At 38.7% G+C, this 72089-nt stretch overlaps 2 protein-coding genes across 3 annotated transcripts in view; one reads left to right on the forward strand and one right to left on the reverse strand.

Moving 5' to 3' along the window:
• Positions 1-23838: 23838 nt before the first annotated feature.
• TM2D1 (TM2 domain containing 1) lies at positions 23839-44473 on the reverse strand. Of its 2 annotated transcripts, XM_087930014.1 has the most exons (7): positions 44218-44473; positions 42753-42823; positions 42102-42210; positions 39578-39669; positions 35285-35358; positions 33824-33942; positions 23839-27301 (listed from the first exon to the last, which is right to left on the reverse strand). In XM_087930014.1, the coding sequence occupies exons 1-6, from the start codon at positions 44325-44327 to the stop codon at positions 33832-33834; spliced, it is 567 nt and encodes a 188-aa protein (XP_087786140.1). In that variant the 5' UTR covers positions 44328-44473; the 3' UTR covers positions 23839-27301; positions 33824-33831. The 2 variants fall into 2 exon arrangements, with proteins under 2 accessions (XP_087786140.1, XP_087786141.1); XM_087930015.1 differs by lacking the exons at positions 23839-27301; positions 33824-33942; positions 35285-35358 and adding an exon at positions 37447-38249.
• Positions 44474-51267: 6794 nt separating this feature from the next.
• Positions 51268-72089, forward strand: part of PATJ (PATJ crumbs cell polarity complex component) — a 137384-nt gene continuing 116562 nt past the window's right edge. The window contains exons 1-6 of the mRNA XM_087930370.1: positions 51268-51449; positions 54506-54560; positions 54665-54831; positions 58783-58965; positions 60643-60782; positions 64818-65013. Of these exons, the coding sequence (XP_087786496.1) occupies positions 54539-54560; positions 54665-54831; positions 58783-58965; positions 60643-60782; positions 64818-65013 (708 nt within the window). The 5' untranslated portion in view covers positions 51268-51449; positions 54506-54538. The remainder of the gene's footprint in view (positions 51450-54505; positions 54561-54664; positions 54832-58782; positions 58966-60642; positions 60783-64817; positions 65014-72089) is intronic.

The following is a 72089-nucleotide window of genomic DNA, read 5'->3' on the forward strand; positions in this document are numbered from 1 at the left end:
CCTTGATGACATGCTCCTAGACCAACTTGTCTGTGGGGTCAAAGATACGAGGCTCCAGAGGCGGTTATTGGCACGGAAGGACCTCAACCTCGCACAAGCTATAGAAGAAGCCCTGGCTGCAGAGTTGGCAACACAGTCAGTGGCGGAAATACAAGGAAGCACCCCCAAAACTAACCCAGTCACTGTGCATTCCGAGGAGGCAGTGAACGAAGAAGAGCCTTTCGAGCAATCTGAGGTGCACCGTCTCAAGCCATTTAAGCAGCCACAGGTAGGGGCTAGGCCGAGAGAAGGCAACACACCTAGGCACACCCAGCTGTGCCTCTCCTGTGGGGGTCCCCATGCCAGGGCAACGTGCAGGTTCAAAACTGCCACCTGCAACAACTGCAGCAGAAGAGGACACATCGCCAGGGTGTGCCAGGCAGCGCATGTGGCTCCACAAAAGCCACCACCTTATGCCCCCTCGGGGCCATCCAGGCAAGTAGAAAATTGTTTTACATGCTATCAAGCTAACCATACCTTCGTAACACCCAATAAAATTAAGCTCTCCATTTATTTAGAAGGTAAACCCTGCCAAATGGAGGTCGATACCGGGTCAGCGCTCTCGATCATTTCATGGAGCACACTCAAGAAACTACGTCCCAGCCTGTCCAGAAAGCAGCTGCAGAAGAGTCGCCTATCATTGCGAGACTACCAAGGGAAGAACATTCCAGTAATCGGAACAGGCAAGTTCCTAGTAAAATTCAGAACCTTTAAAGGCCACCTGCCATTAGTGGTAGTTGATGGTGCCCTTCCCAGTCTTTTGGGGTTGGATTGGTTCCCCTCTCTTGGCCTTAGCTTAACGGGGGTACATGCTGTCTCGTCCTCCGACACCGACTCACTTTTCTCTGATTACGCTGACGTTTTCAGCGATGAATTAGGGTGCTACAAGGGCACACCTATTTCTTTCTCAGTAGACCCCCAGGCAGTTCCCATCCGCTTAAAACCGCGAAGAGTACCATTTGCTCTGCGTTCTAAGCTGGATGTGGAACTAGACAAATTGTTAAGACAAGGGATAATAGAACCAACGGATTTTGCTAAGTGGGAGACACCTATTGTCACACCCCTCAAAAAAGACGGTAGTATAAGAATGTGTTCGGACTACAAGACCACAATTAATCGCTATCTACAGACTAGCGCATACCCAGTGCCAGTAATCCAGCACTTACTGCACACATTCGAACCCGGAACTATATTCGCCAAATTGGACATGTCACAGGCGTACCAACAGTTTCCTGTAGACAACCAAACGGCCGAATTACAAACCATTGTTACCCACAGAGGGGCCTTCCGATGCAAGCGCCTCCAATTTGGTGTGAGTGTCGCCCCGGGCATATTCCAGTCGTTAATGGAACGGATCCTACAGGGCCTCCCTGGCGTGGTTCCGTACTTTGATGACATCTTGGTTTCAGCCTGGGACAGAACACAGCTTTTTCTCAGAGTCAGAGGGGTGTTGGACAGATTCAGACAGCATGGCCTCAAACTAAAAAAAGAAAAATGCACTATAACCACTGGGCAGGTGGACTTTCTTGGGTACCGAATAGATGCCTCCGGCATCCACCCAGTAGAATCGAAGGTTAAAGCCATTCACGAGGCACCCACTCCTTCTTCCAAACCAGAACTACAAGTCTTCCTAGGCCTGCTGAATTTCTATGCATCATTTCTGCCACACAAGGCATCAGTGGCAGAACCACTGCATAGACTATTAGATAAAAATGTTCCATGGCACTGGGGACCCAAAGAGGAATACGCTTTCAGGGCAGTCAAGTCACTCCTCACTTCAGACGCTGTCCTGATTCAATTCAACCAGAATCTACCACTAGTTTTGGCAGCAGACGCTTCACCTTTTGGGATTGGGGCCGTATTAAGTCATAGACTACCCAACGGGTCCGAAGCCCCCATCGCGTTCTTGTCCAGAACATTTTCAACGACAGAACGCAATTATAGCCAGATCGATAAGGAGGCCCTAGCTGCCGTAGCCGCGGTTAAAAAATTCCATGAATTTTTGTTCGGGCACAACTTCGAACTGGTTACAAGATCACAAACCGCTGCTGGGACTCCTCTCCGGAGAGAAGCAAACACCACAAGTCTTGTCCCCCCGAATGACAAGATGGACCTTATTCCTGGCAGCATATTCATACAAGTTAGTTCACCGTCCAGGAAAGAATCTCAGCCATGCAGACGCCCTCAGCCGATGCCCGCTACCAACGCCCGTGGAGGATCCGGCCCCGGTCCACACCATTTTTGACACCAGTGAGTTCAGAATTCCAGTCACTGCGAGAGACATTGCTTTCCAATCCAGGAAGGACAGACTGGTCGCCCAGGTCCTGGACTGGGTACGGAGGGGGTGGCCGGGTAGTAACCCTTCTAACGAATTTTCACCCTTTAAAGTCCGCCAACAGGAACTTTCCAGTTTACAGGGTTGTCTGCTGTGGGGGACCAGAGTTGTCATTCCGGAAGCACTACGCAGACCCGTCCTGAAGGCATTGCACGAGGGGCACCCCGGCATTGTACGAATGAAGGCGTTGGCACGGAGCTATGTATGGTGGCCGGGCATGGATGACGAAATTGCGAAATGGGTAAGCTCCTGCCGTCCCTGTCAAGAATCCCGGCCAGCGCCCCCAGTCACCCCTCCCACCAAGTGGGAAAGCGCCAACGCACCATGGTCTCGTCTACATGTTGACCTGGCCGGCCCATTCCATGGCAAGACATTCCTAATAGTAGTAGATTCATTTTCTAAATGGATCGATGTGGCACTCCTACTCTCAACCACCACACGAGCGATCACCCAAGCACTGACTCATTTGTTCATCACACACGGTCTCCCGGACACCATTGTGTCAGATAACGGTCCTCAATTTACGTCCACAGACTTCAGCCGGTATGTCGCCAACCTGGGCATCCGGCACATCCTAACGGCTCCTTTTCACCCCTCGAGCAATGGGTTGGCTGAAAGAGCAGTCAGAACAACCAAAGAGGCCCTCGCCAGGTTCACCCAAGATGATTGGCACTCCAGACTCTCTAGATTCCTTATAAGTCAACACTCGACCACTTGCACGGTCACAAACAAGTCTCCGGCAGAGTTACTGATGGGCAGACGCTTAAGGACAATACTAGACAGGCTGCACCCTCACTATTGCCCGGACACACCCATTGGGTCTAACAGTAGGGTCAGAAGTTTTGTCTTACAGGAGCAAGTCTTCGCCAGGAATTACGCGGGAGACCCGTTGTGGGTACCTGGCAGGATCGTGGCCATCACGGGGCCCAGGTCGTACCACGTCCAGTTAGAAGACGGGCGCATTTGGCGGAGACACCTGGATCAGTTGAGGAGCCGGCAGAACGGGCACACCACCACCGACCCAGAGACCGCGGCAACATTCCAGACACCGCATCTGGCACCCAGCTGGCACACTCAGAGTGACCTGTCTCCACCAACCGAATCGAGGGAGCAGACGGCTGACTGTGACCCCCCTACAGAACCAGCAACCGTCCCCAACAGTTCCTCTACAGCTCCTAGAGACCGAAGCGATTCAACAACCCGGCCGGCGACCGGCGAGCAAGATCGGGTGACTGGACAGCTCCCAATGGACCAAACCCCCGCTGTCCCGAACTCTGGGCCACCCGATCCTGCACCCGAACTACGGCGGTCAGAGCGGCAACACAAACCGCCTTCATACCTCAAAGACTATTCATGTTCGTATCTGGGGGGAAGGGGTGTTATGTCCTCGGGGCTGACACCAGTTCCCCATCAGGTCCGCAATTCCCCATTGGCTGGCTCCTTTCGACAGTCGGCTATAAAAGCCGACTGCTAGGTTGAGCCAGCTGCTGTTCGCTGGCAGGTCTGCTGTTAGCTGCAGACGCAACAGCCCCTTTATTCCCAGAATAAAGTGTGTTATGAGAAATGCTTTGGTGTGGCCTCCCTTCTTCTCCGAACATAACAGCACACATGCCACAGGTGGCACACAAAGCCATTTGTGCCGGCACGCAAACAGTAGGCAAACATCACTTATATCACTGCGCATGTGCGTGCCTCACAGCTGATTTTTGGCCTGTTTGAGGCTTTTTTCGGCCGCCCAGAGGCTTGAGGAAAGCTTCTGCAGCCTTTGCAGGCTGAAAAATAGGCCCATTTCATCACTTCCTGTAATACCGGAAATGCCAAAATGGGCCTATTTTTCGGCCTGCAGAGGCTGCAAAAGTTGTCCTCAAGTCTCTGGAAGACCGAAAATCAGCTGGGAGGCGCAGTGTAGATAAAGGGGCGGTGGTGGTGGGGATTGTGTGCACATGCGCAGGGAGCGTGGGGGGCTGCGTGCATTGCCTTCTGGGTGCTGGCACATGAGCACACGTTCATGAGCACGTGCACAACTTTTGGCATAGGAGCCCAAAAAGGTTAGCCACCACTGGTATAGCATCTCCGGGTTGAGCATGGGGTTGGACAAGAAGACCTCCAAGGTCCCTTCCAACTCTATTCTGAATTTGAATTTGATAAGCTTTCTATTTTTAAAGAATTTCAGAAACAGATCTCAAGAATATTAAAGCATGGTCTTTATTTTCAAGACACTTTTGCCATGCAAATATTTTGGGTTACATTCTGCTACCAAACTGTATAAATCTCAGAACATTTGTGTAAATTTCTCAGTCTTGTTTTCTTATTTCTTTTTTTTTAAAGAAGGGAGTTTAATGAAATGAAATTACTTAATGGTGCACACAGTTAAATATACTGACACCACCCATTTGTACTTATAATTGATGTCTCTGCCCTGCAGGAAATACAAGTTCATTTTCAATATGATCTCAGCCTTATGCCTTTTTTTCCAGGGACCCTGTGCTTTATATTTTCAAATCAGCACACCAATCGTCAACATGGGCGTGAGGGAACTGCGGGTTTAAATTATTAAACTTCTAAGCATCTGTTAAGGATTCAGTCAGGTGTTATAAAACTTAAAGTACATCAATTTACCTGCTGTATTAATTTTAGTCATGCACCTTGACAAGAGGATGGAAGTGTAACATCGCTCTCTTTATTCAAACTGAATATAAGTGCCCCAGAAATATACAGCTGCCTTACCCCTATTAAGATTTATATCCAATGTACATCTAGCATCTACGTCAGAATGCAGGTGAATGGCAGGTCTGCATTGTAAGTGCCTGAGGTAACTATAAAAATATAAATGGTAGAAAGGTTATTGATTTTTTTCCTCGAGGCTACAAATTAGAAATGGCATGCTAAAAAAAAAAATTCACTGGTCTACTCACCAAATTTTAATTAAAACATAAATAAATCATGATAGCCTCAGCTCTTGAATATAAACAATGGGAAAGATGGCATACTTACAACAACGCATCAGTGTTGTGCGATGAACAGGGGCTGCAAAAATACAACTCAAGCTCAGACCAGATTCCCAAATTAAGATTTACTGCATGCAAACTATTGATTATAGTAGAAACCCAATGAAACCACACATTGGGCTTTGGGGAAAAGTCAGGAAGAAGAAATTTAGAAATTCCTGTAATTTTATTTTTAAAAATTGATAAAGTTGAGCCTGGCTCATGCTAGATTGTGTAGAAGGGCAGGATGGGGAGACATATATTGTGTTACGGATTTACCCAGTTATATGAAAAAACAATATGGTGATTTAGGAACTGAAAATATGTTGCTTTGTCCGCATGCAAGAAGAAGGCAGGACAAGGAAGAAAGTGTATTGCACTGTGATATTCTATTATGTATTAGCATACTTACCTGCAATTGGTTGGTCCATGGTGGTGGGAATTTTGAAGAGCCGTCACTGGCCACAGCCGCGAGCAGTCCGACTATAACAAGGGCTGCCGCAGTTTCTTCGGCGCTCAGTCCTATACAGAAGTAAAACAGAATGGAATCATTGGCTGCTGTTACCAGAATAAAACGTTTCCATGAATATATCTATGGGAGAACCTTCACACGAATCACAGACCACAAGCCACTCCTGGGCATAATTGTAGGAAACAAAGCTACACCCAATATATTATTACCACGAATGACAAGGTGGTCAGAATTCCTGGCTGCCTATAACTACAAACTAACTTACCGACTCGGAAAAGACATAAATCATGCTGACGCCCTTAGCCATTGCCCTCTATCTGACATAGAAGATGATCCAGCACCAACCACATCGACACTACAAATAGAGACATTAGAAAACCTACCCATGACGGCAGCAGACATTGCTAGGGAAATAGCAAGAGACAAAACCCTGGCGTGGATTTTAAATTGGGTAGGAAAAGGATGGCCAGAAACTGAGAGTGACGAGATCGCCAAACCATTCCAGAATAGACAAACAGAACTCTCAATGCTAAAGGGGTGCGTACTATGGGTGGATCAGGTGGTCATACCAGATGTTTTAAGGAAAAGCATACTTGAATTGTTACATGAGGGACACCCGGGTATTGTAAAAATGAAATCCCTGGCAAGAAGTTATGTATGGTGGGCAGGGATGGATAAGGAAATAGGGGACTGGGTGGCAACGTGTAAATGCTGCCAGGAATCTAGGCCAACACCCCCTACAGCACCAAAACATGAATGGGAAACACCAAGGGGACCATGTTTAAGGCTACACATAGATTTTGCAGGCCCAACCAAAGGACATACATTTTTAATAGTTGTAGACGCTTACTCCAAATGGCTAGAGGTAAGCAGCATGCATTCCACCACAACAGAAGCTGTCATTAGACAGCTCAGGAAACTTTTTACAACACATGGATTGCCAGATCTAATTGTATCCGACAACAGGCCAGAATTCACACCAACAACATTTGAGGAGTTTTTAGCACAACATGGGATAAGGCATGGACTGACAGCGCTGGGACACCCAGCCAAGGATGAACGGGCAGAACGCATGATACGTTACACAAAGGAAACATTACAAAAGCTGGGGCCTGGGGACACACAAGAAAAGATAGATAAGCTACTAAGCATTCAGCACATGACACCTGGTGCCACAACAAATAAAAGTCCAGCAGAGTTACTAATGGGGAGGAAACTAAGATCACACCTAGACAGACTACACCCCACATATAGCCCAGAAAAACCAGCAGACTCCTCCAGTAATTGCCACACATTTCAAACAGGGGGCCCAGTGTACGCAAAAAACCTCATGGAGGAACCATTGTGGATAGCAGCAAAAGTGACCCAGATAACCGGACCCCATTTATACGTAGACACCGAGGACGGGAGGAACTGGAGGAGACACATAGACCAGTTCAGAGCTAGAGCCATGAAGGGAAACCTAAACAGACCCACGGATGAGGGGGGAGACCCATGAAGCAACCAAAGCACAACCAGAGAAGATGGGGGAGACCCCGCAAACAGACAAAACACAAGTAGAAAGGGAGGGGGAGACCCTCCACGAACAAGAGAAATAACAGAACAAACCCTGACAATTGCGCAACAGCCACTACTAACACTAACCCCAGTCAGGAAATGCAAACACGTAACTGAGGCCAGGGAAGAAGGCAGGTTGGGGAGACAGGAACAGGTCCAGAAGGATAGTGGGAAAGCAGTCCCTGGCGGGAGCGGATGGGCTGACTTAACCAGCCAGGAAATTCCTGGTGGGACTGGCATGGCTGACTCAACCTTCCAGGAGCTTCCAAGAAGATGGATGGAAGGAACAACAGATCTGTCTAAACAGTCCAGAGGCCAACCCATGACTGAGTTGTGCAGGTCCAATTGGACTCGTAAAAGCCCCGCCTACCTACATGATTACGTACGGTAGGTGAGGCTCAGATTGGTTGGACCAGACCAGGTGGGGAGGAGTGTTATGTATTAGCATACTTACCTGCAATTGGTCAGTCCATGGCAGTGGGAATTTTGAAGATCTGTCACTGGCCACAGCCACGAGCAGCCCGACTATAACAAAGGCTGCCGCAGTTTTTTCGGTGCTCAGTCCGATACGGAAGTAAAACAGATAGGAATCATGCTGGTGTCCTGAGTCTCATTCCCACAACATAAAAATTCAATTGATTCCTTTGTTTTGGTAGCAGGAAAGGCAGGGGTGTATGCTCTCTTTCATGGAATCTAGCCATATCTAGATTTCCATGGAGTCTCCCACATTAATGCTGAGAGAATCTAGAAAAATGCTTAAGGTGATATCACAGAACTAGAAAAGATGAGAAGGAAAGTAACTTAGCTTACGATCTAGCATTAGAACTAGATTGACTAAGAGATTCAGTCCAACAGCTGTATTGTTGATAATACTTTCCTTGAAAGGTTGGAGACAATAAAGCACAATGTTTCACAATTTTATTCTTCTGAAATAGGAATATACTGTGGTTGACCCTATACCAGGGGAGTGATCCAGACTCAATAGAGTTACAATAGCAATAGCACTTAGACTTATATATCTCTTCAGTGTTTTACAGCCCTCTCTAAATGGTTTAGAGAGACAGCATATTGTCCCCAGGAATCTGGGTTCTCATTTTACCCACCTCAGAAGAATAGAAGGCCGAGTAAACCTTGAGCCTGGTGAGATTTGAACTGCCAAGTCGCAGTCAGCTGGCAATCAGCAGAAATAGCCTGCAGTACTGCACTTTGACCACTCAATCAGCTGATGATAAGCAGAACAGAACTTAAAGGGTTAACAAACAACAGAAAAGCAAATTCTTCTAGGAATAATTGGAAGTGAGATATAACATATACTCTCTTTATCCCAAGATAAAGCAGCCAGAGTATAAGCTGACAGCTATTTTAATTGACTAAAATATATTGATTCATGCCTTCATTTCTACAAATTGTTAAATATGCAATTACATACTTAACAGAACAACAGAATTGGAAGAGACCTTGGAGGTCTTCTAGTCCAACCCCTTCTCAGGCAGGAAACCCTATATCATTTCAGACAAATGGTTGTCCAGTCTCTTAAAAAGCATCCACAACTACTGGAGGCAAATTGTTTCACTGATTGATTGTTCTAAGTATCAGGAATGTTCTCCTTAGTTCTTCTAGGTTGCTTCTCTCCATCCATTGCTTTTTGTCCTGCCTTCAGGTCCTTTGGTGCTTGCAAATTATCTAATCCATATTAGTTGGTTTACCAACCATAATTTGCTAAACTTTAGAAATTAACTAGAAACCATTAAACATAATCCCTTTACAGATTTTACATGTGCAATATTTGAATGCAAATACCACCCAATTGCAAATTTATGAGATTTTTCTAATGTTTTCATTACAGATCCCATTTTGATATTAATCAATGACTCCCAGTTGACAATCACTTTGTACTGGAATATTTTGCTGATTTTTTTCCCCCCTTGAATCTTCACCTGTATCAATTGGTAGTTACATAGTGCTCCTATTTCAGATTATGTACTTTTGTTAAATCACTTGTAGTACAGAAATTAAAAACATATGGAAAAACTAAAGATTACAGTGTTGTTAAAACCAAAAGAGCAGTGACGATGGGATAATCCTTTTATGACAGACAACCACTCTAGACTCCCAAAAGCCGGTGTAGGCAATTGAAGCAAATAGTAAACCTTTATTAGTTTCAAAGATCAGGTACCAACAAAATAATAAAACAAAGTAAAAGGAGTAAAATATATGCACTACTACAGAATTGCACACTTTTGTGTCAATTGTTTGCTTTCACTTCAGTCATACAAAATGTGACTATAATCTTAGTGGTAACATGATTGGAGTCTGAAAGATCGACGTAATATTCATCTGTCCCTCCCCAAAAACATTATAAGGCAGATGATCTTTAATCCTTGCAAGGGCCCTTATAAAAATTGAGGTAAAACAACCCATTGGATGGTTTCAATTTCTCCAGAATCGCATGTGCAACAGACTTCAGCCAGTAGAAACACTGATATGAATCCATCATTCTTTACTCTTTTCTCAGACTATAGAAAGGTACGAAGAAACTTATCCAGTAGGAGGTTCCCAGGTGTTCTGCTACTCTGAGGAAGGATGCCAATTTCAACAGGATGTTTACGGCCATTCAGCCTATGAGGCATTGTCTTTTTATCTGGTCATAACCAGAGAACAGGAAAGATTCTATATATTGCTCAGAACTAATTTTTTTTTTGTTCCATGCTGATAACCATGGAGAAGGACATCTGTCAGAAGTTTCCTAGGGACCCTTTGGTCTTCAGCCTGTATGTCATGACTTACTTCTAAGTCCTTATCTCTGTTTTCGGCATCCCAAACTTGAGCTTGAGTAGAGTTCCCTTAGAAGCTGCAACTATGAATCTTAAGAGTTTGTACAATTCCATTTTCAGTACTGGGTATACTTGCTTATTTTGTGGGTGTTTTTATTGTTTTAATGATTTTTTTTAAAAAAATGTTTAAATTGTTTTAGCATTGTAGGCTCCCAAAGTTGAGTTGGCAGCTATACAAATTTTGAATGAATGAATGAATGACAATCTGGGTTCCATACAAGGTTTGAGCAAGGATCAAAAGCATTTAAGGCTGAGAGTGCTATGAATCAGGTAATATATTAATTTATTTAATAAATAAATTAATCCACCTTTTGGCATCATAGAACTGCTTGATAACCATTCAGGACTTTAAAACTTGTATCTGAATAACATATTCTTGTTGGACATTCAAAAAAAGGGGAAGGAAGCACAGCCCAACCAGACTTAACAAGATTCTATTATAGTAACCAATCTCAAAATTTTAACTCGTGGGGTTGTTTTATTCATCTGGTTTACCTGGTGGGGATGGCCAGCATCTGTTTGATTTGGTGTCCAACTATAATCAACATCTTTTTTTTTTTACAGATATGAGCACTTTAGGTTTTTGGTAATTTATGACCAACTTCCCCAATTTATTTTAGATATCACCAACTTTTTGATATCACAAATAGATATCACAAACTTTTTTGAATCCAATTGGTATACATAAAATGACTTGTAATTTGCACAGAGAAATAGAGCAATTCAAAATGTTAGGGGCATGAAAGTCGGGATTATTTAATGAACTTGCCATCAAGCTGATATGAAATAGGAGCCTAAATACAGCCTTGTTGAATTCATTTCTTTATATGTACAGCTCTGGTAAGCAACCCATAAGGCCAAACTTCACTTTAAGGGAAGTTTCAAAAAACATTTTCCAAATTAAAGAAAAATAAACACTGATCACTATTCATATTTTTGAGTTTCTCCATTAGACAACGAGAGATAGGAGATGAAGCAAACAACACTGAACTCAAGAAATGACACATAAAGCAAAGATGTTTTTGGATGTGCTTCTCTGTTAGATGATACCATGTGAAAACATGATTTACCCTGGAGCAATCTGCTTGTTCTTTTCCAATTATGCATTCAGATTTCATCCAGTCTAGCAGTTTTTGGATCAAATGCATGTAGTGTTCTTAACGATGTTCAGAAAGTTGAGGAGTCTGTAATTAGCGTCTCTACCTTATCTCTTTCTTGAATATTAGTATTATTATAATCACAAAAATATGAAATTACAGCTGCCAGTATTTAAGCTGGCCTTCATTCATATCAAATCCTTCTCAATAATTTAGGATGTCATAATGTATTGGCGTATTCTATATTTAGATCTAGACATCATTATTGTTATTATGGTTTGTCACACAGTCAGTCAGATGTTTAAACTGGACTTGGCAATTTTATTCAACTATCAAGTTGCTCCCAAGGACCTGGGACAAGTACATGTTGTTTGATGATTTTCAAAGTATCTTCACAAAATGCATGCTGTTCCAAGTTTCTTTTTGCAATTGACTAATGGTGATTTTGTCAATGCTGATGATGTTCAAGCAGTATTCCAGGTAATTCGCTATAGCTGCTTTATGCTGTCCATTTTATTGGCTCTTTCATTATTGGTTAGGTTTTGCCACAAGTTAAACAATCTTCAATATCACCTCATTGCAGTATGCTGTTAAACTGCTTGGAAACAAGTGGGAATAGTCCAAACAGTTAGCAATGGCACTTAGACGTATATATCACTTCACAGTGCTTTATGGCCCTCTCTATTTAGAGAGTAGCATAGTTCCCCCAACAATCTGGGTCTTCGTGTTACCAATCTTGGAAGGATGGAAGGCTGAGTCAATTTTGAGCAAGTCAGGATCGAACTGCTGGCAATGGGGATCCAGAGACAGCCTTCAATACTGCATTCTAACCACTGCGCCACCATGGCTCTTTCAACCCAAAAAACATGCTTTTCATCTTCACCTGGTACTGACCAGTTCTTGATCTTCCTTGCCCTTTTCTCCACCATTTCTGCAGTTATTACAAGTTTTTTCATTTCACCTTCTTCTTCTACCTTCTCCAACTTTTTTATCCAAGCTGCATTCTAGTTGAATTTCTTTGGGTTGCCTCATGTCTGTTCCCAGAACTGCACTGTTTGTTATTTAACAGGTGTTGACTGGTTCTCTCCATTGATGGATTGGTAGAAATGTTTCTGATTTGATTGAAATTGGAAGTTCTGCCTATAGTGTGCAATTCGAGCTAGCTTTGTATCTGCTGATTTTCTTGGCCATAGCAGCTATTTGCTGCTTTATTATTTCCAATGTTTCCTTTATCTTTCTTGTTTCTAGATGCTATTTCTTGAGCAGGTATTTTTGGTCTTCTTGTTCTTCAGCTTCATTTCTTTCATCTGCTATTCGATAAAAATAGTTTACAAGAACAGGCATGATTCCAAGCCTAACAGAAGGTGACCCATCCAATGTCTGTTCTGAATATCCATCGAATTATGAGAAGAATCAAAGTAATTTAAACATACATTTTCTTTAATTTTGTTTCCCATCTGAGAAAACAAAATAATGAGAACTCATTTGATATGGCAGTTGAGATGGGGCAGATATGAGTAAATATCAGAGAAAAATGTTCCTTTGGATTTTATATTTGTATCTTGTAAGCTTTTCATTGAATGCCAAACCAATAATATCTGAAGGGCATCAGATTTGGGAAGATTCATACTTTATGTCAGTGATCACAAAAGGTATTTTGTGAAGAGGAGTACACCAAACTGCTTTTGGACCTTGGCATACATATATCCTGGCAGGATTTAAACTATGGTAGAAATCCAAAAGACTTATTCCAGTGTTTCTAATTTTAGCAGAATCATATTCCTGGTAACTTCTAGGCCTCCGCTAAAATACTGAAGCACTTGAAGGCAAGACAACAAGTAACAGACTGAAACCTGTCAAGGAGATCTCCAACCTAAAGTTAAAGAGAAATTTCCTGACAGTGAAAATAGTTAAACAGTGGGCAGAAGTTGTGGGTGCTCCATCAAAGGAGGTTTTTAAGAAGAAATTGGACAGTCATTTGTCTGAAATGGTATAGAGCAGAGGTCTCCAAACTTGGCAACTTTAAGACTTGTGGATTTCAACTGGAATTGGAATTCTGGGAGTTGAAGTCCACAAGTCTTAAAGTTGCCAAGTTTGGGGACCCCTGGTATAGAGTCTACTGCTTAGCAGGGAGTTGGAGTAGAAGACCTCCAAGGTCCCTTCCAATTCTGTAATTCTGTTTAAGTTAGATCCCGTTTTTTATCACAGAGCCTAAGTCAGGAGTCCCCAAACCAGGGGTAGGATGTTACCGCTTTGGCCTGGTTCTATAGAACCTGTAGTTGTGAGGAGCAGCTGACACCGAACCGGTTCGGCGTTTGGCCCACCTGCCTGCCCGGGAACTAGGCTGCCCTTTATTCCCTATTTTTTCCCCTGCAGCTGTTTTGCACAGCACAGCTGAGGTTGAAAAAGCAGGAAACAGAGGATTTTCAAACACTGCACACAGGAACGCAGCGCTTGTCAGATGACTAGGCAGCACAGCTGATGATTTCTTGCAAACGCTGCACACATGATTGTTCCCAGTTTGGAGAATCCGCAAATTGCTCCACTGGCTGGTCCCGCCCCTCCCCGCCCACTCAGTCCTTACCTGGCATGAGAGCCATCCAACTTGCTTGGTTTGGTAAATTGCTATTTTTCCTCCCCCCCCACCCCCCAACCATTAGCTGTTCTGCTCTGCCAAGAGATTTAGATTAGCTAGAAAGCAGGAAATCCTTGGATTTCCTGCTTTCTAGCTAATCTGAAAGCAGAGCTGAACCTTCCTTAGGACTGAAGCTTTTTAGTGCAGACTCAGATTGCCGATTGCAGATAGATAGATTTCTAAGTTAATCTGTGATTCTGTGAGCAACTCAATCTGCCTGCCTGCTTTGCCTGCTTTGGGGTAAAAGTTTCTTTTAAAAAAAAAAAATTCAATATTTACATACATGGTGTGCCGTGAGTTAATTTTGTGAGTTTGCTTGCTAACAAGTTTTATGTGACAGACTCAGATAGCCAATTGCAGATAAGTAGATCTCTAAGTGAATCTGCGATTCTGTGAACAACCCAATCTGCCTGCCTGCTTTGCCTGCTTTTGGGTAAAAGTTGCTCTTTTTTAATAGAAAATCAATATTTACATAAATATTATAAATATTTACATACAAGCCATGCCCACCCGGTCACCTGACCACCAAGCCATGCCCAGTCAGCAAGCCATGCCTACCCAGTCACATGACCACCAAGCCACACCCACAAATTAGGCCACACCCACAGAACTGGTTGTTAAGAAATTTGAATCCCACCCCTGCCCCAAACTGTTCAGCTCATCAACCAGGGTTGGGATTCTACCAGTTCGCACCTATTCGCTAGAACCGGTTGTTAACATTATAAGCAGTTCAGAGAACCAGTTGTTAGAAGAAATTACTGGCCTAATCCTGTAAGGAAGGCAGGAAGAAAACATTCTGGTGTTGCTTACAGAAACTGCCTCTCCATTAACCCTTATTACATTCTTGGCAGGACTAGACTTCCTGTCTCAGGAACATCTCTGGAGTTTTTTCCCCTCCATTGCTGGTACTTTGCTTGTGTGGAGTGACCATTCAAAGTTATAGTGGCACTGAAAAAAGTGACTTATGACCATTTTTCACACTTATGACTGTTGCAGCATCCCCACAGTCATGAGAGGCCAGGTGAGGAGATGCGTGCCTCAATGTGACTGATATTGAGTTGGCCATGCCCAGCCAATAACATGACCACCAAGCCACGCCCACCAACTAAGCCATGTCCACAGAACTGGTTGTTAAAAAATGTGAATCCCACCCCTGTCATCAACCCCTTGGATTGGTGGTGATGGATATTGAGAACCCTGGTCTAAGCTCTTATTCAAATACCTTTACCCCAGTTTGCAAAGATAAAGACAGCATAACAAACAAATTTAAAAAAAATTAAAAAGTACTTTTATTGAGCTTTAAAAGATTCAAGATGTTTCCAAATGTTTCAAACCTGTAAAAAAAAATGGCAGCTTAGTACAGATGCTAGCTTTAAAAAAATGCTTGTTAATTTAACAAGATAGTAGGCTTTTGGGCTTTTGGCCTCATGTAAATGTCAGAATAGAAGTCTACTGTTGAAAAGGAAATTATAAAGATTGCTTCACAACATGCCTGTCAACAGCCTTGTTTAGTTGTCTTTATGTATCTCGATTGTCTAGGATACCTTTTATGTAAACGGGAAAGGGGCTGAGCTACTTTTTTTTTACTTATCTACCCTGTTCAGCGGAATAGGAGTTTCCTACATACCAATTTTAAAAGTTTTCATAATCTCTGACATCTGGATCTGCTGCCATCTAGTGGCCAACAAAAATTCTACAAGCCAGCCAAATTTCTCTAGACAAACTAAAGACAAATGGCAAGTCGGATGATATACAAGGTGATAGATGACAGATAGATAGATAGATAGATAGATAGATAGATAGATAGATAGATAGATTTTAGATCTGCAATATACTTTGATTTCATCTGTGCATCTTGGCAAAGAAGTGGCATCTTCAAAGGTAACATTTTTTAAGGAAACAGAAGCATTTGTCACATTTCATGTCTATTGTTAAGAAAGAGGGCAAGATGACCATTTTGATATATGTTCCTTTAGAAGAAGGAGAAGACCAATTGGGATATAGATCCAATTTTGTCATTTAGCAGGATGAACCAACCTCCTTCAGCTAATACCTTACAGGGAGTGATGGTGTCTCAATTATGCAGCAACATGTCTTTAAGCATTCATCCTAGCAACAAAATCTCCTTAGGCTTTGCTTTAGGCAGGGTGTTTTGCGACTTGGTTAATAATGCCCAAATAGATATTAATCCAAATACTTGGCAGGGGAGACATAGAGTCCATTTGCTCCACTTACTTGTGATTTTGCTATGAAACTTGGGGAAAAGAAGTATTGTTCAGCACACAGGATGCAAATTCTAGGTCAAAAAATCAGGACAGAATTGTTTAAACAGAAATTTTGCCAAATCTCTCAAAACTTGGTTGTTGGTTTTTGGTTTTGTTTTGTTTTTTAAGAAAATGGGGGCAAATTGTTCCATTAGAGTGCCTGGGAAGAGAAAACAGAGCTTCTTCAGCAGAAAAGCCAATTAAACTTGGGCTGAAAACAAGTTTAATTGGGTTTTCTCCCTTGTCCATCACTAAAAGTAACCAATCAAGGAAGAAGGGAAGTAGTATCATTCTATTCCTGGAAATCCCTCTGTGAATTCTCTGCATTCAGGGATAATTGATCATGAGGAGGTCTATTAACCACAAAAGCTGGAAATTGGCTTTTCTTTTTCTCACTTTCCTTCTCACTGCTTTCTCCTTTTGTGTTTGTAAGGATGCTAGTATGTTCAGCAGAAAATATAATCAAGACAGGCCCTTAACATCACTTTTGTTTGTGATCCAAATGTAATTTTATTATTTTAGTATATTCATTTTTAATGCAGTGTTGGACTTGGCCATTGGATTTGCTGTCCCAGGACTTGAAGCTTACACACACACGCAATAAAAAATTTCATACTACCAACTGCTTTTTAAATAAGTGTTGTTCATCTAACTTCACATAATGCCATTCAGCATATTTGCACAATAAATTTCAGCACCCTGTAAATGACATGCTCAGTTATCTGAATGCTCATTAACCAACATTTTCATTGAGCTCCAGGGTCCTAGACCAGGGTAGGCCATTTCTGTTGTGCATTAGTCAAGAACTGGAGCTTAATTCTCTCACAATGCAGGAAGGAATAGCTACTGAGATGGAAGTGAATTAGCCAAATTAGTTTCTCTGGCAGCTTTTTTTCTCTCCAACAATCAAACTTTTTAGCTTCCTGAATTAAGGAATCTGTTGTTTTCTATATGGAGCAAAGATTAGAGAACTACATGATGGGCTAGAAACAGTTTTTGTTACATATATTCATACCCGATGCCAGCCTGGTAGCAGACTAATTCAAAAAAAAATCATCATCCCTATCATCATCATTTCCATTTCTTAATAAATCAACTAGAGAACATACTACAACAACTGTATTATTCAGAAAACTAGAGTAATTTAAATTGGAATCAAGCCTTTGTGTGTACAGGTAGTCCTCGTTTAATGATGGCGATTGGGCCTGGGAAGTCCATCAGTAGGAGATGTGGTCATAAGTTGTGATGTCACATGACAGCAGTTCTGGTGGTCTCAGTTGCTGCAGTTAGGTGACTCTTGTAATTGCAGCATCCTATAATCATATGTTTGACATTTGAGATTTCCTGCAGGCTTCCCCATTGACTTTCATTGGCAGAAGCTGGCAGGGAAAGTTGCAAATGGCAATCACCTGACCATGGGATGCTGCAACCATCATAATTGCAAGCCAGTTGCCAAACAACTAAATCACAATCACATGACCACAGGGATGCTGGGTCATGCATAACTATGAGGAACAGCCATACGTTTAAACAGTCACTGAACAAGTTTTGGTGAATGAAGGCTACCTGTACCATAAGTGACAGTACCATAAGTCTCACCTAATTTGTAACAGTACTGTTTTATATAAGTATCGGTCTTGTTGCCAAACCTTGCTGGATATATAGTTATATATTGCCAAACATGACTGGAAGGCCAACAACCCTCATCCTGGCTACAATTCCTAGAGTTCAGTAAGACTTTCAGTTAATTTATCATAAAATAGCAGCATAAACATTAATTTCCATCCCAGATGAATTGGTAACATTGAATTAGGAAAAGCAATTAGGAAAAGCCAATCACTGTTTCCTATGTTGTTAACAAAGTTAACAGAGTGGCACGAAAATTACATCAATCTGTTTATTTAAAAAGCTGAAGAAAAAAAGAAAGGAAACCAAACTGTGACTAAGTTTGTCTTTCATTAAGTGGATGACCAATTTTTTTCCCCAACACATTATTGTTATGGTTCATCACATAGCCAGATGTTTGGGCTGAATTTGGCATTTTTATCTACCTATTGAGGTCTTCCCAAGGACCTGGGAAAAGCAGATCCTGTTGTTTGGTGATGTTCAAGGTATTTGTGCAGGATATAAACTAGTCCAAGGAAAGGTGAATTTCGTGATTGCCTGACAGTAATTGTGTTAATGCTGTTGGAGTTAAAATGGTGATCTCCACTTGATTTGGGATTGTACTCAAGCCACTTATCACTATTGGTTATTATTTCTTTGTTTTCAATCTTTGTATATTTGTGACAGATACTGTTGGCAACTTTTCTTCCAGAGGTTCTGCAGCTGCTGATCCCGGTTGCTCCGTTAATGGCCCTGAGTCCTGTAACACATTTGTTACCAATTGTTCAGGAACTCCAAAACTTAGCTCAGCTCTTGTTGACCTAGGCAATTAACAATCCGGTATGGATTTCTGTAAATTATACCCTACCCAGGGGTGGGATTCTACCAATTCAGACCAGTTCTATAGAACCGGTTGTTATTATTCTGCGCAGTTCGGAGAACTGGCAAATCGTGTCCCTGGCTGGCCTCATCCCTCTGCTCCCACCCCTCCCCTCCCCACGCAGTCAGTCCTTATTGCACATGTACAACATCACGCGCATGCCCGACATCGCTGACTGGGTTCTTCCCTGCCCAGTTTTAAGGTATTAAGCTATTTCTTTTTTTCCCCCTCCCAACCATCAGCTATTCCTATGATCAGCTGTGCCAGGATTTCCCTCATTGTCTTACTGCTTTGCCCAAGAAGCTTCCCTGAAGCCCAGGAAGGCAAAAAATGGAGGGGGACACAGCACACACACAACCGCTCCATTTTTTGCCTTCCTGCACCTCAGGAAAATGCCCCCCCCAAAATGGGTGGTGGGGTGCTGCCAAAAGGAAAAGAAAAGAAAAGAAAAGAAAAGAAAAGAAAAGAAAAGAAAAGAAAAGAAAAGAAAAGAAAAGAAGCCACAATTCAGAATTTCAAAATAGCGAGGTAGCCCTTTGGGTACTGCTCCAAGGGCTCCAATTACAATTGGAATAACACACAATTTATTTATTTATTTGTTTGTTTGTTTCAATAATAATAACAACAAACAACAACAATAACATCATTATCATTATCATTATTATTATCCTAAGCAATTTTTTTCATGCGACCAGTGAGCACTTGAATAATGGTTAGGAGGCGGGGAGAGGTATGCTGTGAGGCAGATCAAAACTTTAAAAGCCCATCTGTGATTAATAACATCCATAAAGTTAAAGTCTAATTTGACCTGAGTTTTCTGCATCGATGCAGAGTGAACTGCATCGTTTATAGGAAGAAGAACATTATCATAATTTGCTTGAGTTGAAGCATGCAGGTGTGTGTGTGTGTGTGTGTGGCTTTCACACAAATCCACCATCATTTAGGTGTCACCTCTCATTTGGATTGCTGACATGTTCTTTAACATCACTTGGAAGCTGTAGCTAGTCCAAAATGTGGCAGCATGAGTAGTTGTAGGTACCCTTTGATACTTTCATGTGAGTTCTCTATTCCATGAATTGAAGTTAGTGTTGATTGGCTTCTGGGGCCAATCTAAGGTGCTGATTGTCATATACAAAGCCGCTTATAGTTTACAGGTCTGGATGTTTGCCAGACTACCCATATGCTATAATTTTTCCCTATTCAATAAGATCTAGATTGGCATATCCTGGATATTTTCAATAAAACAATATCATTTTATGGGACGCAGGAGTCCTGCCTGACATATGGAAATAGCATTCCTTCTAAGAGCCATTCATCTGCCCATCCACCCATCCTTCAGGGTTTTTGTTTGGGTGGCAAAAGTTCCTTTAAAAAAAAAGATAAATATTATTTTTAAAACTGCAAGTTTCCCAGAATCTTTTTGGAGTCAAACAGCCTTGAAACCCAGTACATGTTTAAAAGCAGCTTCAACCCTCTTGTCCTATTTAAAAAAAATGACTTGGTGAGGAGTTACATGGCTTTGTTAGAAGTTAGAGGAACTGTTGTTTTAGACCTATCCAGGTAATTCCAAATGTGGCTACTTACCATGTTCAGGATGGAGAAAAATTAGAGGGAAAATAAGCAAGCATTGATCATCAAACAAATTTGAGATCTGACTCAAAGTACAAATGACCAGGCTCAAATTATTCTACGTTGGACACATCATATGAAGAGCAACCTCTTTAGAGAAGGATCTAATGCTACAGAAATTGAAAAGAAAGAGAAGTGGATGACCAGCAATTCAATTACAGAAACAATGGGTAGACTATTTAAAGACATAAAAGACTAGATTAGGGACAGATCACCATGGAGAAAAATCTATCTAAGCCATTGCTAAGAACCAACACTGACTTGATGACCCCTAATCAATTTATTTATCAAAAACTCTGGAGAATAAAAGAAAGGAAGCTAAATATGACCAGGATTGTCTTTCATTATTAAATGGATTGCACTATCCCACTCCCAAACAAAATAATATTAGATGCTACAGACCAATGTAACTACATGGATACCATTGTTTTGATCCCTAGATAATGGGATCAGGTAGAATCATGTCTGTTCACCGAGATGAGCTAATATATGTCCAATAGTTCTTTTGTATAAATAGCCCTATTTGTAGTTACTATTTCAGTTAAAGGTGTTTTTCCCCCACCCTCTGTGCTACACCATTTGTCTTTAAAACTTAAAATGATACCTGGACTAAGACCTGAGAAAGTATCAGTTTTTCAGACTGGCAAAAGGTAACAGAAATTTTAATAGTACATTAGAAAGAAATGTGAATTTACACTGAACAGAAGCAAATTTAATTTCCTGTTGGCTCTAAACCAGGAGTAGCCAACCTTGGCAACTTTAAGACCTTTGGACTTCAATTCCCAGGATTCCCCAGCCTGGGATTTGAAGTCCACAAGTGTTAAAGTTGCCAAGGTTAGATACCCTTGCACTAAACGATTGTTCCAACTAATCCAGAAAATCTCTTAACAGAATTAAGTAGTGCTAATGGGAAAAATACATTTACTTAAGGATCCAAAGCAGAGGTGGTATTCAGCAGGTTCTGACCAGTTCTGGAGAACTGGAAGTGGAAATTTTGAGTAGTTCGGAGAACCCGCAAATATCACCTGATTGGAGATTTTACAGTATCCCTCCCCTGCCACACCCACCAAGCCGCGCTCACAGAACCGGTCGTAAAAAAAATTTGAATCCCACCACTGATCCAGTGATGAAGATTAAGATCCTGATATTATGGATGTTAATAAAGACCTTGAAACCTGCAAAATTCTCTTTGACATTTAATTTGTAAGGTGCAAAATAAGAGTTAGATGAAAAATAGGTGGCAAAACACACCTGTACAAATTCAGCATACAAAGCGCCATTCACTTACCTTCATTTTAACAGCCAAATTTCATCATTGTTATCACCATTAAGAACTGAAAGGTAGAAATGTCTGTTGCCCCTACGAAGAGATCACTTAGCAGTTCTTGATTTACCTTCAATCTATTACTGCCTTAAATACAGATATCCATAAATGCATTTTTGTCTCAAAAATATTAATATGAGAGTTAAATACACAAACACCGAACTTCAGACTTATGCTTGCTCCAGCTCCACTTTCATACTCATTCATGGAAAATTACTCCCCTCATTTGCTTCTAAATCTCCAATCAGTCATTCCTCTAGCAAGTAGTGCAGCAACAGCAAATGGAATAAACCATTTCTACTGCATTTCTGCTTGTATGTTTCTTCTGCTGTGTAATCTTTAGAAGAGTTGTAGCAGTTGGAATGAATCATTTTAGTTTGATAGTATATCGAGAAAACCCAGTGAACCTGCTTGAATCTTACCTGTGCAAGGAAAACATATCATGAATAAAGTTCACCCCATCTTCTTTTTTTAAAAAGAAATATGTGTATTATATTGTGTACTTGTTTTGTTGGTGAGGTGGAAAGTGAGCCTAACAGTAGACTCACTACTCTAACAGCACTTATTGTGGCTGACAGTAAACATTCTTCTTTTAGAATGATCTCTACTGAAGAAATAAGGCCAAAGGCTACCACCTCAATTTTAATTAGATGAGTGTTTCTTTTGCCCTTGAAATAACAAATAGGTGCATCTTGTAACTCTAGAAAAGAAAGCATCTGCTCTCAGATTAATATAAAGTAAACCTTAAGGCTCAATTCTGCAGGTATAATTGGCCCATCCCAGTGTCCCTGTGCTACGAAGAGACCTAAACTACTTTCCCTCTAGCCACTGCAGTTTCATACATTCTGCTTACTTTTTGCCAGTCCACACAGAACGCTATACTATCATGTGGTGCAATTGTTGGGCCTATGTGTGATGTGTGAACTCATTATGTCTTAAGAATAAGGGTTAAACAGTGCTGATTTGACCTTGTGTGAGCCCAGTCTCTTCTCAGGCTAGCTGCTTTTAGGATAAATAATGGCCCAGACACTCTTTGAAAACAATTCTGAGGTACTTTGAGAGTACAGCACCTATTCAAGCACCCATTTTTTTCCCCCAAACTTCTGTACAAGATTGAGTAATGCTTTAAGAACTTCATTAACCTAATTACCAGAGAGTTATTTCACGATATGTCTCAAGTCATGATGTTGTAGAGTGTCTGGTTCACTTTGCCCTTTTGCATTTATAAATGCAACTTCTAAGCCTATTTTTTTATTGCGCTCATCTCAAAGGCATTTTTCCAACTCTGTTTTGGGCTGAAGGTCAACTTGCTCTACCTTTAATTCTGTATATAAACTTTGCCACCCCACCAGTTCTAATAGTAGTTACCCCTGTGCTGTGTATTTTACACACACACACACACACACACACACACCTGCTTCAATAGCAGTGTACAGCACTGAATTACAAAAACCTCTGAAAATACATAATTGAAAATAATCAGCCTAAACATGTAGTTAGCAACATATGGTTTGGAATTGTTTTGAAAGCTAGAGTCCTTAAAGGTTTTCATAATTGTATTTAGGATCTCTGACCCTGGTATGTCTGTAGTATAAAAATGAAAATCTGTAGGGTTTTTTTTTTTACCAGAATATTACTTTTCATGATTAAACCTATTGCTCTTACCATGTATTCTGTATCACAACAGAAGAGAATTATAATAATGTGTGAACGGAGGAAATATGTCTTAAGAGCTGTGGTGGCGCTGTGGTTAAAATGCAGTATTGCAGGCAAACCTGGCCCACAGCGAGGAGTTCGATCCTGATCAGCTCAAGGTTGACTCAGCCTTCCATCCTTCTGAGGTCGGTAAAATGAGGACGCAGATTGTTGGGGGCAATATGCTGACTTTGTAAACCACTCAGAGAGTGCTGTAAAGTACCATGGAGTGATATAATATTCTAAGCTCTGTTGCCATTATAGTTTCACGCTCATCTGAGCCCATGGCAAGTACGAAGTGAAGGAAAAGGTTTCTCCACCTTAGTTGTCAGCACATGATTCATTATTCATGTTCAGTTGCCAAAATGCTCTGGAAATGGTCAAAGCCACAATATGGCACTAGATGAACATATCAATGCTAGTAATCCATAAACCTTAATACCAGCATAAAGTATGAATAATATTTAGAAAATTACTACAATCTGTTTTAAAACACGTAATTTGATTTATTAAGGAATACATATTTCCAAGAGCATAATGCTCTCATATAGATTGCCCCAAGGAGCATACACCCCAAAAAAGATCAAATCTTAGGAGTAATTCAGTAGAGAAAAGATCCATTTCTGGCTTCATAAAAAAACAGGTAACATTAATAAACAGAAAAAAGAATAAAATAAATATTTATGAAACTTAGTTTAGGGAATTGAACCAGGTCCTTGGCAATTTTTTTCTACAAAGAAGGGGAAATGGCATTACGATTATTCATTCCATTAGGCAGAGTATCAAATTTCAGCTGGAAGGTTAGGCAGCTGACCTTTAGCAAATCTCAATGCAACCTGCTATACCAAAGCCTTTGCTTTCACGCAAACACAGCATGAAGAATCCCACAAAAAGAAAATAAAAATCCTGCATGCAGATGTATCTTCAAGAACAGTCTGTAGAAAATCTAGCTAATGCCAGGTGAGATTCAGGTTACTTTCTTCCATAGTCTCTCAGATGGAGGTTGCAGCCCAAGCACCATTCTCAGAAACCTAGACTCCTCTCTTCTTTTTGCTGAAGCTAAACAATTTCAGAAGAGTCATAGATATTTTAAGAAACACATCTTGGAATCATTTCTATGACAACATCTATACTGTAAATGTTTCACTGTGCAGTATTCCATTATCACAGGGGTCCCCAAACTTGGCACCTTTAAGACTTGTGGACTTCAACTCCCAGAGTCCACAAGTCCTAAAGTTGCCAAGTTTTGAGACCTCTGCATTAGCACAACACACCCTTGCTTTTTACCCTGGATTACTCATTCCCATGGCATCTACATTTCCCAGATACAGCCCTCAGAATATGTCTTAATGCCATCCTCATCTCAAAAAATTTGCAAAGCTGTAAGCTTATGTTTACTGGTACAAAGATCATGTCCTATTAGTTACGTGACGTCTAGTTAGTTATCTTTTCAACTAAGACATGGTTAGTTATAATGATGGAAGAAAAAAATTTTTCAAGTGGAAGGCCTAACCTTGGAGGAAACATTGTATTATAATTCATATCAGGTTCAGGTGGCCTTAAGATTGATACTTTATAATAAAATATATAGGATCTTAATCCATAAGCAAATGACAACACTCAATTTGTACAACTTATACATAGGTTTCAAAACATTTCTAAGTTCTAATGATTCAATTAATTAATAATTTGAAGATCAAATACAAGATTAACATGTGCCAAGCTTGTCACTCTTTGAACATGAGGGATTAACATCTTTATCTTTAAATTGGAAGATTATGTGTATTATTTACTTCGATATTTAAGAAGCCCTTACATTGCATTCAGTGGGCATATTTTCCTATCACCAGTAATTTTCCACTGCATTGTTCCACTGCATTTCAAGAGTAACCACGCTCTAGTAGTTGCACTTTATTTAAAGATAGTTTAACTTTATTACAGCAGGCATAGCCTGGGTGCTGTTCGAGTGATAAGGACTATTTCGTTAATTACTGTACATTGATAATAGCATTTACTCTGGCAACCCCAATGCTATTCAATCAACTGAGATTCAATACAAAAAAAAAGCTGATTTGCCAGAAGGAGGTTTAGCATAAATGCCTGCCATCATATTTTATTTTTAAAGGTAAAGTTACTTCTTGCAGAATTGTTAAAAAATGTAATACAATATTCTTCTGAGCTTTGTTCTAAAAAAAAGCATCATCTGCCCAAGCTAATGATATTGTCCATTATGTATCTTTCCTTATCACCCATTCTAAAATATTTGATCCCATTCTACTTTGAAAAATAATGGGAGTGTGTGTTTCTTATCTTACCCAGAAGTAGATTTTACATTTATTGTATCAAGTTTTCCTCCCTTCCTTTAATTTTGTATTGCTGCACTTAGTCATCACTTGATTAAGTGATGACTAAGGGGAATGGTTTATAAAATTGAAATTTTGCAGCAAATGTAGTACATACTGAAAATGCCGACTTCAGCGTTACGCACATCTTTTGGCAGAAGGTTAAAAAGGACATTTAAATATAAAGGCAAACTATGATGAGATCAAAGCTCATAAAACAAATGAAACCTGGATAACAATGTATTAAATTACCATAGGAAAAAAGAAAGGACCTATTCAGATAACTAATTTGAGCTCCACAAGACAAGTTACTAAATTTCTCTAATTTCTGAACCAAAGAAACAGAAAAACAATATACTTTATACCTTTTTCTCAAAGTGAAATGGCACTTTCTCAAAATGAAATGCATCTGAAACACCACAATGTAGACGCGTATACTAGCTTGAGTTTTCTAGTTCTACCTTTTCTTGCTTACAAGAGGATAATCAGAGATTATTTCCATAACAGAAATCTACAAAAAAAAAAAAATCCATGTGTGGAACAGTTTTAGTAGCGCAAATCTAAGCTAGGAGTTGCAGAGCATTCAATCATTTTTTTAAAAGGGCTTGTAAAGTGGATTTGACTTTAAACAACAGCTAAGATTTTCCAAGCTGACAAAAGTGACATTGCCAATAACCAGTTGTGTACAGGGACACAAGATATTTTATGATTGGAGAAGTGACGTATATTTATGTTTAGATTCCTCAAGAACAGCAAGATAAAAATGCTACAAATATTTAACTCCAACCTGGGAAAAGAGACAATGATGTAAATGTTCCTAGGGAACAATATTCTTATTCTGTTGAAGACACTTAAGCTCTGGAGAACCTTTAACATAGGAAGCTATTTATCATAACAAGCTTGGTTGAGACTGCTCCCCATACTGAACCAATTAGAGAAGCTTATTTCGTCATACTTCATAACTCGCAATGATAGGTTTCCAAGCCTGGTGCAGTGCAGTAATTGAATTTTGATCAAACACACATGGCCCATAACCCACTATGTGAAACTTTCAGAACAGTTCGCAGCTTCTAAATATCCCATCCACTTATTGCCAAAAGGACAGAATGTACTCGATGTGAGGGACGAAGGGAGTGAATGAGCTGGAACCTGGTACATCTGCATAACAACACATTTTTGCGTGCGACTTCTACTTTGCTTATTTTTAAATAGCAGTCAGAAAAGGGATGTTGAGTGTTGAGGTAATTTCTTCCTGTTTTTCCCTTTACATCCACACACACTATTCAGTTTTTGTACAACTTGTATAAAGTCCTTTGTGCTTCATGATGCATTCATCATTAAAAGTCCATCGGTTGCGTTTATTTACCAAACAATTTAAAAGATAAGTCATTGTCTCCTTTTCAATAAGGTTACAGTTGGCGCAAAGGCTCTAACTCCTTTTGTGTGATCAGCAGAGTGTATAATTATACAGCCTACTAGTTTTCCTTTGTGTACAAAGAGCTGATGACAAAAGAGTTGATGAAACTTCTTAGTCCTCTGAAGACGGCGCTCTTCCATCATTTCATACACAGGCATCTTCTCACACTCAAATAAAGTAAGTGAACTCCTGGAGGAAAAAAAAGATCAGCCATAAAATATATGCGTAGCTAAAGTAGATGAGAATGCATTTAAAGTTTTTTTCCTCATTGGCAAGTACACAGAGCACAGCCCAAAAGTTTAGGATTGTACAGTTTTATTCCTCCTTGCAATAGCAAAATAAAGGATTGTTACACAGAGTTTGAACAGCAGTTATGCCATATTATCAAGAAGGAAGGTTAGTTTGTCTTCAATTTTGTTTTATCCGTTATCTTACTTTGTGAGATTCTATACTCAGGTAAGTTACTCTGCAATGGACACCCAAAGGAATTTTCCTCTGACATTGTCACCCCATACTTCAAACACATTTCCAGCACTGCTTGCAAATTTATAGTTTGATAGCTATGTTGAATAAACATATTTGTTTTTCTTTCTTGCTTATATCACTATCTGTAATCTAAGCAGTGATTCTCACAGTTTGGTCTCATGACCCTTTTATGTTCTTAAAAATGCTTGATGATCCCAAAGAGCTTTGATTTGTCTGCTGATATTTGTGTGTGAGCATCCTTGAGTCTACCTTGACCCTTGGAGACTTCTGGACATGTCCCTGCAATATTATTGGCAAGCTTTCAGAAACAGTTTTCCATTGCCTCTTTCCTAGGGCTGAGACAGTGACTGGCCCAAGGAAACCCAGGTAGCTTTGGGCCTAAGGCAGAACTAGAACTCACAATCTCCCAGGTTCTAGCCTCATGCCTTAACCACTAGACCAAACTGGCTTTCTGATACTTACTATATTAGAATTTAAACTGAACAGTTAAAAAAGATATTTACTTTACTTTGTGCACTCCATGAAAAGGTATTGGGGACTCCCAAACTTTAAAAATTGCTGATGTAAGGTATATCTGCAGTGTGGGGTCCTTGGTGTCTCTGAGCTTGGCTGTTTCCTGCAGACATTTCATTGCCAAACTAGCTAACATAATCAGTGCATCCAAAAACAGCCAAGCTCAAAGAGCACCAAGGACCCCACAGTTCAACCCAGAGCTATAATATTCTCTTCTACTGGTGTATCTACATTGTTTAAAACTACTGCCGACCCTTGATATATTAGATGTGAACTGGGACATTAGACACCTGAGGCCACTTTCTTTGAAAGAAACAAAGGAAATGCAGTAGTTACAAAATCTCATTTTAAACGCTGCAATAGAATACTCTTGAATGATGTACTTTAGTTCAGTTTTCAGTTGTTCACACACTAATTGAATATTACTTATTTTACCCCAATTACTAAGCAGAATTTAGAAGGCCATGTGCCTGTATACCTGCCACACTCAAAGAAGCATTTAATAGAGCAATATATATATAAAGAAACCTCATGACATGATATCAACCTAGTCAACAAGTTTACTAAGTTCTATAGAGATAATATAAATACATATTAAACCTTTCTCCCATTTAACCTATGCACAAAAGATAGAGCTGTCAGGACTGGCAGAGACAGTCCTGTTTGTACTTAGTATAGAGATTATTTTTGGTCACCACAATGTAAAAAAGATGTTGAGACTCTAGAAAGAGTGCAGAGAAGAGCAACAAAGATGATTAGGGGACTGGAGGCTAAAACATGGGAAGAATGGTTGCAGGAATTAGATATGTCTAGTTTAATGAAAAGAAGGACTGGGTGTGTGTGACATGATCGCAATTCTAGTATCTAAGGGTCTGCCACAAAGAAGAGGGAGTAATCCAAAATATCTGAAGGCAGGACAAGAAGCAATGGGATGGAAACTAATCAAGTAGAGAAGCAACCTAGAATTAAGGAGAAATTTCCTGACAGAACAAGTTATCAATGGAAAATCTGCCTCCAGTAATTGTGAATGCTCCAACACTGGAAGTTTTTAAGAAGAGATTGGACAACCATTTGTCTGAAATGGTATAGGGTTTCCTGCCTGAGCAGGCGGTTGGAATATAAGACTTCCAAGTTCCCTTCCAACTCTGTTATTCTGTTAAGCAAGGCAGCGTGGGTTAATGATACTGACATTTTCAGGTTAAAGGTTTGAAGGCAGAACTAAGAAAGCTGTCTACATGAAACATTTAAATGGAGCAAGTTTTCCTTTAGTTTCCTTTAGTTTTCCTTTAGTATCAGTGGAGATAACATTACAAAAATAGTCCAAAACCTCAGACTGTATTAGATGGATACTCACATACTTTGGCTGTGCTTTTGCAGATAGAAAATAATGAATTGTGCAAAGGAAAAACAAAATTTTTCCAGTTCTTAGACATGAACATATACTGTGGTTAAAAGCAGACTTTGCTAGAATAATTACCATACTAAAAATCAATCAACTGAAAGCCAAAACTTTTCCCTGTTAATCATAAAACAAATAAAAGTATTTTTTTTATTCTTGTCTGAGGGAGAGGTTGAAAATGAACATAACTCCATTGTTATAAACAATGTAGTTCTACTCTGTATAAAGGTAACAGTTGTACAGCCATATAAACATCCAGTTTTGAAGAGGGATAAAGCAAATTCTTCAGAAGAGGATTTACACAGCAATTTCATTAATAGATTCTGATCGCCAGAATTGTCAAACACAATTTAGGAAAATGTTTTATATGCAATTGCTGAAACTTTATACACACACACACACACACACACGATTCTGAAAGCAGGCATTCTTTTTTAATATATGCAATGAAGTAATAAACAGCACTTAAGCTTACATAATGTCCCATAAAGAATAAGTATAAATAAGAAATAATAATAAATGAATAAGTAAGAAATCCATAGATATGTCACAAAAAAATTAAAAAATAGGTGGATTGTATGTAATGTTACCACTGAAGCAAAACCTAGCAATAAAACATTCAAAATGCACAACTGGGTTTTAAAAGTTCACTATTTCTTCCTACTATTAAAGCCTCAGTCTTGAATGAGAATTTGGTATAATCAGAAGCTTTCTTGGTCTTAGTGATCAGCACAGGATAAAAGAGACATTACTGCTAAGCGGAACAATGCAAATACTAAGTAATAGGTGATAGTTAGACATAGATACCTATGGGAGACCTAAGGGTGAGGGGATCAAACCAAACTGTTTTGCTAAAAGCTGTATAAACATTTATGAATCCAGATATAGCTTGATTCACTAACAGAACATAATTAATACTAGGCATATCCACTGTATGGAAAAATATTGTTTCTTACTGTCTTCCAAACTACAACTCAAATAACTACAATACTGATGTGGCTAATACATTATTTGGAATACTCTAGTACAGTAACGCCTTTATCCATTTACAGAATACATAGATATGTAGGGATATCATTATCAAAAATGTAAATGGCATACACAGTGGCTACATTATTCAATAATGTCAAAGTATAGCAAGGTATTCTCTTTCCAGTCCACTTTTCCAGAGCTGACTCAACAAGTAAACTTTACTGCAGAAAACTGGGAAGCTGTACATATATCTTTCATCTAGCACCACAGAGTAATCCTTTCATTTATGTATGTTTGAAACATGGATCTCTAACTCTCACTTTTTCATGCCAACATTTATGTGGCTATTCATTTCCTGACCTTGGTGTTCTCTGCATGAGAATCAAAGTCTCCCCAGCTCCAACCCTTACCCAAAATGCCCTTGGAACAGGGGTGGGCAATTCATTTTCCCATGGGGTTACATGGCATACTGGGACTGCTGTGGAAGGCCATGCCCACCTATCCCCAATGCTGCTAGTGCCACCCACCTCCAATACTGCACTGATGTCCCACTCCCGATGCCCATACCATGCCCCCAATGCTGCCAATGCCCTGTTCCCCAAGTCCCAGACCAAGATCGCCTATGGGTTGGATGTGGTCCATGGGCTCTAAAATGACCAGGTGTGCCTTGGAAGGTGTGTCATTCTGTTTTATTTTAAGTCTTAATTGCAGGACTTGGGATAGACTGTAATGTTCAATGGCCATCCAAAAACCCACACTGAACGCCAAGTTCTGAAATTGAGCTTATACTGTGCTGGCTAATTCAATCCAGATTAATAGTGTGAAAAATATTACTTAAAATGTAGCTGCCATAACTATATAACAAATACCTCAGCCCACTGTAACAAAAAGCTTACGTACACACTTAATGGATTGAAGAGCTTTACTGAAATAAAGATAACTATAATTAATATCTCATGAGTTTCACCACTTAAGTACAGATTCTGTTCCTGGGTGAAGATATTTATCACATTTAAAATACATTTAAAGCCTTTAATGCACGCTGGCAGTTATAACATATTTACCACAATTGCCTTATCAAAGTAGGGTAAGGGGTAACTTTATTTTGAAAATATGACTTCATGTTGAACTTAAATTGTGTCATTTTTGCATGTGATAAAAGACTGAGAAGGACCATAAGAAAAATCTGTCAATACTTTATTTACAATTGCTTTGCATTTGGAGACCCAATTCTACAATTAGAACATTAAATCAGGTCTTTAGGTATCTCATACAAATGCCTTATTTGAACTGAAAGCTGACAGCATGACTTCAACTCTATTTGCTGTTCATTAAAGATACGTATGTTCTTTAGAGATATGCTGGGAATTAATGTTCCAATCTTAGTATTTTATAGGGAACAAAATGAACTCAAAATAATATTGGTATCCTACAGTAAAAAATAATAAGATAAGGTGGTAGTCCATGCTGAGTGCTGCTTCTCATCTAGACACAGAAAAATTAACCCAGAAAGTAATTTTTAAAACATTATACTTAATTTTTTTTTCCCATACTAAACAACAGAAGCAACAGTTAAGAATTCATTTTGCTCCCAGACTGCAAAGGAATGACAGCAATAATTTGAAAAGTATTTCCCCCAAATACAAAAAAGTACATGCACAGGGCACTTTTTTTTTTCTTTTGGATTTAACAGGCTGACAGCAAATTTCAATACAGGTAGAATAATTGTTGCATTTAGAAATTCAACCATTCAAAAGCCTAGCTTTTGGGCTATCTATAACTATTTTTTGGAACCTGACAGTTTTTCTGAAAAGAAAGCGCAGCTTGCAAAGAAAGGGGATGATAACATTCCAATCAACCATGAACGATGACTTCTCATAACAAAGTATTTAAAGTAGCACTTAAGGTTATTGGGCAGTCAGTCAGCTTTTTGTTATTTCCAATATGATTCTTGATTTCTGAACATGTGTTTAATTGGCCTTTCCCTTGTCTCTATCTACCTTTTCAACTTCAGGCCAATGACAACAGGGGTTGGTCCATGACTAAAGTTTACTGGCTAACACAGTATTTAAATTTTCAGGGCTTGGATAACTTAATAATGTCCAAACATAAAATAAAGCTTATGGATATATGACCTTTTAACCCATGATCAAAAGAGTGAAACACTGCAAGTTCTGGATATTTTGTACACACACTGGCTATGTTTCACTATTTTGACATTACAAATCAAAAATAGGAAGAGTAAAAATAATGATTGTACAACATTGGCAGCTGTGCCCTAATAGCATGTAATTATCAACATTTAAAATATCTTTTTTTTTTTTGTTTTTCAGTGACAAGGAAAAGGATTTACTGTATTGCGTTTCCTTGAATTGTTATATCTGGAAAACAATTTCTAGCATTTTTGTGTTTTTAATTTTATATCCAACACAGCAGCTGAATATATGGGACAACGGACACCAGGCTATACATTAGGAGAACATGAGTTTTAATCCTGCCTTTGGCATTAAAGCATGCTATAGGTGACCTTGGGCCAGTCTTTCTCTCAGAGTCTAACTTTCCATACGTGGTTGTTGTGAGGAAAACAGGAGGAGCAAGAGGTATCGGATATTTTTTATGCCTTGAGTTGTTTATAAAAAAAATAATATAAGTGGGATATAAATTAAGTATTGTAAATTGCTACTACTATACATTATACTCCAAACCTAATGTTTAAAATATTTCTTCATAAATATGGACAATTTCATTTTGTTCATAGATTGTGCATCGATATAAGGATAAAACATGTTTTTTAGAATTGTTAAAAAGATAATTCAAAATCAATTTTATCAGAGAACACATATCTATGCAGAAAGGATTTTTCTTGCTTTTTAGGCCCTTTTTATGTTATTTTCTATTATATTATAAATTCATCTCCACTGAAAAAATAATCTATTAGTGTAGGATGGATATGTATGTAAGTGGAGATAGTCACCAATTTTGACAAAAACCGACAAGAACCACACTGAAAAGGCTTGTAACAAGATTGTGTCAATTCCCTTAGCTCATTCCAACTAAGTTATTTTTACAGATTTTCAGAAATCATAACTGAAGGGAATGAAAGGAAATAGCTTTATTATTTTATCCCTTTGTATACAACTATGACAACTTTACCACCTGTGGACTTCAACTCCCAGAATTCCTGAGGCAGCCATGCTAACTCAAGAATTCTGGGAGCTGAAGTCCACAGGTAATAAAGCTTGCCATAGCTGCCCACCCCTGATATAAAGTATTCTCTGTTTGACAAAAATAAGTTGATTGGTCAAAGACAACATTTTTGATATTCAGATTAAGGAATTTACCGGCAAGATTAAGGGTACATTTGAGGTTTTCTATATGTATCATTCGTAATACTCAGCCTGATAAGCCTTGCACCATAGTAATCTATTATGTAGTTAGAACCATCAGAAGGACCCACAATCTGAAAAAGAAAGTATTATATTGTTAAAAATTCTATTTTAAAATACACCATACACACACACACACACACAAATCTTCTGCAACCTTCATCCATATCCATGATACTGCTTTTAATATGGCTACAAAACAGCTATAAAACTCATAACATGTCTGAAGTTCTCCAGGACGTTAAGCAGATAAATAGCCTGTACTTGTCTGAGGGAAAAGCATTTCCCCAAGAAGTTACAAGCTTGGAAAGACAAAGTGGGAGAGAAAGAATTTTGACAGAACCATGGCTTTGCTGCATAAGCCCAGTGAGCGCCTTCACAAAATAGGAGAACCTGCAAAATATATCAACAATTGAAAATAACAAACATATTTAATTCTTACCTAATCTAATTCTAATGAAATTATTAGTTTATTACAGAAGTTGTACCAATTCACTTATGATTTTATGGAGCCACAGTGCCATAAAGTTTGGGGAGCTCTGAATTATGATATTAAGAAGGAATTGTAATTTACAAGTTGGGCTAAAACCCAGGTTCATCATCAGTCATTAAAACTCTCTGGATTTTCCCCTTCTGCTACATTAAACATTACATGGAAATTAACTTTGAATGGAATTTTAAGTACGTTTTTCATACTAAATGTGGGCAAATATAATTCCAAGGATGTGTGTGGAGGAAAAAGAATAAAAATGTATATCACAAATATTCCATCAGGATAAAACAAGAACTGATGCTCTTCAACTTGTGAAACTACTAGGAGTACAACTAAAACTACTGGAGTTTAATGAAGTTTTAAAAATCTTTTGACGGTTTTGACTAAGCGAAACCAATATATTAGCTCTGACTTGTATGCAACAATACAAACTAACTTTCTAATAAGCAGAAACTTTGTGCTAGAAAATATTTCTGCTACATTTATACAACGGAAGTCTGCATATATGTGTACTTATTAAACCTCCATTTAATAAAATACTCCTATAATTTTTTTTATTTTTTCCTATTCTTAAATATTCTTTTGAACACTACCTTTAATATAAAAGCTTCTCTGATAATTTTGCAAAATAGGAAAGCTATATAATGATATACGGGCAAGTTGATGTTTCGACATCTAATTGCATAGAATTTGTGTAGGCTTTTTCTTATCTAAAAACAAATATAAAAACAATAAAAAGTAACATTCTTCTGCACAAATCATACAGTTCTTGTGACAAGCTGCTTTCAAACTGATGGGAACATAAAAAGGCAATGTGGGAGTCAACTATTCAATTAGCAATGTGCCAGAAATCTGTTGCTAGACATCTAAGTGCACCTCAGACCCTAAAAAAAGGACCTTTATGGTGGATGTTTTGAACTTACCTGCATTGAAATCAAAATGAAGTCAATCAAACTACCAATTCCACAAAATCCCACTGTGCAGAACTTTAATAAACCTGTGAAAAAAGTTGCAATTATGCCAATCAGTGGACGTATTTCAGCGTATTACAATTTCTAGAAAAAAAATGTTTCTTCTCACTGTAATGGTTTATCCATGCCCCTAAAATAATGAATTACCATAGGTATAGGGAAATCACAAGTTTTTTATTATTATTTCTGAATTAGTAGCTTCCTCTTAATCCATATACACAGAGAATCCTAATCAAAACTTCAAACCACTGAAGTTTCAATAGCAAAAGGGACTGCTGAAAAACAAGCGAAAGAGTATTCAAGGCAATTTTTTAACAAGTTTGAAAGAATAATGGTGATTCTCTAAATTTAATAGACATGCCAGCCCAATTTGTGGGACAAAGGGAAGGAACACTTTGGTGAGCCACCAATGCAGCAAATTGTACTAAGAATATAGTTTATATATTTAGACAATCAACATAAAATAACTTTGGTAAAAGACAAGAAGTCTTTAGTATTTCTCTCTAAGATGACAGATCATTTTTTTTACTTCTAGCTATTAGGGTTTATTTTAGGTTGGACTATTAAAGCTTGTGGTCAGATGATACTATAATCTGTAATTAACCAACTAATTATAATATCAATCCACCTTGGCCTCTTCAGAACCAAGTATTAACAATCAGATTTATCCAACTTTCACAAAACTATTCTTGGCAATTATCAAGTATAAGTTTCACTCACTTACTGTAAGCAATAACTACACAATCTATATTATGTACTTTTGTCTCTGGGCAAAAAGGGCAGTATCAGATATGTGAACATTTCCCCAACTAGGAATTGCATAGATGGTTTTTAAAATTAGATGAACAGCAGCTATGTGGGAATCTAAATAGTCTTCAGAAAGGGGGTAGTTTAACAGGGGAAAACAGATTTGAATTAAAGTACTTTGTTATACTAACATCAAAACAAAACAAAAAAGGTAAGAGACTGTAATTAGATGAAAACTTTATAAGCTTAGTGTAAACACAGCTGACTTTGCTTCCAGCTTCAAAATCTTTTAAAAGTTCTCAACAACTAAGACATCAGCAGCAAACCATACTAAAAGTACAAAGCAATTCGAAACGTGAAACATGACACAAGTTACTTTAGTATCACATCATAAGGCTGGCTTTCTGCTTATTTTTCAATCATTATGTTTAGTTTTAAGTCTAAAATAATGGAGCAGTGGCACCCATGAAGCTGTTCAGAAAAAAATGTCTTAACATTTCTAACAGTGCTGCTTATTCTCCCAAGCAAAATGTGTACACAAAACTACATCATGGAAAAGGACAACCTGCTAAGAATTATGTCTTAGCAATTTTTATTATGCATGGGTCTGTCTTGAAGCCTTCAGAAACTTCAACTTGTTCAAATCCTGTCATCCATTTATAGTGTGATTTTATTATATAATGGAACTTCATAAGATGTTAATTTGTTTCTGGACACAATTCAGTATACTCTTTTGACTTTTAAAACCCTTAGTTTGAGATGCAAGTATTTTAATGGAATATCTGAACCATATGAATCTGAAGAAATAATTACATATTCTCCTCCAGGTACTATCAGATGAAGTTAAACAGGTGGCCCTTTTTCTGAACTCAGCCACCTATAAAAACTTTCTGGCAAGAAATGGCAGCCTCATACCATTTTTTATTCTGTTTATAAGTAAGACAAATCCTGTCTTAGTTATTATTTATTATTTCCATGTACAAATTTTTTTTTCTTTTCAAATTACTGTTATTTATATGGAAGCATCAAGCTACCAAAAATACAACATTGTAAAGATAGGATATCACACTTTTCAGTAAACAAAGCTGGAAAGCAATAAAAACCTTGTTGTTTTTTTTACCTTAAGACTTGTGCTATGTATTATTATGCATACATGTGACAAACAATTCTCTTTATAGTAATTACTGACATCCAAATTATAAAACGCAGATGCCAGCAAAAGCACCAGTTTTTAGAGTTACATTTCTGGATGAAAAAGTATTCATCACATTTTGGATTTTCTAAGTACTTGCTGATCTTGGCCACTGTCAAGTAACATAATTTCATATAAGCCCCACTGATATAAAAAGTATGAGTAAACAAATAACAACACTTGATGCTTGTTTTATTTGATATATAAACTAAGCCACTGAATATTTCATGTCCCAGGGAGAAAAAAAATAACTGTCACTTTAGCCTCACAGAAAGTGGCTGCATCCCTTTTAGTGACAAAACTAACAAGTCCTGCAAAAAGATTATTATTCCCTCATTTTGTTGCATAGGAATTCTGATCCATCCCTCCAAAGAAAACAGTTTCAACTGAATACATTGGAGGTCTTTCTAGCATGTGCTCACTTTCTTAGATCATACTAGATTTTATGAGGTTTAGATAAGGATATTTTAGGTTCAAAAATTGAGTTTCTTCTTCTACATCCATTGTCATGTAAACTTCCTTACAAGTTTGTGATCAGTCTTCTTGTTTGATTCACTTGTGTTGGGAAATGCCCAGCCAGGCAGGGAGGAAGGATCAAGCGGGGATCTAGCCTTGAGTCCTTGGGCAAATGCAAGAGACTTAAGCTTGATCCCTCCTAAGTTCCATAGAATCTTATATATTTGTTCCCAAGGGAAGGCAAGTCAGCCTAAGCTGATTCGAAAAGATATTGCTAAAAAGCAGAATTCATCCTTCATTCAACAATGGCAAACTTTTCACTCCTGAGGCAGCAAAGCACCTCCAAAACACAATACTACCACCTCCACTGCCATTATTGACAGCTGGTATGCAATTCCTATTAAGGAGTGCAGTGTTTCACTTGTGACATCCATGTAACAACTTTTGGATTTTCTGTTGGTAGAGTATTCTTCCAGAAGTCTGGAGCATCTTCCAGGTTTCCTTTATTTGTTTGCCAGCAGACTAAGACAAATAACAATGTTTTTAGTGAGTCATGGCTTCTAATCTCTCATGAATCCCAATTCCACCTGTACTTTTCTTATGATAAAGCTATAACTATCCATTTTAGCAACGCTATTTATATACCATTAGGATCCACATGATGTTCTGATGATGTCCAGTTGTAAAAATAAAAACTGAAAATCCAAAAGGTAGTGGTGCTTCTTTTGCAGAAGACTACCGCCAAGAATTCTATTTAATATTGTGTCATTTCTTGTACTTCCATCCCACAAAATCTGTTTCTAACAAGTGGGGAGGAAATGCAATAGGTTAGGAGCCAATTGAGAAATTCCAACACAACACTCTATAACAGGAGTCTCCAACCTTGGCAACTTCAAGACCTGTGGACTTCAACTCCCAGAATTCCTCCGCCAGCAAAGCTGGGAATTGAATTCTGGGAATTGAAGTCCACAGGTCTTAAAGTTGCCAAGCTTGGAGATGCCTGCTCTATAATCTAAAAGAATTCCAGGGAGTCATAATATCTCAAACTGCAAGATAGAACAGTTAACATCCTTGTTCCTTCCATCCCTAATCTATATCATATTATAAAGGCTCCCCTCCCCTCCTTATTGCATGGGAGAAATCATTTGTGATTTTGCACAAATAAATAGCTTTGTAAAAAGCAAACATTGCTAATGCTTACTGGGCAATGCTTTAATTTTTTCAAGTGCAACTCAGAAGGAAATCTAGAATAAATGATCCTACCCACCCTTTTTATTGTGTGATGAAATACAAAAATATAACATCCTTGGAGGTTCACCATTTCATATAGGAGCCCTCAACTTTCAATTCATTTACTGACCATTCAGAGTTAAGATGGCACTGAAAAAAGTGATGACCAATTTTCACCCTTATGATCATTGCAACATCCCCATGGTCGTATGATCAAAACTCAGATGCTTGGCAACTGGCATGTATTTATGTCCGTTGCGGTGTCCTGGGATCATGTGATCACCTTTTGCGGCATTTTGACAAGCAAATCAATGAGGACGTCAGATTCACTTAACAATCACATTGCTTCCTTGAGAACTATAGTGATTCACTGAACACCGTGGCAAGAAAGATGGTAAAATGGGGCTAAATTCACTGAACAACTGTCTTGCTTAGCAACAGACATTTTGGGCTCAATTGCGATCAACAGTCAGAAACTACCTGTATTTGCCGAATATGTCAACCTCTTGATATTCCAGCTTGATATCTATATATGCCACTGTCTCTTAGGAATACAGATGGAATATAAATAAATGAATACAGTGCCATTCATTTTTATATACTTAAAAGTAGGAACTTACCTAATGCAGGATATCCTAGATAAAACCGATCTGCTCCCAACCAGCCAAGAAACAAAGACAGAGCAACTGCTACTTTATAGGAGTAACCATTTCTAGAAATAGAAATAGGAGAGAAAATTGCTGAATCAGTTTTTGAATTCATTTTCTTCATTAATTATTTAACACTAGAACTTTCAAACTGTCAAACCCTAAGCAAATGGAAAGCCAGCTATACATAACACCAAACAATAATATAAAAAGGAGTGAATGATTTCTCCATTATTAGGCAATTAATATTTCATGCGATAAAGAAAGATATTGCAGGGTTTGAATACAATTTCAGACTTGGCTATTCTTGTACAAACACAAACCTAGTAAAGCCAGTTTTACTTACTATAGTCAATTTTATAGAACAAAATAAAAACAAACTAGTGTTTTTATTGATTTTTCATACTTCAATGTTTTCTTATGCAACAGCAACAAGCACTGTATATATCCCAAGTTGAATTACTTGCAAAATGTACTGTATTTCAAATTGCACAGTGCCATTGTTCAGATAGATACATTTTAATTTTTTCAGATATAGAGTTAAAAGGCAAAGGTAACAAACTGTTATTTTAAATGAGGAATTTTGCACTTATGATTCCAGCAGTACATGGTAGTCCAAAAATAAGAGCATAAAATTGCTAGGAAATTTGACTATTCTATAAGCCAAATCTTTGATTAGTGGTTCAATCATCTCCACTTTTCATACCATGTCATAGGTGCCAGGTGCAAAAATAGAATTCAAACTAAGACAAAAGAAGCAAAACCTTGCCAATGAGATTCACTCCCCAAATGATAACAAGACTATAATTCAACATGTTTTATTCCATGTATTTTCCATATAAAATAGGGGGGAAACCCTTGTCTAATTTCTATCAACTGAATTCCTGAACAGTTTACATAAAAAGTCTTTACACATAACAACTGATTAAAACAATCAACTTAATCCAATTTATAAAAAAGTAGCTACATGAACTATCTGTGAACTAAGTCTTGATTAATTCTATACTAAAGCATCTATTCATCTGTTTATTCTAATGGGCTATGTATTTGCAACACTTTCTGATTTTCAGATTAACATGCTTTAGGACTGAAGAAGTGCATTAGCACCAAGTCAAATAAAATTTTATGCATACAATTTTATATATCTTTTTCACTTAAAAAAAAATCTCACTATGAATCTCACTTATATTGTGCAAATGTTTAGCTATGCTAATCAAGCACATATATAATTGTAGCACTACATCCAGAGTTAAAATCAAATTACTGACCTGTTGAACTAGTCAAGAAAGAAATTGGTAGACAATAAAGTAGGAGTAACACCAGTTATTTATAGTTAGCACAAATCATGTTAGCCTCCTGTAGCAATATATTATTTTACCTTCAAAAATTAAAAAGTTATGCTTATATAAATCTCTATAAAGTATAAAGTAAATTTTTGAACATATTATATATGGAAATGGCTGAGTTTGGATGATCCTACCCCATAAAAAACAGTAGCCATGCCAGTTTACAAAGAACACCTGACCTATCTGTGATTGTAAAAATATACCACTAGTTTGCAATCATAATTGATTTACCTGATTTAACACACCCACAATTTTAAGTTCCAAACCGCTCTCCTACCCGCCTCTCCAACCAACAGTTACTTAGTGGTTTAAGTTTCAATCTGTCCATTGACAGACACGATCTAATCTATATATATAAAAGCGAAATACCAGTCATGCATCACCACAAAATCTCTGGAACCATAAAGCCTACAAACTTGAAATTTGGCACGTATGTTCCTCTTGACTTCTAGGTGCTCACTAAGAAAAGATTTTTCAAAATGACCATCAGAGCATTACTATTTCATATATTATTATTAACATGCTGTGATGCTAAGGAGTTCTACTCCCCCACCCCACCTGAAAAGAAATCTGTTCCAAATGCAAAACACAAGCTGAGGAGTTTCAGTTGCACAGCAGCAACCAGCTTTAATACAGAACAGTTGAGCAAAGCCACTCCCAGGCTCCTTGCTGTCTCCTTCTTGTTCACATAGCAAATACTGTTTCAGTTTCCATGTTTCAGTTTCCAAACAGCCCTCAACTCTCTCACACACTGACAGGACACTAGCCAGATGAATACCGATGGATGCTGGTAGACAGAGGCACTTCCCCCCTCACCTTATTTTCCATTCCCAAAGCAAAGCCCAATTACATAGTTTCATAGCGAAGCACGGGTATAGAGCTATCCATTAATAATCTTCACTCTCCTAGGACTTTATCCTTTTTGATCTCAGGTATGATAGCTATATGATCAAGTGAAGCAGCTTTTAACTAAGACAGGTCTAATATTTCTCCTCCAATCTAACAGAACTGAGAGGAAAGTACTGCAGCATATTTCAAACTAATAAATTAACTTAGGTACATATACAAATATGTAATTAAGTTCTATAATTAATGCATCAAATGTTCACTACCAATTGAATTCTTACATATTAAACAGAGCTACCACTTACACACTTCGACACTCAATGGGTTGGTAAAATCCAATTTCTTTTCCAGTAAACTGAGTTTCAGTTCCATTGAAATCTTTACAAGTAATATTTGGGGCTGGAAGACAAGCAACTAAGGATATAAAAATAACAGTAGCATTAGATATAGGACATCAGAAAACATTTCAAATATAGAACACATAAAGCAAATATCTTCTTGGTAAGACAACTAACATAAAGCAAATGTTAATCTTAATGTTAGTATTTTAAAGAGGAATAAATTAACTTTAAAAACTAAAGATACAGTTAAAAAAATAATTCATATCGAAAACATATGTGCAGCCAAGAAACATTTACTGGCAATAACAATATGATGGTTTTTAATATGCTTTTATATATTTTTTCTTCTTTTAAAATTGTTGTATTTATTAATACTTAATAATTAATATTTGTTGTCCAGAGTCATATATATGAGGTGGACAGCAGTATAAATTGGAAAAATCTCATCACAAATCTTGTTAATTCATCTCAAGTATTTTTGCAGGAAAAGGCCCCATGTCTACTTTAAATAAAACAAATTATATAATATCTAAGAGGAGAAAACATATACAGTTCATTCACTGGAAGCATTTGATTTAGGAATATGCAACATTAAACATATTGTGTAACTCTTACCATATGCAGTGTGGTTCGTACAGTTCATGGGTTCTTGGGTTGCATTGTCTATTTTAGGATCTCTGCATATGTATGTTTGTACAATTAAGGAAAACAAACATAACCCAAGTTTCTGTAGTAGATTAAAATTAGCATTATGATAGATTTGTTTTCAATTAATCAAAAACTGTATAGGCTGAAATGGCTATATTTCCTTCTTTTACCCAGAAAAATAAGCAATATAGCAATATTTCAATTGGGAAGCTATTTTAATCAACAATATAGCCCTCCCTGGCCTGAAATTTTCCAGTACTCTGGGACTAGAACTACTGTCATAGCAGCTATGGTTGATCCTAGCACATCTGGAAGGCACCATATTAGGGAAGATTAAACAATAGGTTTACCAAAGTAATAAATAATGGGTTCAAATAAATATGCTATAATGTTTCTTTGGTTTTACAATGTTGTACAAACTTATTTGCTGCGTTTTCTAACTCATGACTTTGGACTTTGGAGTTATATGAACAGCTAACTAACTTTGGCTTATACAATTAATCATGCTTGAGCAAATAATACAATAAAGGTAGTCCTCGACTTACAACAGTCCATTTAGTGACCGTTTGGAATTATGGCACTGAAGAAAGTGACTTATGACCATTTTTCACACATATGACCATTGCAGCATCCCCCATGGTCACTTGCTTTACATTCAGATGCTTCAGATGCTTCAGATACATTCAGGTTCATATTCATGATGGCTGCATTGTCCTGGGCTCACATGACTTTCTGAAAAGCAAAATCCATGAAGAGGAAGCCCGATTCACCTAACAACGGTGTTACCAAATTAACAACTGCAGTGATTCACTTAACAAATGTAGCAAGAAATTAGCAACATAAATCCTGGGCTCAATCACTGCAAGGATTAAGAAAAAATAAATCTAATTTAGATTTTGTTCTGGCCCCATTATCCATAGGGATGTAGCTAAATGCAAATACCTAGCTCCCCAAATGTTGCAAAGCCTGACTTATTATGTATGAACCCAACCATAAATTTCTGCCCCAGATCTCTTTCCACTCATAAGGGCTTTAAGTGGGTTACATTCATTTCACCCTAGGCCTGTTGGCATCTGCTATTATTATGCTTTTGGTCCATCCATCCTGGATTGTAGTCAATAACCAGTACTCCACTTAGGACTACTATCTTCCTTTTAGAACTACAGGAGTGTAATTCAACAGTTGCAGCTTCTTCAAGCACCTGGCTCATTATGATCTTTTTAGACCAGGGGTCTCCAACCTTGGCAACTTGAAGACTTCAACTCCCAGAATTCCTCAGCGCTGAGGAATTCTGGGAGTTGAAGTCCACAAGTCTTCAGTTTGCCAAGGTTGGAGACCCGTTTTAGACTAGAGCGCTGTCCCCGCCCTCTCCCCCCCGCAAAGCCCATCACCACGGAGACCGGGTTCCCTTGGTGTCCTCCCGTGTTCAGGATATTGGCCGAGTCGCAGATCTTCGCACTTCAATGGAGCATCGTCATTCGCCATACCCCGAGCCGCGAAATAAGCCAGCCACAAAGTCCCCAACGGCCAGAGAGGTACCATGCCGCCTATCTTTGCTTGACAGCGGCTTCTCCCTGCCAGGCTGGCCCTGTTAAAAAAGAAACCTCCTCTTCAGACGTCGCCGTAGTTGTCCTTTCGCGGAACGCTCGACGCCATTCCGAATCGCGCGAAGAAGGGCAGAGGAAGGCGCTGCGTCTCCTGTCGGAAATGGCAAACCGCCTTGCCCGTCACAAAGATGGCTGCGTTATTCCATTTTTTTTTTTCCTTTAGGAACGAAGGCAAAACCCGCCAACTTCTTTCCGGGCAACGGCTGCGAGAGGCGTCAAAATGGGAAGCCGAGCGCCCTTACTAAAAATGGCTATTCGGGTTTAAAGCAACGGAAGGAAGTAACCTGGATTGACTTTTTTTTTTAGGGGCGGGGCCGGAGAAATTTTTAACCGTCTGTTTGATTTGCTGCACGATGTTTCAAGTTCGTAGTTTCAATTAGAAATAGAATAACAGAGTTGGAAGGGACCTTGGAGGTCTTCTAGTCCAACCCCCTGCCTAGACAGGAAACCCTATACCACTGCAGATAAATTGGTTGAGTCCTGATGGGGAGAGGCAGGAGCAAAGCAAAGAGGACGTGTTCGCACATAATCCATCGTGATCTGTACACACACATTGTTGAGGGGGGAGTCCGATCATAATTCTGCGGTTGGGTGTGCAAAGAGGCGTGCTCCCGCCTAATCTTGCTTTCAGGTGGACCAAGGGTTAAAAATTTGGGCTCTGGTGGAGCAACACCCATGTTTGATTCAATGGATCGGGCTTTTTCCCAGTGCCTACCCATCCACCCTGCCAGTTGCGATGCTGATGAGCCAGCTTCAGTCCAGAGGGGTACTGGTTTCCCTTCGTGAACTTCGTGGTGCCTATAAAAGAATATATTCTCTAGTACCCCAGCAACACGACTAGCAGCAATTGGGGGCCGATATATTTGCAAGAAACCAATACAATGTAATGTTTTTTTAAAAAAAATTAAAAAAAAAAACGTTCGGTAATTCTGTTCCTGCTCAATTATTACCAGCATCAGCAAAATTAATGGCTGAGTTTGTGCTTCACTGGATAGACATTTTTTTTTAAATGAAGTTAGTGCTTATTGTACAATCTGGCTGTTGGTTACCTGGTCTCCTTCTCTTGGTTACCTGGTACATCTAGCCTTTTTGCTGACAGAGTGTCAATTCAGAGTCCCACAGGTAGCTTCTTATGTAGTCTTAGATAACTTGTAGTTAGGGAATCCATTTTAATTGTTTCATTTTTAAAGGTATTGAGTAGAAAAACAAAACAGGCTATTATGCAATGCGGGGATTAAGGATTAGCACTCAGCGAATAGCAGCCAAGTATAAAAAACATGGTTTTAATAGCACACAGAGAATTTTTTTTAAAAAAAAAAACCCTAATGAAGTTTTATTTCTTCTTAAGAGTAATTCTTTTATGCTCTTTTCCTGGAATAGCAATTCTTGGCTATTGTTTAAAAACTTATTTTCAATTAGAACTGATCTCTACTTTCTCTTCTTTTATCGTACCCAATAATGAACTCCAAACAGTTCTCAGACCTCAGAGGTAGTATTCTGTCCTTCCCTTCTTTATAGGAAATGTTTTACTGTTATCAGCCACTTCATCAGCTATAAAAAGGACAAGAATGGCCATCCTTTGGAAAAAAAAAACATTTTTTGGAAGGCCCTTAAGTAATAATAACAGTTCAGAATGGTCACTTATGTATTTGAACTTTCCTAGAATAAATGCAAGGTTGTCCTAAATTGGCATAAAAAAAGCAAGGGTTCCCACAACTTATGCTACTTTCTGCAAATAAATTTAATTGTTTCTGCTGCTGTATTATTTTAAATGTTAAATTAATATTAGAAGAGCTGTCTGAAAGAAAAGCCAAATCAGGGACTGGATAATAGGTGCTGAAGATTGGAGTGATAGGTTAAGTAAACCTCTGCAGAGAATAGGACAGCTGTGAAATAGTAAACTAGGGATACAGAAGAGAAGCTTTTAAGAAAAATACAAACTTGATGAGAAAGAGCTAGTATGGTTCTTGAAAGTAAAAAGACAGAATATGCCAGGGAACAGAATGTATATACATAACAACTTTATCATCTTTTAAGTTTCACGTGTCCTGGACTACAATTCCCAGCTAGTAAGTCAAACTTTTGTGCTCACTGAGAATTATGAGACCTATAGTTCAATGCACCTGAGTATAATAGGGTGCCTTGATAGAGGACTAAGTCACCTCAATTGGAAAGTATGGTTCCATAATAGGTTTAGAGAAGAAACCCAACTTTTATCACTTTTAAATACAGCTGTCACAATATAGTACAAAGTTATATAAATGCAGAGGTTATACTTTTTTAATTGAAGTTCCTAGCTATTAAAAAAACAAGAATGAAGCCTGCCTGCATGAAGTTTACTTTACAGTTTATAGGGGCCCTTGTAAAAATTTGTTTAAATTGTTGTTTTTACTGGGGGTTTTTTTGTTTTGTTTGCCATCCAGAGTTTTCTTTTGGTAGATGGGCTGCTATATGTGTTTAATGAATAAAATAGATGAGTAATATTGACATCCATACAATCTTACACAGTATGTACCTACTCAATAGTTCCCTTGAAGGTAGTGAGGCTTATTTTCAGGTCAGTGGATATTGATGACTTCATCCTAACTCACTGTCAACAAATGTCCCCAGTCTCCACATCTGGTGGAGGCTGCTTCAGATAGCATATCAAGCAAACATGGTGTCCATGGACTGAGTTTGGTACTTTCTTAATTTATATGCTTCAAAATAACAGCCAACAGTGTTTTTCTTCTCCAATACAACACATTGATTTAAAAATTCTTGTATTTGTTGCTATAGTAAAGAACAGATATTTGTATGATTTTTGCCTGAGGGAAATTAACTGATTAATTTTGAGTGCTTTTATCAACAACCCTGTTATATTAGCTTTAATCTCAGGTAGCAAAAGATCTTAGGCCAGGGTCTATTATTTTAAATATTACATGCCTTCTTTTGAAATATTATGTTAACAATGCATATTTTCAACAGCAGTCTAACCCTTACAACTTTCAGATCTCAATTTAAATAATGCACATCCATTTAAAAGAATTAACTACAATGGTTCCTTATTTATTGTCAGAAACCCAATTTTTAAAAAGTGATATGATCAAGAGGCTATGACATATTAGCAAACTACCGTTTAAACTTCCTAAATAGCAACATATCATTCCAAAGTAGAATAAGTTTAGTCCTTTTGGCTTTTACTGGCAATTGCAAAGGGACAAACTTCTGTGACATTCTTAAGAGGCTGCAATAAAAGATGCTATCAAATGGAAATTGCATAGTGTCATATTTGGTTCATGCTTAATGAATGGATATAACTGCAGATCACTAGTCAAAGCAAACTGGCCAATGCAACAGGATCCACATTATAATTTTATGGATATATCTGAGCATCTGAGCACTTAATATCTCTGTTATTCATTAATAATGTTCATATACAACCCAAATCCCAAAGGATGTGGGTTTTTAAAATAAGAGATTAAGTGTAAAAAAATAAAAAGCAATACATTATTTCCTTCCATTTATACAGCTTCCCATCTCATAACAATTCTGAGTAGTTTAAAAACAATAAAACATGAACAACAGCTGAGAAAATACCATAAAAGAGATTCTCTGTAAATAAATTATATACTGTTGCTGCCCAACTTTATAGCACTGAGGACTAAGCTTGTAGGTAAATGAATGGAAGTCTCTTCTCTCAGAAGCCTTCTGGGTCTATACAATTTAGGTCCTTTGGTGCAGTAGTTTGGTAGTTATTGAAACTATAGGTAATCCTTAATGACTGGAATTGGAAACTGAGATTCCATTGCTAAATAATGTAGTCAAAAAGTGTAGTATCACTTGGATGTTCCACTCTGCAACAACAGCTCCAGCAGTCTCCAGCTACCGTTGTTAAGCAAGGACCATGTGGAACCATGACTTGATTTTTCCTATGGTTTTCCCATAATGTTGCTTGTGGTAAGGCTGCAGGGAGGACTGCAGTCACAATTATGTGACCACAGGTTGAAAAATCTGGCTGAATGCCCAAATTGTGATCACATGATGCAGGGGCATTGCAACAGCCAGCCCTTAAGAACCAGTCATTAGTACCACTCATTCAGTGCTAATGTAAATTCAGTCACTGAATGAAAGGTTGTTAATCCAGGACTACTAATATTATCTGTTTTCCAGGAAGTGCCTCACTTAGTGAGCCAGGGAACCAGATCTCCCACTATCTGTATTATTTTCTAGCACATTAAAAGCGAAAAAGAAAAAAGAAAATATATACTGCCACTGCCAACTTTATAGCACTGAGGCATTTGACTAACAGAATCTACTACTCTTTACCACCACCTCTATGGGCAAACAAAAGATGAATAAAATCAGACTTTATTAAAGGGGGAAAAGGAAACGTGTAAAAATTATGTTTTCATTTTATATAGTAACAAAACAGCGTCAAATGAGATAAAACTATATATAGTTTTTCAGATCACAGACATCATCTTAAAAGAATCTCTATGGAGATTCTCAGTCATCCAGGTCATGATTGTCCCAAGTACCTAAGACTTTGTTTTTTCCTGATGTTTTCCAGATGTTTCACTTCTCTTCCAAGAAGCTTCTTCAGTTTCAATTTCGGCTTCAGAATTGAAGAAGCTTCATAGATGAGAAGCAAAACATGTTCAAGGAAAAAAACAGTGAAAGTCAGTTGCCTTTTGAAAAAGCACCTTTGAGATATCTTAAAAGAACTTTGGACACAAAAATAGACATTAGAATCTCCGGCACACCACAAATTATGCTAATCTGCTCTTTTTTACATATAGCTCTACTGTACTGGTATTGAAGGTCTAAGTTACAAAACACATAGTTCTTGAAATGGCATAGAAACAATCAATACTCGTTACTAAGTATCATACTTTAAATACACAAAGTTAAAATCAAAACAATCTTATGTCAGCTTACTAACTTTTTTCCTTTTCCTATTGAGAATTGATGGACTTTTGGAATATGTGTCGATTTGTTACTGAAAAAACCATTATTCCTGCATATTCCAAATTAAATCTGAGGTCAAGAACAGATCTTTAGCTTTGGCCAGGAACTTCTGTCTTGGTTAAAACAAAACAAAATGATACCTCTAGCATTAAAAAGAGGAAATATGGGGTAATCTGCAGTCTGATGTATAAATCGAAATTTGCAATTTGTCTAGTGTGGAGATGAACTCTGATGGAATGTGAACATGATAGCTTTACAACAGTTAACAATGTGAAAGTAGCCCCAAGAGCAAATCCAGGTAGTCTTTGACTTCGTTTTGTCTTCATTTAGAGACCGTTGAAATGGTACTGAAAAAATTGACTTATGACCATTTTCCACACTTTTCACACCATTGCAGCATCATGGTCACATGATCAAAATTCAGATACTTGGCAACTGACTCATATTTATGATGGTTGCAGTGTCCTGAAGTCATGTGATCACATTTTACAACCTTTTGACAAAAAATGTCAATGGGGAAGCCACATTCACTTAACAACCGTGTTACTAACTTAACAACTGCAGTGTTTCACTTCACTGTGGCAAGAAAGGCTACAAAATGGAGCAAAACTCAGTTAACAAATGTCCCACTCAGCAACAGAAAGGTTCGACTCAATTGTCAGAAATCAAGGACTACCCATAATAACATTTCTGAAAGCATGGAAAGATTACAAGGTGAAGTCAACCAATCACACAATGCAGTGATGTATATACATGATTCTACCAATAAAGCAAATGTTTTACTTAGCACCAAGAAATTCATAAACTGTTTTCCTATGGTCATTTGCAAACTGAGATGCTAATACTATTCTTTTGAAACTGACAGGGTGGATCTCATTTGGTGGGGCAGCTAGGGAAGAACCTCTGCAGTTGATCTTTAGTTCTTGGCAGGTATCCTAGCATTGAAGGGATCCAGAAACTAAATGAATCCAGAAACTCTTGGACGCCAAAGAAATGTGTTGACATAATGTTCAGTCCCAGATCAAATTAATTTAAGCATAATAGGTTAAGAGTTTATCTTTGACCAATAACATAGGCTTGTCCCTTGTTGCTTTCATGTTTCTGAACACAAAATCAACCCATAATGTTCTGTAACACTCACTTTTCACAAATGTTGTGTAGCAATTTCATAAATACGATTGGCACAGAAGTGATTGCTTTTAAATCGTATACATAGTGGGTACAATATGAATAAGTACGGAGAAAAATTTAATAGGGAAAGAAAAAAAAATCCTGATTGTCATTTCATAAAGCTAACAATTTACCTATTATCTATACAGCCTTCATTTAAAAAAAAACCCTTTATTTTTTGTTGATGTTCTTTTTGGAAAGGAAAAAGCTATTTTCCCACAGCTAGTTAAGGTCATCGAAACGCCATTTCTTCTCTTAAAAAGAGGCATCCCTTCCTGTTTCTACGCGATTCTATTAAACATAGATTCAAAAAGCTAATCTATGCAACAAAACAGCTGCTGTCTTGCTGATGTCTGAATCTCGGGTTTTAGCTTGACTTGTTGCTGGTGTCACAAACTGCGGGCCTCAGCCCACAAAGGTTTTGCTCATCAGCCTCTTCCCCATTTACACCTAACGAAAAGCTACGGAGTCGGAGCCTCCTTCCCTTTGCTTGTCCCCTACGGCAACGTTCCCACGACCTAACCACATCGTCCACCCAGCCACACCTGCAAGGGTGGCCTATTTCTCCCGTCCACGGTCTCCGATTCCCCTTTCCCACTCATTATTTCCCTTTCTCCTCGAATTTCCCTCTTCTACCCCGAAACTAAACCCATCGGCATCCCCCATGGAGGGGGCCGGGGTGGGGGGGACACTCCTCCAGTCCGCGACCTGAGCGACACCCCCCCTTCCCCGCTTCTCGGCCCGCGGCAAGCTTGATCTCTCGCCCTCGTCCACCCTGGAGCCCGGCTTGATTTCCTTCAGCACCCAGCGGCTCCCCCTCGCTGCCGGCTTCCTGTGTTGCAAGGAGCGGTGCGGGTAAAAAACGAAACTCCCGCTTCCGCCCAGGTAAGAACAAGCCAGGATCGCCCAGCGACAGGTCTCGCCCCCAGCCGAGCAGGTAAGCCCTTCGGCCGAAATCGGGCGCGCTCCCGGCTACCTTCCGGGAAGCCACCCCCCACTCCCAGTCGACCCTCTTAGCGGGGAGGAGAACCGGCGGGCAGGCGCTGGGAAGATGCAGTCAGTCGGCCACTTCCTGAAGGCTGGAAGTGTAATGGAAAAAAAGAGAGAGAGACTTGGGGGAGAACTTGTTGCGCTTCGGGTGGGCGGGTTTGCTGAGCCTTTATGGTGGGGCGTCCCTCCCTCCTCGCGGTAGGGTTTTTCTTTGAGGCGTTTGTTCAGAGCTATATTTTATCTATCTATCTGCTTAGATCCGATCCCGGTTGCCCCTGTAGAGGCTGGATTTCCTCGGGGGGCGGGGGGGGGGGAGGACTTTGCCCTCGTCTCCTGATCGTGGCTTATTTTGAAAGTCGCCCGGGTTGAAGCCTTGAGGGAACAGCTTAAAAGCCGCTAAGTTGAGTGCAAAGTACAGGCGTGACGGGATATTTTCAGCTCGGCTCAAAACGCTCGGTAAACGTTCAACAGCAGCAGCAGTGTTGTGGTTGTGCGGTCTTAGCTGCCAACCACTCAACAGGGCTGACCTTTGATTCGAGGCTGGGCTTGGGGGCTCGTTCCTTGCTGGGAACTTGATTCGGGGAATAAATAAACCCAAATGGTGAACACGTAAGAAGAGGGGAGCTCCTTCCTTGGGGATCTCTGTATTGATCCTTGATCGGCTGTTTCTGGGCTAAACAACCCACCGTCATTGATGGCGAAGCTCAAGGTTTGGTATGTGATTGGGAACCCCAGACTTGTGCAATTCAATTCCCAGAATTCCCCCCCCCCCAAAAAAAGTTACTTTTATAAGAGTAATCCTCGTTCACTAAGTGTAGATATTTATGCACTGGATAGCATGGAAGAAAAGAGAATGGAAAGTGTGCTTTTTAGGATAGCTTTTTTTCACTTTGGAAATTAAGTACAGTACTAATCCTTATGAAATAAATATTAAATAATATTGACATTATAGAGTACTAAAACTTCATTATGAAATCAATATTAAAATAGATTTGCTTCAGAACGCATTTTAAACTCCCAATCTAAAACTCACAAATAAAGCAAAATTTCAATATTATTTTTTAAAAATATAAAAGAGCAAATTCTTTCAATGTTCTACTTAAATCTGGACATACTGGGACAACTAGAATATTATTATCCAAGAGGTTATATTTATTGTATCTGTTGTGAAAGAATGCTTCAAAACAGAAGAGGGCTTAGATGATGATTGATGTAATGTCCTAGAATTTTCAGTTTCTCTTGTTGCTGAATTTGCATCTAAGAATTTACATATCCCCCAAAGCAGGACTGGAGAGAAGGCTTTTGCAGTTCCAGGATCACTGTATGCCTGAGAAATCCCAGTTCCCAAGTACAGTCAGGTTTTAAAAAGCCTGTCATGCATATATATCTATTAATACACAGAAGGCCAAATAAAGAAACTTGAGACTATGATGTAATAAAACACATACCTATCCAGGGAGTAAACTCAGTACAGTTTCTGAATAGGCATACTAATAATCATCTGCAAATACCATTAAATAAACACAATGTGACTTATTTAACTTATATGTGACTGATTTTATTCCTTAGTTCTCAATGATGTCAGCCAATGTTACATGCCTATCCGAAAGTAATCCTATTTGAAGTCTGTAGGATTTTATTCTTAATTGGTACACGGTTGCAGCCTAAGGATTTCCATTTGGTGAGACTTTTTTTAAACTGTTCTTCCACATGCTCAAAAAATAAGGAGATGGGTCTGAGTTAGTAATGGAACTGTAAACTAAACTGACAAGTTGAGAGAACATCTGGAAGAAGATACATGAATTTATCCATGAGATAACTGAGATTTAAGGTAGATTTAAGGAGGCTTTATACATGTATTTAAGCATGTATGAGATTAGTATGTTTTAACTATACAACAGGCAAGGATTTCCTAATTGGAAAATGATAATGATTTAAAATTACAGTTCTAAACAATTCTATCACATTGTTGGTTCACATATGAGGTTTTATTTTTAGCTGAGAGTAATAGGAAATATACAATGCAAATCCCGATTTTGTTCTTACACTCATCATGCTAAGCAAACATAACATGGTGGCTTAACATTATAAACAGAAAATGCTGCATGATGTAAATTGTCTGGTATTACCCTGAACTGATTTATTTATCTGTAGAAGAAATAATTTTGCATTCAACATGGGATAAAATACAGATTTCGGTAGCATGCCTTCTCTTTATCTTGGTATGATTCTATTGATAGCAATGCCCAGTTTATACATATTACAAGATAGTATGTATGTGAAAGTAATATTTAAATAATAGCAGGACAACGTGATGGGAAACCTTTTGTGTTGGTCTAGATTCTATCTCTATGTGTGGCAAGACAGTCCTCAATTCATGAACAAAACTGAGGCCAAAATTTCAATTGCTAAGCAAGGCAGTTTTAAATAAGTTTTCCCCCATTTCACCACCATTCTTGCCACAGTTGTAAAGTGAATCACTACAGTTGTTGTTTTAGTAACACAGTTGTTAAGTGAATCTGGCTTCCCCATTGACTTTGCTTGTCAGAAGGTTGCAAAAGGAGATCACATGACCCCGGGAAATTGCAACCGTCATAAATACATGCCAGTTGCCAAGTGTCAAAATTTTGATCAGAGGATTACAGGGATGTTGCAATGGCCATAAGTGTGAAAAATGGTCAAAGGTCACTTTTTTTCATTGCTGTTGTAACTTTGGTCACTAAATGTAAGTTGAGGACTTGATGCATGTAAATAACCAGGTTGCTTGTTTAAGATTGATCTGGACCCACGGTAATACTTGTATACACATATATATCTCTTTAGAGATATATATTATTTTGCCACATTAAAAGGGTACAGAAAGAAATATAATACGCACTTCTTTCTGTACCCTTTAATGGAGCAATAACAGGCATATGTAAATGTCTGCTTGCCATTTATGTTCTTCAGAGTAGGATATGTTGAAAGTCAAAGTTTAATCTGCATCTTTATTCTAAAATTTAGGCCATATTGAATCAACAGTGCAAATAAGCCAGGATGCCAGAAAATCCAATTGCAGGTAAGTATGTTTGAAATAAGCTTATCACATGGTTGAAACATTTCAATTATCTTTAGTATGTTTTTTTTAATGAATTGTTATGATGTTTTTGGGGAATCCATCAGATAAGCAGCAGATCCTGAAGATTCTGGAACGTCTACTAATGAAACTTCATGAGAAAGGAGACACTTCCCACAGTGATAATCTGGCTTTTCTATACAATACTCTTAAGAACCCTTTATTCAATCACGTGCTGACTCTTCAGCAGTCAATAAAGCAGCTGAAAGAACAAGTGAGTAATAAAAGAGAAAGATTTGATGGGTGCTGATTGGTTATGTTTGCAAGATAGTTTTGAAGTGGTAGCAATGTTCGTGGGAAGTATCAGGATCACATCAATATGACTTATTACTTTCTATGTACAATGAGAGCTTTGCACTAGGGCCAAATTCCTTGTGTGTCCAATCACACGTGCCAAATTAAGAATTCTGTTCTATTCTACTCTACTCTACTTTACTCTAGTCTACTCTTATTCCTATTCTGCACCATTTCCTCTTCCTGTAATTCATTATTTAGTAGTTTGATTGAATTAGCTGAAGTGGACAGGGTTCTGAGTTTCCAAAAGCTTTTCATCGGACATCATGGTTCTATGGAAGAAGAAGAAAAAAAGAGGGAGATAACTGTATATGAAGATAACTGTATAACTGAGATAACTGTAATTGAAGTTCAGCAACATTCTGCTTTCTCTACCTGCCATTTTGTCCAGACTTGCTCAACCATCGCAACTTTGAGATGTATAGGCTTTTAACTCCCCCAAACTACCAAACTATCAGTTGTTGGTGCTCTGTCACTGGAGGCTTTTAAGAAGAGAGTGAATAGTCATTTGGTTGGAATGGTATAGTGTCTCCTGCTTGAGCCAGGGGTTGGACTTGAAGACCTCCAAGGTCCCTTCCAAACTTGTTATCCTGGTCTGTTAAAATTCCACATCTAGCATAAATATGACCTGTTAGAAGAAATATACCACTCATGACAAATTTGACATGACAAATCAGGGAAGAGTGATATTTGTACAAATAGTCCTTAACTTATGACCAGTTAGTTCAAAGTTAAGACAGCCTTGAAAAGTTTTTTTTCAGCCCATAATGCACTTTCTGCTGTCATAAAATGTTATGCCTTCCCCCTCAGTTCCATGATTACGAGCTGGATGCTTGGCAACCTGTTCCCACTCACAACTGGTTGCCAGGGGCCCCATAATTATATGATCACATTTGCAATCTTTACTGCCAAAGTCAGTTGAGAAGCCAGCAAGGAAGTTTGCAATCTCCTCCTGTCTACTGAGAAGTCTTCCTCTCATCACTGAGAGCCTGGCTGATGGTGTGGCCTACCAAAAGGAGCTATCAAGGGGAGCAGAAACGGAACTCGGATCCAGAATATCCAAACTCCTTTGAGACCATCAGAGCAGTTCCCTTCCATGCATATTCCACTGAACAATCTGGGAGATTGCTTAATGACCATAACTGGGATTGCTGGCATTCATTGAGTGAAACAATCACACTAACTCACTTAACAGCTGCTTTGCTCGGTGACTTGAGATTTTGGTCTCAATTGTAGTCATAAATCAAGGATTACCTAAACATTACTTTTGTGTGAAAATACATGGCAGAACTGAACACTTTTGACAGTTAAAAAAATAATCAAGAACACTTTATTTAGCAAAAATAACACTAAGAATTAGATCAAGGTTTATTATATTTTTATCGGGATTTTTCTGAGAAGAATCTCAGAGCATTTACATGATTTGTCTCCACAATCACATTGGTATAAACATTATTATGGAATAGGCTTGGTTTAAGACAAGAAACAGCCTCAAATCAAATTTAAAAAGTATAAAAGGTCCAAGACCAACAATAATGAAAAATTAGCACATAATACAATAATTATGAAATAAAAATTCAAAATTGCAAGAAAATTCTAAAGCAATTCTCAGGTAACAATTAATAGTATAAAGGAGGAACCAGGTGGCTTTTAACAGCTATGGTTGTGAATAAGAATTTTGCAAACTTCTTAGAGGTTTATGCAAGGTAATCAGCCAGGAAAAAAATAACAGTCTCCTGGTCCCATTGACAATTAGTGCTATTAACGATTGGAAATATGAAACCTGATCACCATTGGGTGTGCAATGGACATTTTAATAGCAGTTGTGAGATCATTCTGCCTCCAAGTTTGAATAAAAACAAGTTCAGCTCTCATATAACAATCTTATATTTCTGTTATTGCCCTAATAGTAGCACCCCAATTTGGGCCAAAGTAAATAGTCTTCTATTGCATATAAGATATTACAGTATTATCTATACTAGCTGCCAGTGTAATTTTGAAGATATATTTATCTGGATCATCTCCAGTCTTCACCTGATATTCCCTAAAGCATTACATCACTTCAGTTAATAGCTGTCATAAAGACTGTATTCTTGTCTCAACAGTCTACAGCAGAGACTGGTTTTGTGACTTCTGTGGTAATTCCTATGCCAAAATGTGTTTAAACTGTATTTTATTTGATACAGAATAACAAGATGCTTGTATATGGACTTATATTCCAACCTAGTAAGAAAGCTTTAGGGAGTAACATGTTACTGAAACATATAGGATTACAGCTTAGTCCCCCATGAATCGCTGATGCACACCATTTCTTTAAAAAGCTATAAATCATTATAGTGCCATTTTTTCTTGTCAGTTTTCAAAAGCAAAGTGCCTAAACCTTGAAGCTAGAAATGTCTCTGATAGAAAAGAAATGCTGTCCAAGGTATACATGTGGTTTCAGATATTCTGTTTGCTCTACTTTTTTTAAATAAAACCTTTGAGTTAGTCTTGATTCTTGGCAACCATATGGAAGAGTCCATGCAGTTTTGTTGTCAGATTTTCAAAAGTGGCTTGTCATTATCATCATGAGGACCCAGATTGTTGGGGGCAATACGCTAACTCTGTAAACCACTTAGAGAGACCTGTAAAACACTATAAAGTGGTATCTAAGTCTAATTGCTATTGTTATCTTCCTATGGCCCCAAAAACTTTAACCTTAGACTGTCTACTATTGACCTCACCCCTTTCCTAAGAGGTCTGTAGGGGGCGTGCATAAGCGCACCAACGTGCCTACCGTCCCTGTCCTATTGTTTCTTTTATTTTTCTTATATGTACCCATTTCATGTATTCATAACTATGTATATACTTATACCTATTATCTTTTAAATGATTGACAAATCAAAATAAATAAAATAAAATAAAATAATAAAATAATAAAATAAAATAAAATAAAATAAAAAAAGTCCTCTGGTTCTAAAATGTGTAGTGTGTGGACAGGAGCAAAATGAAGAGGCACTGATGATTTGTCCTTGAAGATTAAAAGAGGTTTTGTGGATTATTGTGATTTTTTTTGTCTTTGAAAATGAAGATGCAGATCACTGTAATTAAATATGTCCTTCTTAGAAAATATATACAGATCAATCTCATTAAAAGTAGTCCTTGACTTACAACAGTTCGTTTAGTAACTATTCAAAGTTACAATGTCACTGAAAAAAGTAACATGACAGTTTTTCACACTTGCAGCCTCCCCATGGTCACATAATCAAAATTCAGATGCTTGGCAACTGACTCATATTCATAATAGTTGCAGTATCCCAGGATAATATGGTCATTTTTTACAACCTTCTATAAAATGGGGCAAAACACATTTAACAAATGTCTTGCTTAACATCAAAAATTTTGGGCTCAATTGTGGTCGTAAATCAAGGACTACCAGTATTATTTGTTACTTTTTCACAGTTGGATTGGCTGGATTATATAATTCCAAAAAACCCCACAACAATCCTGAGAAATTTGTACTTTCTAGTGTTTAAAGGTTCTTTTATGTAAAAAAACAAAGAACAAAGTGAAATAACAACAAGTGAAATAACATCAATCCTAAACTAAAAGGGTCAGTTTATAATAACAAATCAGGATAATTATTTTTTCTACCTTTTTGTTTCAAAATAATTCTCTTTGGGGGTGGGGGGCAGTTTCATATACGTGAGGTAAATAATAAGGAGAATATTGACATGTTCAGTGATTCAGTAATATTCCAGAAAGGAAAGTTGTTTTTCAAACTGAACTTCCATCTTATTTAAGCAGTATTATATGCCAATTAATGCTATTCTTTTGTATTAATTATTAAGTATTTAGAATTTGTGGTAACATCTTTTCTTGTTCCTCACAGCTTAGGTATATGCCTCCAGATCGTTCAGTGGATTTTGATTTTACTAGGCGAGGGTTGCTGGTATTTGGGGCTGACCCACATCCTGTTGTTAATGGGAACATCCAGAATGATAAGCAAATGGCTCCACTAATTTCCAGATTTGAAGTGGATGAATTTAATTTGATAATCCAAAAGATGGCAAAGGTAAAAATGCAGTGGTGCATTATTCCAAACTGTATGGTTACTAAAGTCAGTTTCTGAATCATGAATTAATTTTTTTAAACCAAGTCTCATTGCCTCCTTAGCATCTATATACATATATCAAGATCCCTCACAGGCCTAAAGTACCACCAAGCTTGGTGCTGCTTAGCAAAGATAGTATTTTGATATTAAGGTTACTTATACTGTATGGCAATTGTAACTCCAAGTTGAAACAAAGTGGATGCAATTCGGACTCCTCGCTTTGTGACTGATGATCCTTGTTTAACAACGGCAGTGGAGATTGACGGGATTGCCTTTGCTAAGTGATGCAGTTACATAATGTTACACTTTATGGCTGCATTGCTTAGCAATGGAAATTCCTGTCCCAATTATCCACTAAGCAAGGACTAGCTGTATTTTTAGGAGAAATGTGTGTGTCTGTGTGTGTCTGTGTGTGTGTATATACATACATACATACATACATACATACATACATACATATATATATAGTATATGTGTGTGCGTATGGCATTCAGCTTTGTTCGGGTATTATCCCACGTCATTATAGTTGTGCTTTTAAAGTTGTAGTGACGTTTCGGCAGAATCTCATCTGCCATCATCAGGCTTATGATGATATACACACACACACACACACACACACAGAAAGAGTTTATATTAATATAATATAATACAGTATATAATATATATATAGTGTATGTGTGTGTATATATATATATATTATGTGTGTGTGTGTGTGTGTGTATATTGTATATATATATATATTTATTCAGGTATTTTCCCACGTCATTGTGGTTGTGCTTTTAAAGCTGTGGCAATGTTTCGGCAGAATCTTATCTGCCATCATCAGGCAATACAGAAGTAGACGCAATACAGAAGCCTGATGATGGCAGATGAGATTCTGCCGAAACGTTGCTACAACTTTAAAAGCACAACTACAATGACGTGGGAAAATACCCGAACAAAGCTGAATACCATACATGTAAGTACCATGAAAACTTAAGAATATATATATATATATATATATATATATATATATATATATATATATATATATATAAAATATAATATAATATATATATTCACACACACACATATATACATACACACACAAAATTACATTTTAAAATGGCTTTATAACAAATGGAATACATGTAGAATGATCTAGGAAGAGAGGCTTCCCAGCCATTGTCCCCACTTTGGGGAACATCTTGCACCAAGAGTTGAGAAAATCCCCCAATCTCTTGACCTTATGTAAATGGGTCAAATGTCGGCTCTACAGTCTCTTGTCTGGGGGCCACAGAGCATCTCGCAACCATGCAGCTGACTAGTTCTTTGAAATCCCCGCCCACATGTAATAATTTGATGTTAAATGGCCTCCCCTTTTGATTGTTTGTCATTATTCTAGAATTTTGAAATTTCAACTCCAATTTTTAATTTGTAATAGAGTAGGGTAGAATAGAATAGAATAGAATAGAATAGAATAGAATAGAATAGAATAGAATAGAATAGAATAGAATACTTTATTGGCCAAGTGTGATTGGACACACAAGGAATTTGTCTTGGTGCAAATGTTCTCAGTATACATAAAAGAAAAGATACATTTGTTAAGAATCAAGAATCATAATGTACAACACTTAACATTACTTTTCTCCTTCACAGGGCAGGGAAATTGAATATATAGATATAGAGAAACCATCTAATAGGGGCCTTGGATTTAGTGTGATTGCTCTTAAAAATCAAAGCTTTGGGGAAGTTGGTATCTTTGTGAAAGAAGTACAGCCAGGAAGCATAGCAGCCAGGTAAGAAATTTAGCAAGACTTCTTGAAATACTCTGAGATGTCCTATTAACATTTTATAGATTTTATAGTTTTCCTGGCCAGATGATAAGCGGATCAGATTTGAAGAATGCACCACATGTCAGTTTTGTAATGATAAATAGGATAATGGTGGTATAGATAATAATTTTAATACAGGAAGTCCTCGACTTACGACCACAATTGAACCCAAAATTTCCAGTGCTGAGCAAGAAATGGTTAAGTGCCCAATTTTACAACCTTTCTTGACACAGCTATTAAGTAAATCATTGCAGTTGTTAAGTTGATAACCCAGTTGTTAAATGAATCTGGCTTCCCCCATTGACTTTGTCAGTCAGAAGATCGCAAAAGGTGATCACGTGACCCCAGGACACTATAACTATCATAAATGTGAGTCAGTTGCTAAATATCTGAATTTTGGTCACATGACCATAGGGAGATTGCAATGGTTCTGAATGTGAAAATGGTCATAAGTCATTTTTTTCAATGCCGTTACTTTGGTCACTAAACAAATGGTTTAAGTCAAGGACAACCTGTAGTTCTGTGGTGATGAATACACCGTATTGTTCTCTATTGAAGAGGCTCAAGCAACTTAGTTATTTCTTGACAACTTCTGGGAGTTATTTTGTCATGTTTCTGAAGTTCTGGTTTCCTTCTGGAAGGGTGAGACATGTCTTTCTTCTTTTGCCCTGTGTTGTTCAATAGTCCCAATTATGCTTCTTGGTTTTTAATTAAACATGGTATGATAAAGAAGTAAAAGAAATCTTGGGGGAAAAGCTAGAATGAATCTGACTTGATGGACAAGAGGCCATTTGAAAGCATAATCATTGTTGGTGATATATAAATTATAGTCTTCTTAAATAAAACTGAGTTATTTGGTTAATGAATTTAATTTCTGAAAGAAAAACATGTCATCATTAAACATAATTCACTTCTTAGATAAACTTGGTCATAAATGTAGATAATCTGAATGTTATAGTTGATACACATCCAACTGGTGCAGCACAATTTAGAGTTGTTTATTTGACATACTTATGAAACCATTGGCAGAGAGTGAATTACATCATATTTTAGTTGTTATTAAAGACCAGACTAAACTAACCAAATTACAACATTGTTTGATCCAGGCTTTGTCTGGATTTGGGAATTTGGTGGCACTTTACCTTGATCAAACCCAACATTGTAACTTGCTTCATATATAGATATAATACTGTAGAACAGGGGTGTCAAACTTGATTTCATTGAGGGCCACATCAGGGATGTGTTTGACCTTGGAGGGCCAGGGGGCATGGCCTGGATGGCCTCCTGAAGCCCTCTGCCAGTGAAAATGGAGCCAAGGGGCACGCAGCTGCCCTGGGTCAAATTTTCAGCCTGGGCGAGAGCTCAGTTTTTGCTGGCAGAGGCACCGCAGGTTGGTCCTTCACTATTTCCAGGGCTGCCTCGAAGGCTAGATCTAAGCACACCCTGTGGGCCAGATCCGGCCTGCGGGCCTTAAGTTTGACACCCCTGCTGTAGAATAATGCTCTTTGACTGGTTGGTTGAATGCCTTTTTTTTTTTTTGAAAATTTTATTTGGGTTTTCACAAAAACGAAATACAAACAAAACATCTTTTTTGAAAATAGCATGGTCCCAGGTTATCACTTCTTCATACAGACACAAAACTCAATTTCATGCTCATTTTTATATTCTATTCCATATCTTATTACCATTTTATATTTTCTACATAATTTTTCCCCTCTAAATTTTCTCAACTTTGTTTTAATTATCTCAGTTCAAATCATTATATTTATACTTTTGTCTGTCCTGTTACAATTTCACATTATCTTTTCTTATTAAGCAAATTTTTCCCTGTAGTTACCAATTAGAGTATGACACCTTTATATCCTTTAATTTTATCCATTCAAGCTCTTATTTAAGCTTCGATGTATAGCTTTAAGATTATAGCATTCAATATAATACATAGCTTCCAATCGAGTTCTTCTTGGTACATTCTTAAAATAGACACTATATTCTTAAGAAGAAAAAATTATATATATATGTAAATAAAACACATTCCATTCCAATTCAATTCTATCATTAATATGCATTGAAATCTTAACATCTTTAACATTTCTTTTCAATTGAATATCAAACTTCCTTGGGAACACTTATAAACTTTCCATAGTTAATTCTTTTTTTCCCATATTTCTCACTTACATTTTTATAAATCATTACTAATAATTAAAAATGTTCCCTTTTAATTCTCTCAATCATTTTAATTCATTTATTTATTAACAAACATCCCACTGCATTACAATAAATATTTTATCCATCATCATATTTTCTAAAGATATTTCTATTTGTAATATAACAAAGCTATCTTATGTACCTTTGCAGAATCCCTTTTACAATTAAATTTTCACCCATTATCTCTAAACAAACTTATGGTTACAATCCTTATATCTTTTCCCTGTTTCTCCATTTCTTGTTTCTGTCTTTTACAACTTCTTTTCTTAGCCTTCTTCCCCCTCTTCTTCTCCCTCCCCTTTTTACCCCCTCGTCTTTCTACTTCTAACTCTATCATCTGTAATCCCCTCTTCTGTTGCTTTCTAATATTATACTTATCTTTCAAATTGTTCTTCTTTTTGGTTGTTTTTTCTAATCTTAAACCTTTCACTCTCTTTCCCCCCTTTTCTCCCCCCCTTAAAATTATTTGATCATTAAAGATGGCTTCTTCTTTGTCCCAATCTTCTTGTTCTGCAAGCGTTTCTTGTTGCTTCTCGTAGTTCCAGATCTCCATTTCTAAGAATTGAAACATGGAGCCCAAGGAACTTCTCCCTTCTTGTGCATCTTCTTTTCATTTTTTAAGTTCCGTTTTCAGTTCTTCTAAGAGTGATACCATTTTAAAAACCTTTAAACAACCACCCAGTTAATTTTAGTCATCTAGATGCAAAAACCAAAAATCACCAAGTAATCCAAATAATCCAAGGCTGTTTCTACTTGCTTCTTTTTTCCACTTTCTCTTCCTGGGTTTCTATTATTTTGTTACCAAGTTTCCATTAAAATGTATCTTTGAGGAATCTTGTTAAAATTTCACTGTAAGTTCCTTTTAATTACAGTTCCATTCCTTAATTCCAGGCAGTCTCCTCCATTTTTACAGATCCTGCCCTTCTATTCTTTTTTTTCTCTTTCCAGCTTTTAAAAACTTTTAAATGTCCAGAAATCTTTATTATCCCTTTGACTTTTATTTTCAGCTTAGATGCCTATTAATGTCAAAATGGATTTTTTTTTCAGTTTCTTGCTTAAGTCTCTTAGCTGTCAGTATAAGGAAGGAAAGAAAAAAAACCTAATCCTTTCCTTTCTCTCTCTCCTTCGCAGCTTCAAAATCTTCTTTGGGAACAATGTTGTTGAGTTTAAATTCCAGGGTACCTTATTTGTTGCTTTTGCTGTTTGACCCGGTCAACCAAAACTTTCTCTTCTTATCTTCCTCCTGAACATTCTTTTCCGGTTGAATTCTTCTTTGTGGTGGCCATTTCTGACCACCGCTACAACCGCCTTCAGGAAAGGGAGTAATGGCCAGCTGGGGAGGAGAGATGCGGCTCTCCTCAACCCTGCAGGCAGTCTCTCCCCTCTTCACCACCTCTATGGGGTGGCTTAGCCCCGAAACCAGCCGGCTCGGGGCGCTCCAGCGGCAAGCACGGATTGAAGCCTCGGAGAGACGAGGTTTCGGTCTGTCACCAAAGAAGCTCAAACCGGAAGTCCAGGTTATTTGAATGGCTTTGAACTAGTATGTTATGTGAACCCATCCATTGTACTCTGTACTTTATAAGTTAGCATGTGTTACAAAACCTGTCAACTGTACATACTCAAAAAATAAGTACGTAAATGGTGACTTAATGCAATTCAATGCAATGCAACATTTTTACACCTGCACCCAAGAATCTGCTTGCTAATGTTTAATACATATGTGAGTTGTGTTAATTGAATTATCCTGTAACCATTTGATGAAAGTTTTTTAACTGTCACCTATGCTTATCCAAGGGATCAAAGGTTAAAGGAAAATGATCAGATTTTGGCTGTAAATCATACACCATTGGACCTAAACATTTCTCATCAACAAGCAATCCTATTGCTCCAACAGTCCACAGGGTCTTTACATTTGGTTGTGGCCAGGGGGCCCACCCAGAGCAGCAGCAGGAAGTCTTCTGTTGTGAGTGATGATAATGTACCTGAAATGGTAAGATAATTTTTTTATAAGAATCAAAATGTGATTTAGCAAGAATATTCATCACATCTTTGCATCTTAGACATACAATAATTCAAAAGGGGAGACCTGCGTGGTGCACAACGTATCGCCACCAGAGCTAGGGTCAAGGCATCAGTCCATTTGAGATGTGTCTCCTGGCATATCTTTGCCAGCTTGTCCTTAATTGTTCGATTGATTCTTTCCACCCGGCCCCCCAAAGGGGGGTGGAAACTACAGTGTAATTTCCATGTAATACCTAAAACTTTTGCTAGCTGCTGTGTTGCCTTGTGAATAAACTCCGGACCATCGTCCGAAGAGATCCGGGAGGGTAACCCATACCTTGGTATTACAATATGAAGTAATGCTCGAGCAACCTCAGTGGCCTTCTTTGTGCGTGTAGGTACACATTCTGGCCAGCCCGTGTATGTGCAGACAATAACCAGCAGTGCATTGTAAGGGCCACAACGAGGCATGTCGGTAAAGTCAACCATCAAAGAGTCGAAGGGGTAACAGCCTCGGGGTTGGTGGCCCATTGGTGGCTGCGGGCCTTGCCTGGGGTTATTGGCTGCACATATTTCACAACGGGCACATACATTGGCTGCTATGCTGTTAACTCTATCTATATACACCTCCCTCCTAAGCGCCTTTGTGAGGGCAGTCTTACCTAGGTGCAATTGCTTATGTAGCTGATGTACAACATCCCAGGCCAAATGAGCGGGAATATACACCCTCTTATCTGGTAAGACCCACCACTGACCTTCTTGGTGCGCCTCGAGTGCCTTTTAGCCGGTCCCTATCCTCCTCTGAGTAATGGGGTTGGGGATGAGCATCGGGCACCCACATGGCAAGGTGCTTTTCAAGGGGGGCAAAGTCTAGTAGGGCTGCTTCACGCGCAAATTTGTCAGCTCTCTCATTCCCCCTCTGTATATCTGTCACCACCTTCTGGTGGCCCCGGCAGTGCATGCCTGCTACTTTGCTTGGAGCCCACACACTGTCCAATAAACGCAATATCTGGGGGCCGTATTTTATTTCTTTTCCCGCTGCAGTTATTAGTCCCCTCTCTTTATACAGAGCCCCATGGACCTGGACTGTGAGGAAAGCATATTTGGAATCCGTGTATATATTTACTGCCAGCCCCTGTGCCAGCTCTAGAGCCCGGGTGAGGGCATGTAGTTCAGCTAATTGGGCACTAGTTCCGGGAGGGAGTGGCTTTGCTTCCCAGACCTCATCCAGCGTGACCACCACATATCCCGCTTTTCTCACTCCCTCTTGTAAGTAGCTGGTGCCATCAGTAAACAGAGTATAATCTGGGGAAGGAAGGGGAACATCCTTCATGTCAGGATGACTAGCATAAGTTTCTTCAATAGTCTGGACCCAATTGTGTTCTACTGCTTGTTTCAGGCTCAGGTAATAATGTGGTGTGTATATATGCAATTGTTGACCAAAGGTTAGCTTATTTGCTTCCTGAGTCAAGATTGCTGTGCCAGCCACTGCTTTAAGGCAGACTGGCCACCCCTTGGCTACATTATCTAGTTGCTTGGAGAGATATGCTACCGGCCGTGCCATGTCCCCATTTTATAGCCTTTATAGCCTAAATCTTGCAGTAGTGAAAGTAAATCAGCTGTATTTTGCCAACACGCGTCCTCTGCATATCCTGTTACTAATAAATCATCCACATATTGTAAGACCACATCTGGGGCTGGTATATGTAAAGCCTCCAGATCCCTGGCCAAAGCTGCACCGAAAAGTGTAGGTGAATTCTTAAATCCTTGAGGCAGCCTGGTCCAGGTATATTGCTGCTTCCTACCAGTATTAGGGTTTTCCCACTCAAAAGCAAATAAATGCTGGCTTTTCTTGTGTATGGGGATGGTAAAAAAAGCGTCCTTCAAGTCTATCACAGAAAACCACTGGGCCTCCCGAGGGATGAGTCCCAATATGACATAGGGATTGGGAACTACTGGATGGATTGTTATAGTGGCTAGGTTTACAGGCCTCAAATCCTGAACAGGGCGAAAACGACCATCCCCCTTTGGAATTGGTAATATGGGGGTATTCCAGGGCGACTCAGTAGGTACCAGGATATGATGTTCTAAATATAAGTCAATAATATCCTGGATAGCTTGCATGAAGTGGCGAGGGTATGCCCTCTGCCTGATTCTCACAGGCACTTTCAGAGGCACTTCCTCAATTAGAATGGGTGGATGGTGTGCTGCAAAACCAGGGGGGTTATCTTCCGCCCACAAATAGGGAACTTTAAACTGCCTCCAGACTTCCTTGTCAGTGCACCCAAAATCCCTCGCTACCATAAGCCTCCAGGATTCTTCCAAAGGTACAGACAAGGTTACTTTTCCGTACCCCAGGTTCATGGAACCATCCTCATTAAAGGATAATTGTGCCCTCATTTTACAGAGCAGGTCCCTTCCTAATAATGGGACAGGGCAGTCAGGCATGTAAACGAACTGGTGTGTTATAGCCTGCCCTTTTAAGGTGCATTCAAGGGGCTCCAGAAAGGGACGTTGTAAAGTTGTCCCTGTTGCTCCCTGAATATTAATAGTTTCACGGGATGCCTGCGCTAAGGGTTGGGTTAAAACTGATCGGGTAGCTCCGATATCCACTAAAAATGTAACTGGCTTGCCTCCCACATTCAGTCTGACCATAGGTTCAGGGAGGCTTACTGAACCCGGTCGGCCTCAGTCCCATTCCTCTGCTTGAGCCAAGCCCACCAGAGGGGGTCCGCCCAACCCCCGTCTGGTTTCTGTCTGTCCTCTACCCCTCTGGGTCAGCCTTCTCTGACCATCTTCCACCATGAAACTGAGGCTTCGTGGGGGTCCTTCCCTATTTCTGGGTAGTTCACGTTCGGGACACTCACCTTTCCAATGCCCATATTTCTTACATAAAGCACATTGGTTATGGCCGAGTTCCCATCTTCCCCCTTTCTCCCGACTATTGCCCCGGCCCCTCTGTGAGCCGGACCCCGCACCACGTGGATTTGACCGTCCTCGTGGTGCCCACATCATGGCTGCTGCCATTAATTCAGCCTTGCGTTGCATCTTCTGATTTTTTTTTCCCTGTCCTCCTCTTTATCCCTATTTGCAAAGACTTTTCGAGCTACCTCCATTAATTGGATTAATTGCCAACTGATCCACTTGTCTCAGGGGGGCTGTCAGGGAAGCCTGTTCTGTTTTTGCCCGAGTTCTAGCTGCGACCGGTTCGGTCATAGCAGATGTTCCCGGCGCTGAAGTGGATGGGGTAGGGTCCACGGACCTTTCCTTTGGGGTGGATGTTGAAAGCTGTGATCTATCCACCTGGACCGATCGATCCATTGCCTCTGACCTTAGGGGACTTTTTTGATATGGAGATAGTCGATCTAATCGTGCCATAAAGTCTGCCACTCCTCCCGATTCCTCCCCCTCTGACCCTCCTTCGAAACCTCCCGGTGGTACATAAGGTGGGGGGTGAGGAACTTCCTCGGGACAACTAGGTAGCACTTGTACAGATTTCTGTAATTTGTTAAGGGTAACATGTCGTGATAACAAGGCTTTACACAGCTGCATTTTAAGTCGTCGTAGCCAAGGGGGTGGATGATTCAATAAATCCAGCCACACATCTATATATGGACCCTGATCTGGGTAGCCTAACATTGGGTGGAAGACCCTACGATGTACCTGCACGGCAGTGGAAATATCAGGTGTACCCACCAGGGGCCACCCAATCCCCAGGTTGGGCCATTCAATTTCACAAAATTTTCGCAATTTCTGCCTATCCCATTTACACCCATAATCCTGAGATTGGTAAGCCTCCTTAAAATGTTTCATCATAACCTCCAGAGGGGTTACCTCTTTAGTTTGTCTACCACCCATAATCCTCCCACATAAACAGACAAGAGAGAGAGAGGAGAGGAAATTGAAGAAGAGGGTAAGGGGTCCCACTTTCTTCAAACACAGCAGGGGATTTTCACATGGACATCCACTCACACACGCCCGACCCAGGGAGCCGGATATTCACGGTCTCCGATGGGAACTGCGGACGCCACTCGCTTTCTACTGACCCACGGTGCTGGAGGCTCACAGTCACCAATGGGAACTGCAGTAGGCTCTCTCTCTTTTCCAATCAGACTTGACAAGTCCACCCACTTTATCTGTTAAGAGAGGGTGATCAGTCCTCTCCTCCGTCCCTGCTTACAGGGAGGGATTATATTTCCCATCCAATACTTGCCTGCAGGCGTCTTCTCCTTTTTTATTCCTCTTTCACTGCTGGCCAGCCCCAGTCCTGTTCTTCTCACCTCTCACCAGTGGTTCGTGGGTTCGTCAATCGCCGACAGCAGCAGTCAGCCGTCTGGGGAAGTCCCTCGGATTCAAAGGGTCCGATGGCGCCTGGGATATTCCCTCCAACTCACCGATCCACTGACTGTCGGGATGGACCACCCAGAGGGCCTCAGGGCCCCTCCAGTCCCATCTGGGTCGCCAGAAAATGTTGCAGCAATCTCGTTTTCAACACAGAACAAGAGACCACGAGAGGTGGAAGAATTCAGGTTTATTTGCGCAAAGCGTTCAGAGCATTAACATGACAAATTCTGAACCCCCATTACATGCTGGGGTCAGTTCTTTTATACCTTATGATGATTTCAGCCCAAGCCTGGGCGTTCATCTATGACCTATTTACCAAATATGGATTTTATGCTTACAAAATACATAAAAACATATTTTTCCTGGGAACAAAACATAATAAAGAGGATGTGGTAGAGAAGACAGGATGTCTGTAAGTATATGCTATTTTTACCATTATCTTACACTTACAAAAATGCTTCTTACAGACCTTCCCTTGATTGCAGCTTCCTTGTTCTCAACTTTAAATACATTGTTACTTCCTCTAAATAGATTTCCTAATTCTTCAGCGTAACACAGACAGAGTTGCTTTCTGTCCCTATGACCTATATATTAGATAGTTATAGTATACTCAGGAGCTAGCTAACTTATATAAAATATATTCCTTTTCTGGTCCTTCTTCAGGATTGTATATGTTTACTTCATGCAGTTTATTAGTAGGTCAGATTTCTAGTAGTTTTTGGAATTCACTTATCGTTCTCATCAAAGGTAACAGAATCAGCACTGATAATATTACATAGCTTGGTAATGAAATGTTGCAAGAAAATCAGAGAGCATCAAGAGCCCCACAGTTCAACCCTGAGCTACAAATAATTGAAAAATTATCTATTTTCAGTCCTGGAATCTAAGGTAGCAGGGTATCACATTTTTTAGCTTTTAAATTACTTACAGTATATAAGCACCACCACTGGTGCCTCCGAAAGGAGTGATGTCCAACTGGCCATGCCCATCCTGCCCCCCCAAAGTCAAACACAACTCTGATGCAGCCCTCCGTGAAATTGAGTTTGACACCCCTGGATTATAGTAATGAAACAAAATGTGGTTTAAGTGCTTTACAATACATTGTTAAATATTACTAGTATAATGTGTACTAGTACACATTACAAGTGGCTTGATAGACATTACAAAATTATAATGTGATTTAGAATTTGGATTTAAAATAATACAGTGATAATATTTTTATATAAAAGAACTTATACTCCAGTAACCAGTTAAGAGCACAGCTATCCAGCAGATAGATAGATTAAGTAATTAGATACCGGTCAATCCTAATACAGAGATTCTATCACTGAATTTTAATTTGGGATAATATAATTAATATAGTACAACAACAGAAACAAATCTTAAAAGAAATGACTTCCACAACAACTACAGCTCTGAAAACTGTAAGAAAGGTCACCCCGATGTTAACAACTATGTCGGCAACAGCTTCGCCCATGGCACAAAAAACCATAGAAGAAGCATTACCAGTGGAGAAACAAGCTAACATCTCGAATGCCAACATCCAATCAATTTTGCTGACTTTACAGGAATCGATGACGAAGCTGCAAGAAACAATGATGAAAAACCATAATGAGACAAGAGCAGATATCAATGAACTAAAAGAGGAGATGGGGAAATTAAAAGCAGAAATGAAAGTGGATATCTCCAAAGTAGAGGACAAAGTTGGGTTATTACAGCAGGCCTTGGAGAAAAATGAAGCAACAATAAAAGAGGTTGAGAAAAGGACTGAACAAACCAAAAGGAAATTAGAAAGGATAGATGAAGAATTAAAGAATGTGAGTAAAGAAATAGAGGACTCACTGGTCTATGTAGAGATGGACAAGGCTGTTACATACTTAAGATTCCAAAATGTAGTGGAATCCAAAGAAGACCTGGAACAACTAATGGCGGGAATACTGGCTGGACTACTGGAAAAGGATAAAGATGACATCTTGAAGGAGTTTGATTAAGTTTACAGGATTAGCACTAATTATGCGAGACGCCACAAATGCCCAAGAGAAGTCCATATACGATTTGCGAGAAGGGGTGTCCGGGATATCATATATAGGATGTCAAGAGATGAAACAATCACGTACAAAGGCAAAGAAGTCTTGATTCTCAAACAAATACCAAGAAGAGTAAGAGAACAAAGACGAGACTACAAGTTCTTAGCAGCTTACCTAAATCAGAAAAGAATCATATTTAAATGGCTAATCCCAGAGTGGATGTTAGTTTTTTGGAACGAAAGGAAAATTAAAATAGACTCCATGGAAAAGGCCCAGGAATTTTATGAACGATTGGTAGGTCCGGAAGACCAGAGCAGTAAGAATGAACTGGAAACAAACTCCCAGGAAGATCAAGGCTATCATAAGAACAGAGATGGAACTTTAGGAAATCAAGGAAATACTCATCTATAACAGGAGAGAGAAGAAAGTAGGACACATCTTCAGGCACAAGGAGAGACTGGAGCCATTATAAGACAAAGAGTGAAACAGAATTAATTAAATGGAAGAAAAAAAGAAACCACTATCAATTAATATAAATAGTTTAAACTCGATGATAAAAAGGAAAAGGATAATAGCTAAACTAATCAAGCAAAATGCTGATATAGTATGCCTACAAGAAACTCATATAAAGAAAACAGATGAAAAATTCTTTAAAATTTATTTAAAATTTAAATTTATTTAAATTTAATTTAAA

The sequence above is a fragment of the Pseudonaja textilis genome, chromosome 3 (genome assembly GCF_049901715.1).
Source record: "Pseudonaja textilis isolate UNSWEBS1 chromosome 3, rPseTex1.2, whole genome shotgun sequence".
NCBI classification, from domain to species: domain Eukaryota; kingdom Metazoa; phylum Chordata; class Lepidosauria; order Squamata; family Elapidae; genus Pseudonaja; species Pseudonaja textilis.

Bases quoted from the DNA above. Each gene is read 5' to 3' on its own strand.
- TM2D1 (XM_087930014.1), bottom strand. From the start codon at position 44,327: ATGGTACCTCTCTGGCCGTTGGGGACTTTGTGGCTGGCTTATTTCGCG. The intron at 39,670-42,101 runs GTAAGTGGTAGC...TTCTATTTCTAG, and splicing joins CCCATTGAGTGTCGAAGTGT to AAATGGTTACTCCTATAAAG. The intron at 33,943-35,284 runs GTAAGTTCAAAA...TTTCTTTTTCAG, and splicing joins TCATTTTGATTTCAATGCAG to ATTGTGGGTCCTTCTGATGG.